The sequence below is a fragment of the Rutidosis leptorrhynchoides genome, chromosome 3 (assembly GCF_046630445.1).
Source record: "Rutidosis leptorrhynchoides isolate AG116_Rl617_1_P2 chromosome 3, CSIRO_AGI_Rlap_v1, whole genome shotgun sequence".
NCBI classification, from domain to species: Eukaryota; Viridiplantae; Streptophyta; class Magnoliopsida; order Asterales; family Asteraceae; genus Rutidosis; species Rutidosis leptorrhynchoides.
Window position 1 is genome coordinate 93,072,903 of NC_092335.1, and position 72,089 is coordinate 93,144,991.

A 72,089-nucleotide genomic window follows, 5' to 3' on the forward strand; every position below is an offset into this window, starting at 1 on the left:
CAAACTGGGTCAGATTATTTTCGAAACCCAAATATAATTAAAAACTGCATTGGGCCAAGTCTGTTTTTGGCCCAACAGCCGAACCCAACACAATTAAACTCCCCAGTCGCGGAGCCAAGCGGGCACATAGTGTCGCAGTCGCGGAGCCTGCTCTGTCAGGAAACATAGTACACATTAATTATAGAATTAGGGTTTAATTAATAATTATTATTATTATTTACCCTAATTAGGGTTTTTAATTAATAATTAGTTTTTAATTTTATTCTTAATATATAATTCGTATTTTTTAGTCTAAATATTATTATTAATTATATAGAATAATATTTTTATATAATAATAATATAAAAATAATATTTTTATATAAATTTTATTTTTATCATTTTAGTTTATATATTTTTATAATTTTTATCTTTTAATCGTTTAATTAGTAATTTTTATATTTGTCGTTTGCTATATAGTTTTAAGTTTAGTATTTTGTCGTAGTATTTCTAGATCTTTAGGCTTTGCCGTAAAATCCCTTAAGTGCTTTTTCTTTAGAATTAAGATTTAGGCGCTTTAGAATTTTGCGACGCCGTTTATATATTTTAGTGCCTTTTAAGTAATTGTCATTTTCGAAATAGAATTGCATTTAAGTTTTAATACCTTTAGGCGCAACTTTTTAGATTTAATTTTTAGACTTTTAAGTTTCGACATTTTTCTTTCTTATTTTTATTTTTCGATGTTTTTCGACGCGCTTTTTATTTTTCTTTTCTACGCTCTAGTTTTTAGGACATAGAATTTTCTTTAAATTTCGACGAAAAATTATTATAAGCGATTGAATTAATAGACATCCAAAATTTTCTGCTTCGTAGTAATAGTTGGATTTGTTAGTGGCTGAGCTGTGAATTTTCCGATTTAAAGGATCCTGGCTCCCTGCTGCATCTTTTGGCTATTCGAAACGTGAGCAAAAGCAGAAAAGTCTATTAATTTGATAACTTATATATAATTTGTAGTTTTATATCTAATAGGATAATTAGTGAATGCACCACATTGTAGCTAAAATTTGGCCATCGCAATAAAATAGAAAATTTTGAAAACAAGGCTATGGAAACTCTTTTTGAAATCCAAAATCAATTAAATCAATATTCTCAAACGAGTGTTGATGACAATTTGTTCGGTCAATCTTGGATCACGAATGACGAATCAATAACTGGTTATGAAATCTGTGGAAATTATCACTCAACATGGGAATGTTATTATTACGTTCCTATGGAAAATTATGCACCCATGGAACCTGAATGGAATGATTATGAGGAATACAATTCAAATTGGGATTATTTCCAAGAATATATCCAAACTCAACAACCAGAGGACGAGGAAAATTATGTGTCTGAAAATTTTTTAGACTCTATGAAAATCAAACTCGAAGAACTTGACGCTCAAAATGAACAAATGAGAGAGTTTGCAAATAGGCAAGCTGAAACTCTATCAGATTACACACCTATTAATCTGAGGAGTATTGTGTAAGAAAATCCCATATCATCGAATTTTGATGAATTCGAGAGCTCCGAAATCACCAATTATCCCGATGATATTTTTTATTCAGTTTTACCAATTTCACAACATACCGACACATTAACCTCTACCGATGAAATCATCGATCCATCAATGGATAAAGAAGAAGTAAGGGTGACAAATTGGTACTCTTGGAAAAACGATAACGTTGAAAATTTTACCCCCGAGACCAAAGTGGTGGGGCCGATAAGGACCGTTAAAGAAGAAGAATTTGCTTCAATCCCGAAAATCACCATTCCACAACCTTCCAACCCAATATTCTCAATAGACGAGTCATCTACTGAAGATGAACTACGAGCTGTAATAGATAACGACACCTCAAATTTTACCCAATTGGGTAATAGAGGTGAAAACTTTGATTCCGAGAATGAACGGAAGAAAATGTTAGGAATCGTCCACTGATATTGCTCAATAACATCATATATATCTATCGCAATATCGTGTAAAAATGCTCTAGAATCAAGGATAATGAAGGCGTTTCTACAAGTGATAGGCCAAGATATGCAAATTTGTATCGGAGAGTGATTTATAAAGAGTTTTGATGATTTATGACCTTGGTTGATCCCGATACAAGTTAAGGTCTATTTAGTGCTCTAAAATGGTAAAACAAAGCTTCAAATGTGTTAGGCTTCGTCCAAATGAAAGAAGACTGAAAACAAAACGAGACAGTAGCTTTCTTTACACTTGGACGCCGTCCAGGGATTTGGGACGCCGTCCAGCGCTTTATTCTTTGACGCCGTCCGGGGAATTGGGACGCCGTCTAGCTCTTAACAATGGGACGCCATCCAACCTTTAGGACGCCGTCCAGAAGTTGGTTTCAGCCACTTTTGACTTTCTGACCTACTTTCTCCACTTTAAAAGCTACTAATTGAGGAACTGTTTTATCACATACGAAACCAGAGGTTACAGAGACGATTTTGGGAGCAAATTTGGTGAACTCCAAGCTCTTGGAAGAGGCTCAACATCAAGTCTTCAAAGATCAAAACCTTCTCCATCCAAGATTCATTCTCTAGTAGGTTATTTTCTTGTTCTCCAACAATGAATTCTACTTATCAGTTGATTGTTATTTTGTTTGTAATTATGATTGTTGGCTAAACTCTATAATGTTTGTCTAGATAAATAACCGAGATGTTGAATGTTTACTTTTGATTGATTGTTATTATGCACGATAGTTTGATGTTTGAATACAAGAACCATTCTTGTTAAAGTTTAATCCTTTTGATTCAACTAATTGATATGTTCATTTGATTAAGAAACATCATCTTGTTAAATTAATGTATTGATTTACACCTAGTGACATGTATTTATCCATCTTTTACCAAAAGGGATAAGTTGAGTTCAAATGGTTAGCTTACATAGGAATGTAAGAATGACTCTTGTAGATACTTTCGGATAGCCTAATTGATATGTGTAGTTATATAGGTGAACGATCAATTCCCTAGATTATGTTATACATATTTTCATTACTCGATTCCATATAACTAATAGGTGTTAGTAATTTGCCTTATCTAGTGATGTTTATAGGGATCTTATTACTACCCTAAATTGATTACTTGGGTTGGGTGAATTGAGCATTTAACCGGACCAAGGGAATGAACTAGGCTAAACCATAAGTTGACATAGGAGTGGATCATGATCAACACACCATTGACTTGATCATTCTTCAAGTCTTTAGACTAGTTGAATTAGTTGATTACAAATAGGAGGTCTTAGGTGACAAGAACATCACTTTCGTCTTGTAATCCCGTTTGAGTGTTTACTCAAGATTACTCTTGGTAAACCGATCAATTAGTTCTCGTGAATAATCAATCAATCCGGTCTTAATCCTAAATAACATTCAACATCGAGGGTAAAAAGTCTAGATGAGCATTTTTCCTTAAATTGATATCAAAACTATCTTACTTGCTTTCTTTGCACTTATTTTCATCTTATAAACTTAAAAGACCAAAAATATTGTTTTTACATTTAACCTTCTCTGATTTGGCTAAATCGTTAAATAGCCACCAAAACATAAAACTTGTACCTTTAAACTTCATTTACTTAGTTAATCATAATATAGTTTATAATTCTAGTTTGACTAATACAACTGTCCTTGGAACGATACACGGAACTAAACCAGTTACTATACTACTACACGATCGGGTACACTGCCCGTTAGTGTGTAGCAATCTCTAATCGGTATTTTTCCATATTATTTTATACAACAATTCATATACCACTTTCCGGACATCAAGTTTTTGGCGCCGCTGCCGGGGACAGTTTTGTGTCAAAATAGAATTATTGACTAATTTGTGATTAAGTAGTTTCTTAATTATTTTAAATTATTAATAATCTTTGAATTTTAGACTTATAGAATCGATGCATTTAATAGTTTTTGTTAGTTGTGTGATTGACAGTTTTTAGGTTGCATATGCCACATACCCGAAGTTCATATTCTCCATTACTTACCCCGCTTACGGAACCTGATAGAAAGCTTGGTAGGATCCCGAAAGAAGTACTTGAACTTTTTGAATCTTCCTCAAAGCAGGAAACTTTTGAGTCGGAATCAAGTACAACTAAGCCGAGATATTCTGAATTTGGTGAGCCCGTTCCTCCTCCAAAATTTGAAATGGAAGGAGAAAGACCGTTGATACCAAGACAATCAATGACAGCAAAGATGAAGGCAACCCGAACCGGACAAGGTAGTGCCATTACTCCACCCACTGGTGAGGTAAATTTTGAAATAAAAGGACCTATTTTTCAAATGATTAATAACAGGTGTCAATTTGGTGGTGGTCAGAATGAAGATGCAAACGAACATATTCGTCTCTTTCAAGAGATATGTATTCTTTTCAAACTTAAACCAGAAACTGACCAGGCCATATTTTTAAGAATTTTCCCATGGACACTCCACGGGGAAGCACGAAGTTGGTTAGATTCATTGGCCGAGGCTACGATAGAAACTTGGGACGGTATGTTGGAAAATTTTCTTAAGAAATATTTCCCAGCATCTAAGTCCGCGAGACTCCAACACGAAATTACCCAATTCTGTCAAAAGCCGATGGAAACCTTGTACGAAGCATGGAATCGATTTTCCAAAATGCTAACAGGTTGTCCAAACCATGGTTTGGATACCTTTCAAAAAGTCCAAATCTTTTACAAGGGTTGTGATGTTGCAACCCGAATTTCCATTGATCAAGCATCCAGAGGTTCACTCATGGACAAAACTGAGCAAGAAGCTTATGAAATAATCGAGAAGCTAGCCGATTATTCTCATGAGTGGCATCAAGAACGACCAATTACTCGTAATGCTCAAGTCCAAAGCGCCGGTGCTTATGATGACCTTAGTTCCCTAAGTGTGAAAATAGACGGTGTTGCTCGAAACATGGACAAAATCACCAAGGAAATTCATAGTATGAAAGCAGGTTGTGAATACTGTGGTGGACTCCATTTAGGAAAAGATTGTGATGCCGGTTTAACTATGACTCAAAAAGAAGAAGTGGCTTTCATAAGCCAAAGAAATAATAATAAATTTCAAGGAAGAGCCCAGTTTAACCGGAACTTCAACAACCCCTACAACCCTCAAGGTCAAAATTCCAATTACCAACAAGGGTCAAGTAGCAGGTACCAACAACAAACTCCGGGTTTTTATCAAAAACCCCAACAGGAAGAGAAAAAGTCAAATTTGGAGAGTATGTTGGAAAAGTTAATTGCATCACAAACTCAGCTTGTCACAAACATAAACCAAACCAACGAGAAAAACGAACACCAGTTTAGAAACCAACAAGCCTCAATACAGAACTTGGAGAAGTAAATGAGTGGGTTAGCTAGTTTACTTAGTGAGAGAAAACCAGGAAGTTTACCGGGCGATACCAATAAGAACCCCCGAAATGAGCACGCCAATGTTATTACCACACGGAGTGGTTTAGCATACGATGCTCCAAAAATGCCCGAAAATTATGATTTCAGTGTTCCGTTGAACCAAAATGATGAACCGGTTAAGGAGCCGGAACAAGTGGTTAAAAAGGAAGAACGGGAAAAACCCTTAGTGAAACCATATCAACCACCGCTCCCATACCCAAGAAAGCAAAAACAAGAAAGGCTAGAGGCCGAAAGGTCGAAATTCCTAGATATATTTAAACAAATTAACATAAATATGCCTTTCATTGATGTAGTCTCAGGTATGCCCAAGTATGCTAAGTTCTTAAAAGACTTACTTACTAATCGGAAGAAAATGGAGGAACTTTCATCAGTCACCATGCATGCTAATTGTTCAGCAATCTTGATGAACAAAATACCAAAAAAGTTAGCAGATCCTAGAAGTTTTACCATACCATGTCTCCTTGGAGATTTGGAATGCATTAAAGCATTAGCGGATTTAGGGGCTAGCATAAATTTAACGCCTTATTCATTATATGTTAAGCTAAACCCCGGGGTACTAAAACCAACCCGAATGGCAATTCAACTAGCAGACCGCTCTGTTAAATTCCCCCGTGGAATTTTAGAAAATATGTTGGTAAAAGTAGGTACCTTAGTATTTCCGGCTGATTTTGTAATATTGGACATGGAGGAGGATACACGTGTGCCTCTTATATTAGGTCGACCTTTCCTCAATACTGCTAGAGCTATGATAGATATTCATGGGCAGAAATTGACCCTTAGTATTGAGGATATGAAGGTTACCTTTTCCATTGACCTTGCCCTGCAATACCCCGAATCTACTGATGATCAATGTTATTATTTGCAAACCGTAGACACATATTCGGAATTGTTGCAGGAATTTCCAAGATTGCAAGGTACGGAAGAATGCATTTTTGCGGAAGGTGATGAAGAGAATATGGTGGAAGAAGTGGAGATGTTGACCACCTTGATGGCTAACGGTTATGAGCCAAATGATGAAGAGTACAGAAAGTTGGATTTGGGAAATGAATACCGATGTAAAACATCGATTGAAGAACCCCCCGTTTTAGAACTCAAGCCACTTCCAAAACACTTGGAATATGCTTACCTTCAAGAGGGTTCTACTCTTCCGGTTATCATTTCATCCGAACTCTCTGTAAGTGAGAAGTCTAAGCTTGTTTCCATGTTAAAAGCCCATAAACCGGCTCTAGCATGGAAAATTCATGACATCAAGGGTATAAGTCCCTCTTATTGTACGCATAAAATATTAATGGAAGATAACTATAAACCATGTGTATAAAGACAAAGGCGACTGAACCCTAATATGCAGGAAGTTGTTAAAAAGGAGATTGTCAAACTCCTAGATGCAGGTCTTATTTATCCAATTTCGGATAGTCCTTGGGTGAGTCCGGTCCAATGTGTACCCAAAATGGGTGGCATGACCGTTATCACCAATGAAGACGACCAATTAATTTCTACCAGGACTATCACGGGATGGAGGGTATGCATTGATTACATAAAATTAAATGATGCTACCCGAAAAGACCATTTTCCCCTTCCTTACATTGATCAAATGTTGGAAAGGTTGGCAGGAAAGAACTTTTATTGTTTTCTTGACGGTTTCTCGGGATATTTCCAAATCCCTATAGCACCCGAGGACCAAGAGAAAACCACCTTTACATGCCCTTATGGTACTTTCTCTTACCGACGTATGCCCTTTGGCTTATGCAATGCTCCTGCTACCTTCCAAAAGTGTATGTTAGCTATTTTTCATGATATGATCGAAGACTTTATGGAAGTATTCATGGATGACTTTTCAGTTTTTGGTGATTCTTTTGACTCATGTCTTAATAATCTTGAGCGTATGTTGATTAGGTGTGAAGAATCTAATCTTGTGCTTAACTGGGAAAAATGTCATTTTATGGTAAGAGAGGGCATTGTTTTAGGTCATAAAATTTCCTCTGCGGGACTGGAGGTGGACAGAGCTAAAGTGGAAGTTATAGCTAAATTACCACCACCGTCAAATGTGAAAGGTGTAAGAAGTTTTCTGGGGCACGCCGGTTTTTACCAGCGGTTCATTAAAGATTTTTCCAAAATTGCAACCCTGATGAACAAACTTCTTGAGAAAGACGCTCCATTTGTCTTTACAGAAGAGTGTCTTAACGCCTTTAACCTCCTTAAATTAAAACTCACGCAATCACCCATTCTCATATCTCCGAATTGGTCAATTCCATTCGAACTTATGTGTGACGCTAGTGACTTTGCTATTGGTGCAGTCTTGGGGCAAAGAATTGAAAAACATTTCAAGCCCATTTATTATGCTAGTAAGACATTGCAAGGAGCCCAACTTAATTACACTACCACCGAGAAGGAACTCCTGGCAATCGTCTTTTCGTTTGATAAATTCCGATCCTATTTGGTACTAGCAAAGACGGTTGTCTATACAGACCATTCGGCATTAAAGTACTTGCTTGCTAAGCAAGATGCTAAACCCCGGTTAATACGTTGGGTCTTGCTTTTGCAAGAATTCGACATTGATATTAAAGACAAAAAGGGGGCCGAAAACCTAGCAGCCGATCACCTTTCTCGACTTGAGAACCCGAATCTTGAGGTTCTCCATGAGACCGTTATTCAAGATAATTTTCCTGATGAAAATCTCATGAAAATTAAGAAAATTGATGATCCCTGGTTTGTAGACATAGCCAACTATCTTGCGGGTGGATTCCTAGAAACCGGTATGTCACATCAAAAACGAAAGAAATTTTTCAGTGACATAAAATACTATTTTTGGGAAAACCCGTATCTCTTTAAACGGTGTCCCGATGGGATAATCCGTCGTTGTGTCTTCGGGGAAGAATGCAATCAAATTCTTCTCCAATGTCATCTTGGTCCCACTGGCGGACATTTTGGACCCCAAATCACGGGGAGAAAAGTCTATGAGTCCGGTTTTTATTGGCCTACCATCTTCAAGGATGCCCACCAAATTTGTAAATCATGCGATTCTTGCCAAAGGGCAGGAAAAATTAGTCAAAGAGACGAAATGCCTCAAAACATAATCCAAGTTTGTGAGGTTTTCGATATTTGGGGCATTGATTTCATGGGACCATTCCCAAAATCTAATTCCAACCAATACATACTCGTTGCAGTTGACTACGTGTCAAAATGGGTGGAAGCAAAGGCTCTCCCCACAAACGATGCACGAGTTGTTGTAATTTTTCTTAAAGAGCTCTTTGCCCGATTTGGTACCCCGAAAGCATTAATTAGTGACCGTGGTACCCATTTTTGCAACACCCAATTAGAAAAGGTGTTGAAACGATATGGGGTAACCCATAAAATTTCTACATCTTATCACCCACAAACAAGTGGGCAAGTTGAAAATACAAATCGGGCACTAAAAAGGATCCTTGAGAAAACAGTTGGATCAAATCCTAAGGTGTGGTCAACGAAGCTTGACGATGCTTTGTGGGCGTTTAGAACCGCCCACAAAACTCCTATTGGAACCACACCTTACCGCCTAGTCTATGGGAAGGCATGTCATCTCCCTTTGGAGATAGAGCACAAATCACATTGGGCTCTTAAGACATGTAATCTCGATCTTGAAAAAGCGGGAAACCTTCGTTTAAACCAACTTAATGAGTTGGATGAGTTGAGACAAAATGCCTATGAAAACTCGCTCATATACAAGGAAAAGACAAATGTTTGGCACGACAACCGTCTTAGGAATCTGAAAGATTTTAAAGAGGGTGATCGTGTTTTGCTATTTAACTCACGATTTAAACTTTTCCCTGGAAAACTCAAGTCCCAATGGATGGGACCATTTGTTGTTAACAAGGATTTTCCATATGGAACGGTGGAGTTAAGGAATGCAAAAGGTGAAACGTTTAAGGTGAATGGCCACCGGGTTAAGCATTATGTTGATGGTCCCCTAGAAATCGAAGATGAGGTTAACCTCAACTTCGAGAACAAAGCGTAAATCGAAATGGGGACGAGTTGGGTGAATGACTCGTTAAAAAGTGGTTCACAAATGTAAATATTTTGAATTATGTGTACGATAATTTTTAGTTTGGTGCAAAATGATTAACGTATGGTTGTTAAATTGGCGAGTGTCGAAAAAATGAGGTCAGTAAGTTGTAGTGCATTTGGACGCCGTCCCATTTTCCAGGACGCCGTCCCACTTTTTAAACCAGGACGCCGTCCCATTTTCCAGGACGCCTTCCCACTTTTTAAACCAGGACGCTGTCCCATATCCCAGACGCCGTCCCACTTTTAAATGTTGGATGCCATCCCACTATCTGGACGCCGTCCCAACTGTCTGACTCGGAAAAAAATATACGCGTTTTATACCCTATCCACCCCATTTCTCAACCACAAAACACATTTTTTTATCAAGTTCTCTCTGCCAAACACGAACCCACTTCCAAAAACCCTAATTTCCTACCTCAAATTCGCGTTTTCTTCTACCAATTCCAAGCTTCAATCATGTTTTCTAGGGTATGGTTACTTCATTTTCACATTTTTCTTTCTCAATTACTTGAATTATATGTTTATATGTATAAATTGGTGAAAGATAAGTGTGGGGTGTTTGATTTGCATGATTATTGTTTAGATTAACATGCCTTAGTTGTTTAATTACCCATATTGAGTTGATTTTGCAAAAATTACATGTTTTTAAGGGTATGCTCATGATTCTAGGGTTTGTGGAAATTGAATCCGAATTTAGGGTGGTTAATTCATGATGTTGAGTTTATGTATGATGTTAATGAAGGTTGTGAAGTGTTTAATTGTTGTTGGTGATATAGATGTCAATTTGGACGGGTCATAATTTGAATATTCTTGAATTTTTAGCATATTGTTGAATTGTAATGAACTTATGAAATATGTATGCTTAACTTTCACTAGTTTAGGCCTGTTGAAGTAAATTGATGGAATGGAATGCCATAATGTATGGCGTTATAATGGTCACTTGAGCTAAAATTGTGAAAAATTGTGTTATGATTTGTGATGAATATCATTAGAATGCAAGTTTAAATGTTATGACCTATAAACTCAACATGCTTGAGTCCTAAGTTGATGCTAAGTTATGATTTTCATTTTTGAAAGTGTATTAGCGAGTTCATGTTGACTTTGGTTGACTTTGGTTAAAAATTGTGAACATACGCTTTTGTTTAAATGATTCATAATACTTATGAACTTTGAATGGAATGATTAAGTTCTCTTGCTACTCGGTTATGTTTTTAGCTAACATTAACACAACGGTCTCTATGTTCTTTTGATTTGGTGTTATTATGTTTTGCAGGGACAATCTAGCCGAGGAGGACCAACAAAGAGAGGCAGGACCGCAGGTTTGGCTCCACCACCACCACCACAACAACAACAACATTCATCATCATCGTCTGGAGAGGAAGAAGAGGAGGATCTAAATGATCCTCGAGTTTGGTTGAGACTGGTTCAAAATGACGACGACTACGCAGAAACATTTGAGAGGGTAAATAGTAGGCCTATTAATGCCACGTGGTACTTTATCTGGGGCCCGTTGGATGAGGCGGGTATGCACCGCCATGTTTCCAACTTACTAGCCATCCCCTACGGTAGGATAGTTACCCACGCATGGGAACAAGTTTTCAGCATCAACGAACCAATTTATCCCGTACTACTAAAAGAATTCTACTCAACGGTACGGTTTAATAATGTCCGTGATTATTTGTCAAATGATTTTCTCCAGTTTCGGTTGGGGGCGAATATAGGGGTATAAGCAGTTTTGAGCTATGCAGAGTTTTGGGTATTTTTGAGGAACTCACCAACACCCAGTTAGGTGAATACTTGCGGGGTTCCGATTACGTTGGTCGATATTTTTTTGATGACACTGCTTATTGGTGAAGAATTTGTAGGCCAAATGCGTCTACGCAATTCAGATCAAGCAGGCACAGGTATAATGAAATTGCGTCCCGTGATGATAAATTGCTTCATCGACTTATCGCATGAACTTTCAATGCGAGGGTCGAGGGTCACGAGAAGGTAAAAACTTTGGATCTATGGATAATGGACCAAATTAAACGGGGTCGCTATACCGACATTCCTGGGTTGATAGGAAACTATTTCCTGGCCATCACTACCGAGACACGGCGAGAAAAGCCGTTTCTTGGAGGCCACTACATCACCAGAATTGCTCGACACTTCAACATAGATTTCAGCCGATTACAGGAGTGTACTAACGTCATGAAAGCATTAAAGAAGGTTTCTTATATCAATGCTGAAATTCTTATGAAAGATAGAAATGGACATTTAGTACCTTTTGTGGCAGGTGGCGCAGGTGGCGCGAGTGGTAGTGGCGTCCAGCAAGAACAGTAGGTAGAGGAGGAAGCAGAAATGGAGGCGCAAACGCACGTTGGTGATCAGGGTCCTTGGCATCCGTCCCAATCTAGTTGGGATAATTTGGTTAGTAGTGTTAATAATATGAGGTTGAGTCCGAGTGAGCAAAGGATACACAACGACCGAATATGGGATAGTCAGCAGCGAATGGAGCAACGACAGATTGCTCAAGTGCACGATCAGGGATGGATGAGTTATGGTATTGATTGGAATAACCATAACTCAGAGTTGTTTTATTCCAACCCCGAGCAGTACTATGGGACGACACGTCTGACACCCCAATATTACACGGATCCTCAACACCCACCTCCTCCTCACCCGATTTATGATACTAATGCTGCGATGCAGGATGCTAGGAACCGATTTGATCAGGAATTCCCGCAAGGACGGCAGTACAGATATGGTTCGGGAAACTACTTTTGGCCATATGGTAACTAATCCAGTTAAGGCCTGCGTGCCTTTGATCATTTTGTACACTGTTTTCAGACTATTTAATTTGTGTGGTGTGTTTTTAGACAATATTTGGTTTGTAATAATTGACTAATTGTGTGGATTGATAATAGGTGTGGTTGACAAAACACCATTATTTTTAGAATTATTTGTGTGGTTTGTTTTTTGGCAGCGTGATTTAACTTCAAAGACTGGCATTAAGTTCAGCAACATTTGATATTGTGATGTGTGTATGATGATAATCGCGGAATGGACGATGCTCTTATGCTGGCAGTAAGTTCAGCGGCATCCGTCTACATGTTCCACGACTTGCAGGTTAAAAAAAATTGAAAATTTCTACAATCACCCTATCACTTTGCCCTCTAAAATTAATCCTTTTTCTGATTTCATGCAATGAGGGCCTTGCATGATCTCAAGTGTGGGGTGGGGAATAGAAATTTATCGGGAACTCGTTTTACTAAAATTAAGTCATTTATTTAAAAATTTTAAAATTTTCAAGTAGCCTTAAATGTCCAAAAACCATGTTACACACATTGTGGTCTTAAAATCTAGAAAATAAATGTTGATTTATGTTTTAAATTATTAATAGTCTTTGAAGTTGCACTATCATTCAATTATTTGGATGAAAATCCTACTAGTTTAGTAAAGCTAACTTGTAGGTCACTTGTACCAAAACGAGTGTAAACCGTGAGAGAGCGGTGATTGTATAGCGTGGTCGGAAACCGGATCTTGCGCCAGATCGAAAACCCTAAGGGCGATCCTCATTGTTTCTCCTAACAAGGACAATTTTGCGTCCGACCACTTGATATGACCAATAGGATGTATCTATTCCATCCTCAAGGAAGTAAAGCCTTCCGACTGACACACTTACCGATTCAATTCAGAAGATGTAGTCCAGACCAGTTGTAGGGTGACGAAAAATCTTGTAAAGTCATTGCTAAAATCGACTGGAAATCTACCAGGCCTCAACATCAAACAGGGAAACTGGTAGTCAAAGCTTTTCTCAGTGAGGGAGAATTGCTGGCCAAATGGGAAGCGCACCATGATACACAAAATGTTAGTGAATTGATCAGATTCCCAGTGGATAATCTCCGGAAAGGTAAGATATCAGCTTTTAAGACTGATGAACCTCAATCTTCATGATTGATTTAACGGATTAGATGATTACCTCATAATTGTCAATGATATCCGGACGTAATGTGTATCCTCCTAAGCACATTATTTTCTTACCAACATCTTGTGATGTTAGGTACCGTGGGAGGGATTGGCTTGACCAATAGCGGGAAACCCGCACTCATTTTTTCAAAATTCAGAAAATCCGAAAAAATCGGAAAACGTGCCTAGTATTAAAACTAGCATAATATTTTCAAAAACATAAAACGTTTTCACAAGGTCCTGATTTCCGTAGGATCAAATTTTTCGGATACTTGGCTCTAATCTCCCAAAAATGTGTGTGTGTTTCCATTGTGTACATAGCGTGAGTGTGATTACAATAAAGGTGTGTTATACTTAAAGCGTGTGTTTCATATAGCCTGAGTTGCGTTTCATATCAACGTGTGTGTATCGTGTGCTTCGAGTAATTTATGTAATGTTTGTAATCTATATTGTGTGATTGTGTTTGATATTGTTCGACTTTGTAAAGAAAGAATTGCTTGAGGACAAGCAAGGTTTAAGTGTGGGGTGTTTTGATATTGCTCAATAACATCATATATATCTATCGCAATATCGTGTAAAAATGCTCTAGAATCAAGGATAATGAAGGCGTTTCTACAAGTGATAGGCCAAGATATGCAAATTTGTATCGGAGAGTGATTTATAAAGAGTTTTGATGATTTATGACCTTGGTTGATCCCGATATGAGTTAAGGTCTATTTAGTGCTCTAAAATGGTAAAACAAAGCTTTAAATGTGTTAGGCTTCGTCCAAATGAAAGAAGACTGAAAACAAAATGAGATAGTAGCTTTCTTTACACTTGGATGCCGTCCGGGGCTTTGGGACGCCGTCCAGCGCTTTATTCTTGGACGTCGTCCGGGGAATTGGGAAGCCGTCTAGCTCTTTACAACGGGATGCCGTCCAGCCTTTAGGACGCCATCCAGAAGTAGGTTTCAGCCACTTTTGACTTTCTGACCTACTTTCTCCACTTTAAAAGCTACTGATTGAGGAACTGTTTTATCACATACGAAACCAGAGGTTACAGAGACGATTTTGGGAGCAAATTTGGTGAACTCCAAGCTCTTGGAAGAAGCTCAACATCAAGTCTTCAAAGATCAAAACCTTCTCCATCCAAGATTCATTCTCTAGTAGGTTGTTTTCTTGTTCTCCAACAATGAATTCTACTTATCAGTTGATTGTTATTTTGTTTGTAATTATGATTGTTGGCTAAACTCTATAATGTTTGTCTAGATAAATAATCGAGATGTTGAATGTTTACTTTTGATTGATTGTTATTATGCATGATAGTTTGATGTTTGAATACAAGAACCATTCTTGTTAAAGTTTAATCCTTTCGATTCAACTAATTGATATGTTCATTTGATTAAGAAACATCATCTTGTTAAATTAATGTATTGATTTACACCTAGTGACATGTGTTTATCCATCTTTTACCAAAAGGGATAAGTTGAGTTCAAATGGTTAGCTTACATAGGAATGTAAGAACGACTCTTGTAGATACTTTCGGATAGCATAATTGATATGTGTAGTTATATAGGTGAACGATCAATTCCCTAGATTATGTTATACATATTTTCATTACTCGATTCCATATAACTAATAGGTGTTAGTAATTTGCCTTATCTAGTGATGTTTATAGGGATCTTATTACTACCCTAAATTAATTACTTGGGTTGGGTGAATTGAGCATTTAACCGGACCAAGGGAATGAACTAGGCTAAACCATAAGTTGACATAGGAGTGGATCATGATCAACACAACCATTGACTTGATCATTCTTCAAGTCTTTAGACTAGTTGAATTAGTTGATTACAAATAGGAGGTCTTAGGTGACAAGAACATCACTTTCGTCTTGTAATCCCGTTTGAGTGTTTACTCAAGATTACTCTTGGTAAACCGATCAATTAGTTCTCGTGAATAATCAATCAATCCGGTCTTAATCCTAAATAACATTCAACATCGAGGGTAAACAGTCTAGATGAGCATTTTTCCTTAAATTGATATCAAAACTATCTTACTTGCTTTCTTTGCACTTATTTTCATCTTATAAACTTAAAAGACCAAAAATATTGTTTTTACATTTAACCTTCTCTGATTTGGCTAAATCGTTAAATAGCCACCAAAACATAAAACTTGTACCTTTAAACTTCATTTACTTAGTTAATCATAATATAGTTTATAATTCTAGTTTGACTAATACAACTGTCCTTGGAACGATACACGGAACTAAACCAGTTACTATACTACTACACGATCGGGTACACTGCCCGTTAGTGTGTAGCAATCTCTAATCGGTATTTTTCCATATTATTTTATACAACAATTCATATACCACTTTCCGCACATCATCCACCCTAAAGAAATATGTATGTCGGTGTATAACGATTCATTTGACCAAGAACCATAAAAGAGACATTTCCATTTACTAAAAGCTACAATTAAAAAGGAATTAAGTAGTGACGATCGGGTGGGTCTAAACTTTAAACCCACTGATATATTATACACCACCCGAGATGTAAATAACTGGCTCAAAATTTTAATTCTTGGAACTTATTCTACCGACTTCACATGTCGTCAGCTAAGTGTGGGGAAGTCTAACCCCACTTAACGTTAAATTAGGGGTTCGGGTTAGTGCATAACTCGTTAACAAAAATGCATGATAAGTTAGGGTAAAAGACGCATTTTCAAAGATTAGCAAACAGTTCATAAAAGCAACCATTTTTGAAGAAAAACATGAGTGATAAAAAAAAAGTAATGAACGATGAGGCGCGTCATCTATCATTCGACGAGCTTAGTAATTACAAACTGGGTATTTTTAATCACTTTTCTACACTAATCACCCTCATGAATTTATAATTATAGTCTGATTTCATGCAAATGAGGGCATTGCATGATCTCAAGTGTGGGGAAGGGTTATAAATTCTCTCAGGATTACACTTAGTTTAATTGCCAAATTTTATGAAATTTTGAAAATTTTTCAACTAAATGAATTCATAATCATGTTTATACATATTTATGAACGATGAAAACTAGGTGTTAATACCGAAATTATCGGTACCTAGGAAAGGACATAAATTGAGAAACAACCAAAAATGCTTGAATTCATTTAATATGGAAAAGAGGAGAATAAAAAGGCAAAGAAAGAAATAAATAAAAGCCAAGTGTGGGGAGAATGTACCAAGTTTTTCAATTAAAAACTATCTATCGCATGTTTCTGTAAAGTTATTGCAGGTGCTTTTGTTTTGGACAAAATTAACTGTTTTACCCGATTTCTAATAACATATTTGAAAGAAATATGCCACTTGATTTAAAAGGAAGTAAAGTCTTCCGGAAAAACAAATGAAGGAAGTAAAGTCTTCTGAAAAAGACATGCGCTTCTTGATTTAGGTCAGGAAGTTGTCTTCCAGACCAGCTGTAGGTTGACGAAAAATCTAGAAAAGTCATCTCTAAAATCAGAAGGAAATCCACGGACCTTAGCATCAAACAGGGTCGCCATGTGGTCAGAATTATCCTATCCATGAGAGGATCTGTCTCGTACAATGGGGGGCACCGTGCAAATTAGCTTATAAGACTAATAAATCAGATTCCCAGAAAGGATAATCTCCTTAAAGATTAAAAATCAGCTTTTAAGCCTGATATTACTCAATCCTTGAGATTGAACTTAAAGATTGAGAATTCAAACTCATGGAATTCGATGATATCTAAACTCGAGCTTGAACGAGAAAATATTTTGATCAAATTAAAACCGATTTGTTTTCTGAAAACCTATTTTCAATGCGTTCATTACCATTGAACGTAAAATCCTAGGAATTCACCTGGAATTCATTAGGTTACCTGAACCAAATCGGGTATCAACCGTAAGAACGGTGGTTGCATAGCATGGTCGAAGACAGGACCTTGTGCCAGACCAAAAAATTATAGGGTGATCTTTACTATTGCTCCTACAAAAGATAGTAATTGCATCTGATACGTTGTGGACCATAATCAAAAGCATGTCATTAGACATTGCCTTAACAGTTGCTTGTTCAACGCTTTCCTTTACAACCGGACGGTAGTTTACCGAAAGGTAATATACGGAGCAAGTATACTGGACGTGTTGCTTTCCTAATACAAGGTTAGCAAGTGGGTGACACAAAACCACGAGTTTTGAGCTAAAATTTTAAAATCTAAAACCCACAAAAACATTTTTGCAAACACCGGTGAATGGTTATTCCGGAAAACTTGTCTAGGGTAAAATCTAGCTTGAATTTTCAAAAGATCAAATGTTTTCATAAAGATCCAATTTCCTTAAAGGATCTAAATTTTTATAAGTCATGTGGGACTGTAAACCATATCGTTACTATCATTGTTTATACCGTCGTATTAAAATCACTGTGTACAAAGTGTGAGAATAAAAAAAGTGATTCGAGTGAAGTGTGATTTAATTTCAAGTTCTGTATTGCTTAAGGACAAGCAACGTTCAAGTGTGGGGATATTTGATAGTGCTCTAAATGAACATATATTTAGTATCAATATCCTTCTAATATGTAAAGCTTTTAGTTACTATTGTTCTATTGTTATGTAATAATCGTTTAAATAAATAAGTGCGAAGACAAAAGAAGAAAACGACGATTTGAAGACGCAAATGACCAAAAAGCTCAAATGTACAAGATACAATCCAAGTGGTTCAATTTATTGATGAGAAACGTCTAAAAATGACAAGAGTACAAGCCGCGAAACGCAAAGTACAAGATATTTAAGCGTACGAAAGGACGTTCGAAAATCCAGAACTGAGACATAAACCAACTATCAACGTACGACTCAATGGAGCTAAAATTACAAGTCAACTATGAAACGCCCCGTTCTAATCCATCCGGACGAAGTCCATATTGATTATAAACGATTCATAATAGTTGATTACATCGCGAGGTACTTGACCTCTAAATGATACATTTTACAAACATTGCATTCATTTTTAAAAGACAAACTTTCATTACATCGAAAGTTGACAGGTATGCATACCATTTCATAATATCCAACTATAAATGACCTAATCTGTCATTTACTTAATAATCTCTAATGAACTTCAATGACTCGAATGCAACGTCTTTTGAAATATGTCATGAATGACTTCAAGTAATATCCTTAAAATGAGCTAATGCACAGCGGAAGATTTCTTTCAAACCTGAGAATAAACATACTTTCAAGTGTCAACCAAAAGGTTGGTGAGTTCATCAGTTTATAGTAATCATTTCATTTTCATCATTTTAATAGACCACAAGATTTTAAATATTATAAAACCTGCAGAAGTCCCATTCCAACTGCACAAAAAAAATATCTTTCATATGAAGAACACCTGGTGAGGATTCAAAATATAATAGTAACCATCTGTGCCGGTCTTTCACCCTACGGCTGAATACATGTGCCTTCAAAATATAGAACCTCTGTGCCGGTCTTTACACCCCACGGCTGAACACATGTTTATAAAATATAGGACAACCGGTGCCAAAATGTCATAAATAATAAACCATCCACCCGGCTCGGGAGCTCATACGCTCTAACGGAAACCGGGGGCTAATGCGTGTCATAATAATCAACCCCAATCCCAGATAATTCAATCATAGAATGCAGTTAAGGTACTTGTGTCTATTTCGTAAAACATTTATAAAAGCGCATGTATTCTCAGTCCCAAAAATGTAAAGAGTAAAAAAGGGATTCAAATGAACTCACCTAATGTATTTTGTAGTAAAAATACATATGACGACATTAAACAACTGAACAAAGCAGGGTTGGCCTCAGATTCACGAACCTATATCATTTGTATATTTATTAACACATATATTCGTAATCGAACAAGCATGTATTTTATTGTTAATGATATAACTTTTGTATTAATAACCTATGAATATACTTTATTATTAAATATATTTATTTTGTATATTTAAGATACATAAGAATTTTATATGATTAAGTTATGTATTTTAATTATATCTTTATATATATATATATATATATATATATATATATATATATATATATATATATATATATATATATATATATATATATATATATATATATATATCATTTGTTTATTAAATCAGTAAAAATAATAATAATAATAATAATAATAATAGTATAAATTTTATTATTAATTATTTTAATATTAGTGATAGTTTTGAATAATAGCTCCTATAATTTTAATTCTAATAATAATACCTGTAGTTTCTTGAATGGAAAATTTACTAATAATGATAATGAAAATAATAACTTTTATAATAATACATAATACTTAATGATAAGCAATTATTAATAACAATTCTTATATTAATCGTAATCATAGTCTTCATGTTTACTTTCTAAAATAATAATTAAAGTTGCTATAATATAAATTCATAACCCTAATCATAATAATACTTATAATAATAATAATAATAATAATAATACATATATTAATAATAATAATAGTCTTGATAATTATAATAATAACACCAATTAATAATGGTAATCATAATAATAACTCTTAAGTTTCATTATACATAATAATAATAATACTAACAAATAATGATAATATTAACAATTACTAATTTTAATATCAATAACAACAATAATAAAATTAATCATCAACAATAATAATAATAATAGTAATAATAATAAATTTTTTTTTTTAAATGATCACTACCTCAAAAAGAGTTCCTAAAAAGGAATGCCCCAAACCGGGTTCAAACCCGTGACCACTCGCTCACCCGTCATAACACCAAACCACTTCTCCATCGCCTGCTTTTCTAATTAATAACCACCCCAAATGTTTATAACCCGTTACAATTTTCTGTCATCCCTTCTTCATCTCTCTCAAAACTCAGACGACCCATATGCCATAATCCATTCATACAATAATTAGATTGGGTCTTTTAATTGTAGTTTAAATGTCCTGAGTGTGTGGTTATGATCAACAAAAAATAAAACATAAAAAAAATTAAAGAATGCTTCTGCTGGCTACTGTTCGTAACCAACAAAAAAAAAATGATTTTTGGTTTTTAGAACTTTTTGGAAAATTGTTACAACATGAATTATCTTCCAAATCATCTATAGAATGTAAAAAAATCATCAATTGAATCCAAAATACTAAAACGAGTTCGAATTTCGTGATAAACAAATTCTTTGACTTTTGATATATAAAGTTTGACTGCCAAATTCATACTCGATATAGAGAATTGATACTTGAGATTTTGAAGAGAGATTCACGACATGATTTAGAAATCTTTTGCATTTATGGATTTTGAAATAGGTTTTGAATTCGAGTTATGATCGAAAAGGTAGTATGAACAGAGCAGGCTCCTGGTTTTATTTAAAACTGCTGTTAAATTCGTTCGTAGAACTGCTGTAATAGATTTATGTGATAATGAAACTGGATAATTGAATGACTCTCCCCACAATAATAATTTAGTCGACTTCATATAGGAACGTGAGTATTTTCTTTTCAATCAGACAAGGATAGCAGATATTTAAGATAAAGAAATCAAAAAGCAGATAGGGTTGTTATCTGATTGGTACTAGTGATTACGATATGAGCCAATCTGGAGAAAGAAGGTACCAATTTGATACAGCAACTGATGGAGATGTAAAACTGGATTCAGATTTATATCTATATATATTTGATTTTATAATTTATATAGTATTAATACATAAATAAAGATAATATCAATATTAATAATATGTATTAAAAAAATGCATGTATATAAAAGAAATAATAATATAACCAATTATACGCATCAAATTTTATATCTATATATATTAATAATAAAAATAATGATATTCATATTATTTACAATAATAAAAGAGAATAATAATAACAATAATACTACTACTATTATCAAGAACAATGATCATGTTAAAAAATGATTATTGTTAATAATAAAAATAATCATAATTATAATTTTCCCACTAATTATAATGATATTATTATTATTAATCTCAGTATTAGTAATATAAACATTTACATATATCAATTTATTATATATTGAAAATAATATTGTTACTAATATAACTATATTTTAGTTTGTAATTACTTTTACAATTTATTTATTGTATCATACTTACTAATTATATAATATAAATTATACAATAACTTATTAAATCTTTAATATTTTTAATTTACAATATATCTAATATTATTTATGTTTAGGATTCATATGTATATATATATATATATATATATATATATATATATATATATATATATATTATTTATTTTAATAGTAACTTAATTATTCTGTATTTTTACCTTATATTTATTTCCAATTGATTTAAGTATTTATTATATATACTTACCTTATATATATATATACTTATATATTTATTTTCAAACAAATGTTCGTGAATCGTTGAGCCTAGTCAAAGGGTAATTGATTACATGAATATAGATTTCAGAGCTTTCAAGACTCAACATTACAGATTTTTGCTTATCGTGTCGGAAACATATAAAGATTAAAGTTTAAATTTGATCGGAAATTTCCGGGTCATCACAAACTATGCACAAGAATATAATATAATATATAATTAATTATATATATATTATATTATATTATATTATATATTTATTCAGCAGCCCACGTTTTGTATTTATTGGATGAGCTGGATTTCGAACCTCCTCAATCGCGGAGCTCCAAGGCACAAAAGTACTGCGATCGCGGAGCACACAGTTTCAAAATCTGCCTATAAAAGGCCACGAAGTCTGCCGAGTTTTGCACACCAATTCAATCGATCTCTCTCTATTATATATATAATTATATATATATTTATAATATATATAATATATTTTAGTTTTATATTAGATTAGTTTAGTTAATGTAACGGTTAATTACGGGTTTTAAAGTCGGAGTTCTGTCCGTGTAACACTACGCGATTAATAACCACTGTAAGCTATGTTCTTCCTTTTTAAATTAATGTCTCATATTTAAGTTATTATTATGCTTATTTGAGCCGAAGTAATCGTGATGTTGGGCTAAATATTAAGACTGGGTTATTGGGCTTTGGACCATAATTAGGGTTTGGACAAAAGACCGACACTTGTGGAAATTGGACTATGGGCTATTAATGGGCTTTATATTAACTAAATGATATCTCGTTCATTTAATATAGAGATTTATAATTTGACATATTTATATATAACCACATACGCTTGACTGGGTACGGTAGGCGGGATATCTATAAATACTAATAATTATTCATTTGACCTGACACGGGGATGGATTAATAGTCAATGGACTCATTAAAACAGGGGTGGATTACATTCAAGGATAATTGGTGTAATTGTTAATAAAGTATTAAAACCTTGGATTACACGCAGTCGATAATCTGGTGTAATCATTAACAATGTATTAAGACCTTATTACGGTTTAAATCCCCAATTAGTTAGAATATTTAACTTCGGGTATAAGGTTAATTTGGAGAAGACCCTCGCACTTTATAATTATGACCGATGGACTATTATGGACAAAACCAGATGGACTTATCAAATAATCCAGGACAAAGGACAATTAACCCAGGATAATAAATTAAAATTAAAATGTCAAACATCATGATTACGGAAGTTTAAATAAGCATAATTATTTTATTTCATTTCTTATCGCAATTTTATATTTCGTCATTTAAATATCGTTATTTATTTTACGCTTTAAATTAAGTTATATATAATATTTTGCATTAGGTTTTAATTGTGACTTAAAATATAAAATCGACAAACCGGTCATTAAACGGTAAACCTCCTTTTATAATATTAATAATTGCAATATATATATATATATATATATATATATATATATATATATATATATATATATATATTTTATACAAATATAGTTATATAAAAATATAGTGTAAAATAAGCCGTCTCCCTGTGGAACGAACGTGACTTACTAAAAACTATACTACTCTACGATTAGGTACACTGCCTATAGTGTTGTAGCAAGGTTTAGGTATATCCCATTTGTAAATAAATTAAATAAAACTTGTGTAATATTTCGTCATATTTCGTAGTAAACAATAATAGTATTTCGTACTACCCCTCGCACACATCATCTGCCTGCATTAGTGATCCAAGAATAACTGCACCTGCCATTTTCATTAATAACACATACATGAGGTTTGACTTGATCTCTTAAATCAAGCATAAAATTCCATCCCCAACTATCATTTTGATTATGGATAATATCTCAAAAACTAGTGCCTTTTAACTTAATTAAATTCACCCACTTGCTCTAAAGGGATTCTTATTGAGTGATGATCCATTGCTTAAGGGGTCTCAACCCTAAACCCCATTGATCTTTGGGAATACAAACATCCTTCCATGCCACTTTGGCTTTGCCTTTAACATTATCATATTGACCTCATAAAAAACCTTTCAAAAGTCTATCAATCTCATATGCCACAACACTTGGAAGAACATAAACAGAGGCCCAATAAGTCTGCATAGAAGATATCACAGATGACACAAGCTGTAATCTACCAGCATAAGACAACTTTCTGGTTTTCCAGTTATGAACTTTCTTTCTAACTTTATCCACCAAGCTCTTACAATCTTTAATGCCTAATCTTTTAGCTAATAGAGGCACGCCTAAATATTTCATAGGTAGTTTACCAACTTCAAAAGGTAAAATCTGAATAATTCTTGATGTGTCAAAAGTGTGTGCAATAATGTGTGCCTTTTTAATCTACTTTTAATTTTATGATATCTTAATTTACGATTTAACACCCTAACGAGCAACAAAACCCGATCAGATGTAGTTTAGTATTAAAATAAGTTAAGGTTCGTCCCAAGAGAACGAGTGGATTTTAGAATATAAATTTGGGTTTTAAGCTTTAAATAATAATTAAACAAAAGAAAAAATAAATTGCAAGTAAATAAATAGAAAAGATAACCAATGATAAAGAGAACACGTGCTTGAATCTTTCACACTTTGTTCACAATTGTCTTTTTTGAATTAAGATCATACTCAGATTAATAATTGACCTAAGAATATCTACTTCAAGATTAATTGATCAGGTTAATCCTAAAATAGATGGCTAGATTTCTTGCTTGCATTAAGACCTGATAATAGATTTAATATGATTAACCAAACCCTAATTATAGTTACTAGCTATAATCCTCAGAACTAAATTAATCCTATTATGTTTAAGTTTATCAAGTTTCAAACCTAGTGATGTTCTAGTTAAAACCTAATAATAATTGATTGATGTAAACCAGATTAATCTAACGGTGGTACTTTAATCAGACATAAAATATAACAGGAATTCCAGAGATTCTGTCAAAATCTAATTTCTGTTTTTATCACATAAAGCCGGTGGCTTTGTCAACGAAGCCGGCGGCTTCGTTGAAGCTGTTGAATAATTCCGCCGAATACTTTTTAATTTGATCTGAGTATAAATAACATACGAATACTACATTTACCAGATGAAGCCGGCGACTTTGGTCCATGAAGTCGGCGACTTCATGTTCCAAATCTAGGTATCTGTGTTCTTTCATACAGATTAATTATTCAGGCAATTGATCACAAAGTGTTACATGATTCAAGCATATGTAAGGCTGTTAGCCCATAACTAAAGTAGAAACAAATAAAGGATAAGAAATAAGATAAAGAATCATACCGACATAGAAGAGATTGAAAAACAAACGATTGATTAATGAACTCGAATGTTGAAAGGAAATAAAAACCTAACTAATTCGTGTTTTTGCTCTGAATGCAGAGAAAACTGAACTGACTTGTTAAAAACTCTGGCCTAAGGCCTTTATTTATACTGTTTCAAAACGGTGCCCAAGCCGGCGGCTTCAGAATGAAGCCGGCGGCTTCCCTGAGGCGGTGAATTCTTCTCCAAGTAAAACTTGATCCGTAAGTACAAAAATGCGTAACCACCATAATTAAGCTGGTGGCTTTGGTAGCAAGCCGACTGCTTCAAGGATCCGATAATCTTTTTGATTTGGTTTCCATATTCACTTGAACTTGGTCAGCAAGTCAAGAAACCGTGTCTCTAAGGCCGGCGGCTTCAGTGTGAGGCCGGTGACTTTACTTCATTTTTTCTTTGGCTCAAAGTTTAGCACATCTAACGATCAAATCTGGAACATTCTAGATATCTTCGAGGAAGCCGGCTGCTTTATATCCCACAGGCCGGTGACTTCATCTCATATTCTTCGTTTTTTACTGTTTTTGTTCCTGTTTTACACATAATTTAAACAAAATATCAAAAATACCTATTTTCCCCTTTTTACCCATTTTAGTGTGTTTTAGCATTGAAATAACTTTAAAATATCAAGATAACTCCTCAAAATGTTATCAAAATACTGTATAATTTAGGAGTTATCAATTTTGTTTTGCACATAGTCATCAACACTCCCCCAAAAAGATTGTAGTCTTATTAACATTGGGTAACAAATCAGACACTTGACCAAACTCATGAAGTGCCTTTTTAACAATACCAACAGATTTCTCATCACCATGGCATAACACAAGTAAATTATCAGCAAAACAAATGTGAGTTAACTTCATACCTTTACATTTGAAATGGTATTTGAATTCCTTCTTCCCTTCTATGTTGTGCTGCATGATCAGTGAAAAACCTCCATAATCAAAGTAAACATATAAGGGGACATAGGGTCACCTTGTTTAATCCCTCGTCCTCTTTTAAAGTAACCTTCAATTTCACCATTAACACACAGTGAAAATGATGTACCGGTGACACAAGCCATGATCCATTGCATTATTTTACTATGAAACCGAAACTTGATCAATATATCCTGTAAGACCCTCCAATTAACTGTATCATAAGCCTTTTGGATGTCTATCTTCATAGCACATCTTTTAGGATCCCTAACCCTATTATTGCCTTTTAATATCTCCTGTGTAACCAGTATATTGTTATGGATTGATCTACCAGGAATAAAGGCACTTTGATTGCAGCTTACTAGACTATTCATGCCTTCTTTTAACCTATTGGTTATTATCTTGCTAATGTACTTGTATAGCACATTACAACATGCCATTGGCCTAAAATCAGATACTTTATTGGGAGTATCAATTTTAGGAATTAAAGCAATTAAAGTAGCATTTAACTCCTTTAGTAGTCTCCCATTATCAAAGAATTCTTTAACCGCAGAACAAACATCTTGACCAACAATATTCCAAGCTTTCTTGAATAAAAGGGAGGAGTAACCATCTGGACCGGCTGCTTTCTCATCATCAATATCAAACATTGCTATTTTCACTTCCTCATTAGATATTGGACACACCATCTTTAGGGATTCTGCAATAGTTACCTTTGTCTGAAAAATATCACCTAGCTCCTCAATAGGTTTACACTTACTACTAACGCCCAATTTTTTTTTGAAAATGTTTAACAAACTGTTTACCAACCTGATCCCCACTGAAATTAACACCATTTTCATCACATATATATTCAACCCTGCTCATTTGTGTTCTACTTTTTAAAATACCATGAAAGAACTTAGTATTCCTATCACCTTCTGCTAGCCACCTTATTTTTGCTTTATGTTTGAGTAAAATAATCTCATCTTGCTTAGCAGCTTCATACTCTAAACGAGTGTTAGATGCAGCTTTCCTCATATTAAGATCATGAGGATTCTTCTCAACATCAACTTGACATTGCTTCAGCTTGACTTTCAAATCTTGCACCCTAACAAAAACATTACCATGCTCCCAACTTAATCTTTTGAGATCCTTTTTCAGCAATTTAAGTTTAGAGACCACAATAAACATTTTATGCCCTTTAATATTCTCATTCCATCTTTGAGCCAAAACATCCAGAATACCATCTTTATTAGTCACATGGTTCATGAACCTAAATGACTTTTTCCTTCTTTTAATTCCATTAAGGATACTCAAAACAGCTGGACTATGATCTGATACCAAAAATGGAAGAAACACTCCAAAACCTTGAGGAAAAACATATATGAATGCTTCATTACACATGATTCTATCCAGTTTTCTCAAAATACCGCAAGTAGGGTTTTTAAGAGACTTTGTCCATGTAAAATGAAAACCAGAACTACCCAAGTCATCCACTTCAATTTCATTTATACAGTTGTTAAACTCAGTCATATCATCAGATTCATGAGAACATCCACTACTATGTTCATTGGCACTTCTAGTAATATTAAATTCTCCCATCAAAATCCAAAGAATATATGTAGCAATTCTGGAGTGGATCTTCAATTCATTCCATAAACATTTCCTATTAGAACCAGTATTGCAAGCATAAGTGAAACTACAATACATCTTTGAACACTTATCTACAGTTTCAATCAAGCAAAAAATAACTTGCCTTGTGACCTGAATAACCATCACATTGACTATATTCCTATCCCAACCAATGACAATTTTGCAGCTGTTAGGACTCAAAGTCACATTTGATATCCAATCCCACCTATCAAACACAAAATTACATGCCTTATCTATACTATTTGGCTTGAGACGAGTCTCCAAAATGGCACATACACTAATCCTTTCATGCCTAATAAACTCCCTAACTTCATCTTGCTTATCCTTATTACACATACCCTTAATATTCCAACTTGCAATTTTGAACTCCATTGAGAAATCACAAATTAGTTTCCAGCACAGCTGGATCAATCCCAATCATCTCATTAGCCCTTAACTGACTATGCTCATCCAAACTTACCTCTAATACATCACCATCACTATCATCTCCAGCTAACTTAGATGATACAGACTCCATATCACCATCATTATCTGAAAGGACTGCATACTTATTCATTGATTGTTTCATACCTTGAACTGAATGGTCATCCAATTTCCAACTTTTTGCACTTGGAGGATTTTTAGTAATCTGTTTCTTAGTAACATAAATCTGCTTTACCCTTTTCTCTTTTGTTTCTGCCTTCTTTTCAGTTTGAACAAACTTCTTATTCTTAACCAAAATTAATCCTTCATTATCTTTAACCTCCTTATTGACTTTGCTTTACAGCTCTGCACTAGTTCTAGGTCTTACTTTACACATATCATGATTATGCTTAAAGACTGCACAATGTGAGCACATGTCAGGTTTCCAGTCATACTCTACAATCACCTTTTTAATACCCTTAAGCAATTGTAGATTATCTCTATAGTGAATATCAATATGATCATGAAATCCCTTTACAGCCTCAATTTCAACCATCACCTTAGCATACCCTACTCTACCATATCCTTTGTGACACATAGATCCTGTCATATGATCCATAACAATGGGTTTGCCGAACTTACTAGCAATAGCATTAATACCCTTAGTGTTCCATACCTCCAAAGGAACATTGGAAAGCTTAACCCAAACTGGTAATTTGGAGGGTTCCACCTTTACAATATTTAGCTCAGGGCTTCATTTTCCAACAAACAAGGGTTTACCCTTAACTATCCAAGGCCCCAGTTATATCACCTCATTCATACCCTCCAGAGTTCTAAACTTAAAATAGCAAATATGTTTTTGGTCCATTATTATCTCTTATAACTCAACTTTATTCCACATCTTTTTCAGATTGAAGTTTAACGTCATATGGTATGCTACCACCTAGGGATGTCAATGGATCGGGTATGGAGCGGGTGATGCCGTATCCACATCCATATCCATTTAGTTTTTGTTCATCCATATCCATATCCATATCCGTTTAGTTTCAGGTCATCCATCCATATCCATATCCAGTGGATTAAGCGAGTTAATGGATATCCAATGGATATTAAAAAAATGCTATGTAATATGCGATTAAAATAAAAATGTAGTATAACAGAAATAAATATAACATGACATATTTAAAATCTATCCATAAGAATGTGTAATCTTTGTCGAAAAATAACAAAATTTGTTAAATTTTATTATAAAACATGGATTATGAAAAATTAAACATGAAAATTGTATATTTATTTTATTGGATATGCGTGTTTTATTGTAATATATTATAGTTATATCATTATAAGGTTGAAAACAAAATATAAATCTAAGGGTACATGAACTTGTAATAGTAAATATGTAATCATATATCTATTTTTTATGTATTTGTGTATGTATTTCGGGTGGTAATGGATATATCCATGGATGCTACTTTTCATCCATGTCCATATCCATATCCATTTATGTTCATCCATATCCGTATCCATATCTATTTAAGTTCGTCCATATCCATCACGAAGGGAGTGGATCGGATGGATATCCACCGGATCGGGTGGCCATTGCCATAGTAACACCAACAACATAACCATAAGCAGTTTTATTCCATCTACCAACACTTTCTTCAACAATATCATCATTAAAAACCACAAACTCATTGCCTTCATCATCAACAGTCAAAGGTACAAAGCTAAGTTTCCTATCAATCTCGTCATTCACAACCTTAGCATATGGACTAGTTTTCATAGCCTTATCAGTATCATGAAGACCATTCGTAACCTCCTGAGGCTTATCAGTATCAATAACATTCACAATATGCACAGATGAATTAGCTATAGCCTATAGGGGAACCAGAACTAATACTCTTACCTAGTGGAGGAAACTGATCTTCACTAGTAGTGTTTATTACCTCATTCATGCCTTGATGCACAGCTTTCTCTTTCAAAGTTTCCTCAACAGCAGTAAACTCATTCGCATGATGGCTTACTATCAGTTTCCCCGTCTTGGAATTGAGCGGATGATCTTTGGTCATAAACGAATATGGTGCAAGTATTGTCCATTGGGCCTTATATATTTCATTACGGCCCAATTAAGCTTTATATTGGGAGTTGAGACCCTGATCAAACTCTGTCTTCACTTCAAGCTAAGCAAACAAACCAATAGAGTGGCGTGACCGAAGAAAATGGATTACAGAAATAAACTTGTTCTTGCTCCTATGGTTCGCGTTGTAAGTCACTTTTCCCCCTTTTTAATTCATTGAATACAACGACTCTGTTTTATGTTCCAAATTAGGGTTTACTTTTATCTCCTGACTAGCAAAACATTACAATTGCAGTATTTATAGCATCCCCTATGGTTTTGTAGTGTTGTAGAATTTGGAAGTTACAATATCTTTAGGAAGATATAAATAGTTGTTGATTGATTTATGCAATTTTGGTGTTTTGTTAGGGGACCTTGCCATTCAGATTACTGGCCGCTGAATATGGTGCAGATATTACATATGGTGAAGAGATTATTGATCATAAACTACTCAAATGTGAACGCCGTCTAAATGGTTCTAGTTTCCAACCTGAAAGTGATATAATAATTTGTTGTTTGTTTTCAGTTTCATTTTTGTGTAACAGAGATGGTATTATATCATCATCATCATCATCGTATTTTTTATATTAATCGAATTTTTGTAAATAATACTAGATGCTATTGGCTCTACTGATATAGTGGAGAAGGGTACTGAAAATGTTGTTTTTAGAACCTGTGATCAAGAAAGAAACCGGGTCGTATTTCAATTGGGCACTTCAGATGCTGTTAGGGCTTTAACTGCTGCTCAGTTAGTGTAAGTTTCCTCCTTTTTTTACATCATCCCGAAACTAATTCTGCCCCAATAAGACGTTTATTGATTCACCTTAATGCTAATATATTATGAAGTATAAATTATGATCTCATTTCGTGACTCAGGTGTAAAGATGTTGCAGCTATAGATGTTAACATGGGTTGCCCCAAAGCATTCTCTATTAGTGGAGGAATGGGAGCTGCATTATTAACTAAACCTAACCTCATCCATGATGTATGCAACACACGAAATACTTGTTTTTAGATGTTTCTATTTGATAGCTGACAATTTAAAACCATTATTTCTGAATCTAGATTTTGACAACATTGAAGAGGAACTTATCAATACCAGTAACATGTAAAATACGCTTATTAAAGTCAACTCATGATACTGTAGAATTGGCTAGACGAATCGAAAAAACAGGGGTTTCTGCTGTAGCTGTCCATGGAAGGTAAGGACTTTTTTTGTAAATTGGTATTTTTTTTTTTTTTAAATAATATTTTTGTATGTTTCATGTTAAGAAAAGTTGCAGATAGACCGAGAGATCCTGCTAATTGGAGTGAAATTGCAACTGTTGTTGATGCTCTTTCTATCCCAGTTATTGCCAATGGTGATGTATTTGAGTACGAAGATTTTCAGCGCATTCGTACTGTGACAGGTAGACTATTAAATATTCTAGCCGCTAATGTCTCGTTATTTTATTTAATTATACGTTTAATTAAAATAAGTTAAAGTTATTGAGGGGTATAATAAATGTTGTAGGTGCTTCATCTGTGATGGTTGCTAGAGGAGCTCTTTGGAATGCTTCAATTTTTCGTCCTGAAAAAACACATTTTGATGTCGTGAAACGAGACTACGTTAGGAAGGTATATGAATGTACCAATAATTTTTTTTTTTTTTTTTTATATATTTTCTCCTGGCGAATGAAAATGTAAGAAAAAAAACCAAATAGGCTGTTTGATGACTTTAAATCATCTACTTGTGTGGTTTCAGAGCATTTTATGGGATCATGATATAAAAAGCACTAAATTCACATTGAAAGAGATGATAATGCATTATACTTCTTTAGAGCTACCTGAAGGAAAGGCTGTCACGAAATCAGAGAACTTGGCCGATATAGCGTATGTCCTTTGTTTTTTGTTTTTTTTTTTTTTTTTTATCGTTTTGATGCTTATGTATCTCTTATTTGTGTTTCTTTATTGGTTTTGTAATGCTATCCTATGGTGTCAATAACATAGGAAAGTAGCAGTTGTAGTTTTCCTGCCATTGAGTTGTACATAACCTTCTACATATGAATTTTGTGAAGATATCGTATTATATGCATACTTATTTCGAGTTTGTTGTGTTCATGTTGATCTGCTTTTTATCAGGCGAGTTTACGTAGAAGAAAAATATTACGAATCTATCAATACAAAGCGATATGATGTTGTTGGATCACTCAATGCTTTGAATCTCAAATAACCAGTTGAGTCTTACCATGCCTGACCATGTTATGTTTGTTTTTATTTACTGATTGCTTGTGTAAATTGGTTTATGTAAAAGTTGAAAAAAATCACTTTGTAGATCTAAACCATATACTCAGTAATTTTATTTGAATTTGACATAATTTATTAGCTTTAGTTTCCTATTTACTTGCATTTTCTAGCAAGAATCTTTTTAAGACTAGCAAATGCTTAATTTTGCAGGGTGTTGGATTTTGTCAAAGTTAAAGCGAAATTAAGTGTTGTCGTGTTGAAACATTTGCAAGGTAGCAGCAGTGAGTTACCTTTAGCATATATGTTAACCATAATATGCATGCTTCTAATGTTGGCATAGAACAATAATCTGGTATGGTACTGGTTCCGCCCTGCCCTGAACCTGCAGGTCATGCTTAATGTTGGTTCGAGCTCGTTTAGTAGTAATAAACAACCCCATATTTTGGTCAGTGTGGATTCTACCATCTTAATGAATCCATCAATGTAGTTTAATGTCGTAAAATCTGTATTCGAGTGATTTTGTTTCGTTGTTTCTTTGTCGTGTCATGTTCGTAGGTCGTTGGCTTCGATGTGTTTTCTAGCTTCTTGCTAGTTTCTTTTGAATTATAATACTTGCCTTTCTAAAAAAAAAATCTATAGTAGCTACTTCTTTATACAGTTCTAATCTTCTTCAAAATTCATATATGTAAAAAAAATTTGTGCAATATAATGTTTCCTCTATCATACTAGCATTTTGCACCTTTTTTCCCCTTTGAAAAGTGAGGTAAAAATGTAACAATCTTGTGTTTTACTAGCAACTGCTTTGAGGGATGTTGTTAAGAGTTAGTTTCGATAACTAGAGAATGGTTATGATTGTATGTGGCAATATTTTACAACCAACTAATTTACAGCAGTTAAAAAGTTAAACTTTTGATGACATTACTTAGAGGCTTATTATAATTCGAAACCCCTCAGTCTTGATTTCGTTAACATAGCGATGGTTATTTTCTGAAAGTTATATTGTACTAGGCAAAATCTTCTTGTAGCAAGGGTAAAATAAATGTCAACAATTATTTTTAGACCACTCTCATGACGGTCCGTCATGGATAAACTGACTGCCACATCAGCACCTCTCCTCCTTCATCCCATGACATACCAAAGACTAAACGCTAACATCCATGACGCAATGTCATGAAAAAAAAATTTAATTTTTTTTTTATTTATAAATTTTAATTGTTGATGGAGGTTTTGTTGAGTTTGATGAAGGTTGTTTTGAAGTACCGAATTCCATCATCTTCTGTATACTCTTGTAGTACCGGTTGTTTTTGTTTTGGTTGTTTTGGTTTTCGGTTTTGAGTTTTTTTGCTTGAAGACATGTTTGATGAAATTTAGAGTGTGAAGTTTGAAGAAATTGAGTGTTGAAGTTGGATGAAAATTGAGTGTATATAATGAGGTGGGAGGTGAAAAAAAAATTAAAAAAAAAAAAAAAGCCAAACGGCTAGTTTGGCTAAAAAACAAAATCAAATTATATCCGTTGCTTTTGTTCCGTGCTTCTCCGAATCATACGATGAAAAAACAAACGACGGTCGTTGAACGGTGGGTTACCGGCGACGCGCTAATATCGGCGCCGTTGAACGGCGGGCTCCAACGGCGGGTGATCGACGGGCCGTTAATAGTGGTCTTAGTATTTGTCTAATTGTAGCTCTTAGAGCTATGTTTAAGTGCATAACGTTCATCAAGTAATTGTTAACTTCTTAAAAGCGTTAACCGCTCTAAAATCGTAATGATTTTTTTTTGAAAAGCTAAGAATTTTAATACTAACCCACAAGATGCGGGCAAAATGAGCCGTGACTTGATCAAACACAAAAAGTGATTAATATAGGCAAACACCTAAAAACATTAACAGATAAAAGAAAATTCCTACCCAACAAAACCCAACACCCCTTTATGTAACTGCGTTATTTGGGTTTAACTTACAATCTTCAAAGCCACGTTGCACCAATTTTGATTTATTGATCAGCCACAAATGCGCTAGAGCCTTTAGACACACCATAAGATCTTTGTTTAGGATTGACTGTCTAGACTCGACTGTTGACCATAATTGTTAAATAATCAACATCAACTATGACCACTTTTTATTAATTATTAATTATTCATAATTTGTAAATTGTTATTCACAGATATGTAGAAATAAATTGCAAATTGTTATTCATAGGTTATGTATAAATAAAGGAAAACCACTTACACACAAGTAATTACTAACACCTCTTTATTTAATTTAATAATTCTACTAAAGCAAAACTCTCACTTACAAGAGCCAACTAATTTAAGAATATCCATGTCCAACAGAATGATGAAAGTCAAACACGTTGGTCTACGGTTTAAGAAGCCACAAAGTAAAAGGATATATCATATTTTATTATTATTATTTCTTTTGAAAGGCGATTTTTTGACATCAGTAGATCATTTATTTCAACGACCCTCATCATTTGCACGTAACACACACGTTCAGGCGAAAACCCGAACCCGATCAACGGTACCAAAGAACACATCCATTCGGGCAAAAACATGTCATCTCTAAGGATCGAACGCATGACATCTCCCTATACTTATGACTCAAAAAACATGAGAAGAACTGTTGGGCTATGCCCGCAAGTTAAAAAAATTTTAACATCAAAAAAAGTAATAAAAGAAGAAGATTTTGTTATAATAATAATAACAATATAGATATGGATAGTCAATTTTGGTGTATACATATAGTCAATTTTAGTACACAAAGTATGTATTTTTATATTGAGATTTTAGGCTATAAATACTCATGAATGCAAGCATTAAACTTGCACCATTTCTTACACTTACAAAGTGTTTCTTTCTTTCTCTCCATTATCATCTTTGTTCTTACACTTCATTATTAGTATTCTAAATCAAGAATCAAATCACTAAAGGTAGTTATAAGCCTACTGAATTATAACATCAAGAATCAAATCACTAAAGGTAGTTATAAGCCTACTGAATTATAACACGTTATCAGCACGATAATCTTAATACTAAATATGGTTGGCTCTGCCACCAAAATGATATATGGTCGGTTATACCACCAAAATGATATATGGTCGGTTATACCACCAAAATGATATATGGTCGGTTATACCACCAGAATGATATAGGTCGGTTATACCACCTGAAAAAATATATGGTCGACACTGTCGCCAAATTTTCATTTATGTTTACTAATATTTATATTTTTGTTATATAACATTTATTTATGATTGCTTACACATGGTCGACACTGTCACCTACTTATCATTTATGTTATATTAAATTTATGTTTAATGTTTATATACTTATGAATATAAATTGACTCTAATTTATCATGATGTTTGTTTTAATTTTTGATAATAGAAAATGTCGAATCTGGAAAAGCTTAAATTTACTCCTTTAGAATCAACTGGAAACAACTACATGCCATGGGTTATAAAAGTAAAAATGCATCTTAAATCAATGGGCATTCTTGAAACCATAAATGAAAACAACACTTGTTCTGAAAAAGAACAAGCTACGGCATGTTGCTTTATTCATCAACATATTGATGAATGCTTACAAAATAATTATGTGACTGTAGAAGATCCCCATGTTTTATGGGAAGGTCTCAAAAGCAGATTCAATAATCAAAGAGAAATTTTACTTCCAGCTGCAATGGAACAATGGAGAACATTAAGGTTCCAAGACTTTAAGAAAGTAAATGAATACAGCTCAGCTCTGTATAATACATGTTCACAACTTAAATTTTGTGGACATGAAATTAGTGATGCAGACATGATGGAGAAAACTTTCTCCACAATGAATGCTGCAAACATCACAGTGCAAAGAAATTTGAGAATGCTAAAGTTCAAAACATATCCTGAACTTAATTCATATCTCTTAGTTGCAGAGCAAAATGATGAGCTATTAATGAAAAATCAGCAATCCCGTCCTACTGGTACACTTGCAATCCCTGAAGCAAATACTGCAAATAATTATAAACAGGGACAAGGACGCGGGCAAGGTCGTGGTTATAATAACCATCACCATCATCATGCCAAAAGCCATAACTATGGTAGAAACCATCCTTATGGTAATGGTAATGGGCGTGGACGTGGTCGTGGTCGTGGCCGTGGTGGTCAAAGAAATAGTAATCCACGAAAATATAAATATCAACCACAAAACAAGCCCATTAAACAAGATGTTGAAGAAAATTCTTCTAAAAATTCTGAAGAATCTTGCTACAGATGTGGTAGAATGGGCCACTGGGCTAATACTTGCCGAACATCTAAACATCTTGTTAAGATGTATCAGGATTCGCTGAAAGATAAAGAAAAGGAAGTAAACTTTGTGGATAACGTCGATCCAACAGTCACTGAGAAACCATCTGATTTATATGAAGATTTCTTGAATGTTTAAGTTGTGTGTCTTTCGAAAAATAAACGATTTAATATCGTCTGTCTTTGTTATTATGTTTGCTAAATGTTTCAGTACTATCTATTTGCGTTTAAAATATTGTGTAATATTAATGTACTCACTATTTATTTCTTATATATGAAGTTCAATATGAATTTTGCTGGAATACAACATCAATCAAGTGGTGGAGATCTCTGTATAGCAGACAGTGGAACTACACACACTATACTTAAATCCGAGAAATATTTTATTGATCTAAAACCAACGGAAGGAACTATACATACAATATCAGGACCTGCTAACTTGATAAAAGGGATAGGAAAGGCAAATTTCATACTACCAAATGGTACAAAATTTTTAATAAATGATGCCTTATTTTCTCCCAAGTCAAGCAGAAATTTATTGAGTTTCTCCGACATATACCTTAACGGGTATGATTATCAGTCAGTGACAACAGAAAATGAGAAATATTTAAGTATCACTGACAAGAGTCATGTGGTTGAAAAACTGCCAAGACTTAGTTCTGGATTACATTATACACATATAAATGTACCAGAAATACATATGGTAGTTAACGAAAAATATATTGATCCTGGTGTATTCAGTTTATGGCATAACAGATTAGGCCATCCAGGATCAACAATGATGAAAAGGATTATTGAATGTACTCATGGACATCCACTAAAGGATAGAAAAATCCATCATGATACAATGGTTCCATGTACATCTTGCTCTCTTGGAAAATTGATAACTAGACCCTCACCACTTAAGGTTGAGAAAGAATCACCAATGTTTCTTGAAAGAATTCAAGGTGATATATGTGGACCAATTCATCCACCATGTGGACCATTTAGATATTTCATGGTTCTAATAGACGCATCTAGCAGATGGTCTCATGTTTGTCTGTTATCAAGCCGTAATGTGGCATTTGCAAAATTTCTTGCCCAAATTATTAAATTGAGAGCTCATTTTCCTGATTACACCATTAAAAGGGTGAGACTTGATAATGCTGGTGAATTTACATCTCAAGCATTTAATGACTATTGCATGTCTATAGGAATTGTTGTTGAACATTCTGTTGCTCATGTGCATACACAAAATGGTTTAGCCGAGTCATTGATTAAACGTTTACAGTTAATCGCTAGACCATTGATAATGAGAACAAAACTCCCTGTATCTATATGGGGTCATGCAATTTTACATGCTGCTGCATTGATTCGCATCAGACCAAGTGCAAGTCATAAATATTCCCCCCTACAACTTGCTTTTGGTCAAGAGCCAAATATTTCCCATCTTAGAACATTTGGTTGTGCAGTGTATGTTCCAATTGCGACACCACAACGTACAAAAATGGGTCCTCAAAGGAGGTTGGGAATATATGTTGGATATGAAACATCTTCAATATTAAGGTATATTGAACCTATGACAGGTGACGTTTTTACAGCACGTTTTGCTGATTGTCATTTTAATGAAACATTGTTCCCTAGATTAGGGGGGAGAAATGAAAAATAAAGAAAATGATGTTTCATGGTGTGAACCTCAATTAAAGTATCTTGATCCTCGCACAAAAGAATGCGAGACAGAAGTTCAAAAGATAATGCATATACAAGAACTTGCAAATCAATTGCCTGATGCATTTACAGATACAAAAACGGTGACAAAATCATATATACCAGCAGTAAATACTCCAGCTCGAATTGAAATTCCAAAAGCTGGCAATAACGTCACTCATGAATCTTTGCCACGTCAGAAACGTGGAAGACCAATTGGTTCAAAGGATAAAAATCCTCGAAAAAGAAAATCAGCTGATAATGAAGTAAAAGAAAGTGTTCAAGAAGAACCACAAATCAGTACTCCTACTGCAGAGGAGATTGATGATGTCAATACAGAAATTGCAATCAATTATGCATATTCAAAAATATTATGGAACCGAAATGAAATGAAAAATCTTGATGAGAAATTTTCATTTAATGTTGCATATGACATCATGAATAATGATGATGATCCAGAACCAACATCTATGGTTGAATGTCAAAATAGACATGATTGGGCTCAATGGAAAGAAGCAATACGAGCTGAATTAGAATCACTCAATAAAAGAAAAGTTTTCGGATCCATCATTCTCACTCCTAAAGATGTGAAACCTGTAGGATACAGATGGATTTTTGTCCGAAAAAGAAATGAGAAAAATGAAGTTACAAGGTATAAAGCTAGACTTGTAGCTCAAGGTTTTTCTCAAAGACCAGGAATTGATTATGAAGAAACTTATTCCCCTGTTATGGATGCAATTACTTTTAGATACTTAATCAGCCTGGCAGTTTCTAAAAATTTAGAAATGCATCTCATGGATGTTGTGACTGCTTATCTATATGGATCACTTGATAGTGATATATATATGAAGATACCTGAAGGATTTAAGGTACCAGAAGCATCAAATGCAAAACCCAAAGAAATGTATTCGATTAAATTACAAAGATCTTTATATGGGTTAAAACAATCGGGACGTATGTGGTATAACCGATTAAGTGATTACTTGATAAGCAAAGGGTATACAAATAATCTTACTTGCCCTTGTGTTTTCATTAAGAAAACAACATCCGGATATGTGATCATAGCTGTTTATGTTGATGATCTTAACATCATAGGTACAAATAAAGAGATCCATGAAGCCATTCAACTTCTAAAGAAAGAATTTGAAATGAAAGATCTCGGAAAAACCAAGTATTGCCTTGGTTTACAAATTGAGCATATGCCTAATGGTTTACTTGTACATCAAAAAACATATACTGAAAAGATTTTGAAACGTTTCAATATGGACAAGGCAAAACCATTAAGTACTCCTATGGTTGTTAGATCACTCAATGTTGAAGCTGATCCATTTCGTCCATGTGAAGATCAAGAAGACATTCTTGGACCAGAAGTACCATATCTTAGTGCAATTGGAGCTCTTATGTATCTTACAAATTGTACAAGACCTGACATTTCTTTTGCAGTTAATTTGTTGGCAAGGTTCAGCTCTGCTCCTACCAAAAGACACTGGAATGGGATCAAACACATATTTCGATACCTTCGAGGAACTACTGATTTAGGATTATTTTATTCTAACGAATCAAAACAAGATTTGGTTGGTTATGCAGATGCAGGTTATTTATCTGATCCACATAAAGCTAAATCTCAAACTGGATATGTATTCCTAAATGGAGGTACTGCAATATCATGGCGTTCTCAAAAACAAACACTTGTTGCTACATCGTCAAATCATGCCGAAGTGATTGCATTACATGAAGCTACTCGGGAATGTTTTTGGTTGAGATCAATGACACAAATCATTACTGATTCTTGTGGACTAGAACGCGATAAAAGTCCAACAATTCTCTATGAAGATAATGCAGCTTGCATAGCACAGATGAAAGAAGGGTATATCAAAAGTGACCGAACCAAACACATACCTCCTAGATTCTTCTCATACACTCAAAATCTCATTAAGGACAACGAGATTGAAATGAGATATGTTCAATCCAGCAAAAACTCTGCTGATCTTTTCACGAAAGCACTTCCAACTGCTATTTTCAGAACACACGTTCATAACATTGGCATGAGACATGTTCAAAAGATGTAACAGCTGAAGCGATGTCTACTTGAGGGGGAGTCAACTCCATGCTGCACTCTTTTTCCCTTAGCTAAAGTTTTTTCCCACTGGGTTTTCTTTAGCAAGGTTTTTAACGAGGCAGTAATTTATAGTTGATCTTCAACAAAATAAAATTGCTATCCAAGGGGGAGTGTTATAATAATAATAACAATATAGATATGGATAGTCAATTTTGGTGTATACATATAGTCAATTTTAGTACACAAAGTATGTATTTTTATATTGAGATTTTAGGCTATAAATACTCATGAATGCAAGCATTAAACTTGCACCATTTCTCACACTTACAAAGTGTTTCTTTCTTTCTCTCCATTATCATCTTTGTTCTTACACTTCATTATTAGTATTCTAAATCAAGAATCAAATCACTAAAGGTAGTTATAAGCCTACTGAATTATAACATCAAGAATCAAATCACTAAAGGTAGTTATAAGCCTACTGAATTATAACAGATTTTTCCTATTCGGAGAAAGTTGATTATGTTATTCAAATATATGTGACTGATTGTATTATTTTTGTGAATTTTTTACCTTTTACTCGGCATTTTAAAACGTGTTAATTAATAATTGTAAAGTTTGAATATGAGGCTTTTTGTGAACATCACAATTAGAATAACAGTACTAATATTTGGGTTAGAATTAGAAAATAGCGATAACAAAGGGCAAAAAATGTAAGTTTTATGAAAATATATACGGAGTGATATTATCAATCATAAGGCGTATACAGGCTTCTCAAACTTCCTCAATTTTACACACAAATCCTCTGGTCCGTCACTGCCCTCGTTCTGGTAAGATACTCTGTATTAACCTGAATCTATTTCGAATGTAATTGATGTTTATATATAAATATGTGTCATTTTCAATTGTGAAATATTTAGAATATAATACTTGATTGTTAATATGATTATGTATTTTTGACTTTATGTTTCATCGATCCGGAGTGCTTATCATTTCGATTTTTTTTTTTTTTGTGTGATAATATAATCCGTTTGAAAAAATTGATAACTTATTACAGATCTTGAGATTACTTTATTGATTAATTGAATTGATAATTTTGTTGGACGATCGATATGATTCGGAGCAGGCTTCGGTTGCTTGTGTATGCTGTTTTCTGATTCAAATGATTATTTTCAGGAAGGATTAGGTTAAGAATGATTATTTTTCTCTAATGTATTTTATTTGTTATGTAGTAATTGCATCATAGTTATTACTCCGTATATCTTATCTGTTTACCTGCTACTCTATTTTGATGTTATTAGTTTTGTGACACTAAAAAGTATATAGTTATAGTTATGTTGTATTATAATGGGAGATTTCATACTTGAAACATAGTTTATAATGGATAACAACAAGAACGAGATATTAGATTCATTTCTCGTGTTGGTAAAGAGATTAAATGTTGCTCTATTCTCTCAGGTTTTTGAGGATAGTAAATAAATTATCGGGAATTATAAACACTCAACACCGTAACAGACAACTAATTAAGAGGTAGCTCATTGATTGTTTTGTATACAAGTTGTATCCATGACTACGTATCATTTCGTATGTTCAATAATAGTTGAACTAATACCTTTTTAGGTGAGGTTAATTCTAGTGTCCATTGCTAAAAGAGTTTTTGTTTTCTATTCAGGTAGACTAGCCTTCATCTTTGGTTTGTATTTGACTAAGTCAGCCATCGATATCTCAAAGATTAAAATAGGATTAAATAAACTTTATTATTACTTGAGGTGTTACAAACTGAGATAACTCATATCGCTAATTTATAGTTGCTGAAGATCCTTCAACCTCTGAATTTGAAGCTTGTAACCTGGGCATATAAAAAGTGTAGTGTTGCTTTTGCATCGAAGTCTTGTAAACCAAGTTGTTATTATGCTTTCTCTAAGATCATGATTTCAAACGACGGTTGTGGCGGCCATTACGACGGCCGTTGCAGCGGTTTGGTGACTGACCCGTCCCGTTTCGCCTAAAACCGTCTTATTAGTCTGTCAACGTTAAAACTCAGGTCAAAGTCGGGAAAGTCGGTCAAAAGTTGACTTTTTGTCTGGCTCTGGCCTGATATAGTCATAGTGTAAACGAAAATCTCAAGCCCGTTTAAAAATTAGCTTGGAGAAACACCAACTTATATAGTATCTCTTAATCAAGATAAATAAATAAATAAACTATTACACTATAATTATCTAAAACTTTATGAAAGTCCTAAATATTATTTAATGTCAACGTTAGTCAACATCCGTATCCGCCCCGTCTCGAACGATTCGACCTTTCAAGGTCCTAACCGACCCGTTTCCGTGTCGCGTCTTTTTCAACCTTTTCTAGGATCTTGTTACTTTTATGTGTTCTATGCTTCCCTTATAAACCAAGTTGTTTTAGGTGTGCTTAATTCTAGTTTTCATTGCTAAAAGAGGTCTTGTTATAGTGTTACGTTTATATTCTGGAACTCCGTTTTCCCTCTTGGTCCTCTTTAAATAACAGCACCCACTTTTGTTACCTGGACTTATACTATCACTTTTGAATGTGGCACTCATGGTCATTAACATCAAAATCCTCGGCAATAACTTAAAAAGTTATACTTGAAGGGGTGTATTTTAGGGACATTATGGTGTATCTTAACTGAATAGTGTAATGCAGTCATATTTCCTTATTATATGTTGCGTTTTCTGCTAAATTGACTTTTCAATGATTGCCTTTTGATGTGCTAGACAACTGTATTTATCTTTTGTGCTGATTTCATATGCTTTCCTGGTCGCCTTTTTTGTAGATAAAGGTTATATTGTATTTATACAAGACAGTAAGATAAGAAACTGTGGAGAACAAAGGGTTTATATTATGGAACTGAATTCCATTAAAGATGCGTTTGATGGTGTCATCAAAAAGCAAATGCTTTCTTCCTCAAAATGCGATGAAGCAATTGAACAGATCATTCAAGAAATTGAACAGACGTTATCTGGACTAAAATCGTCTTCTAAATCTGACCACAAGATAATCCTGGGTGAACTGAAAACTAAATCAAAGGAGATTGCTCCACTTGGTCAACTTGAAGGCACACAAAGGGAACTAAACCTTGCTTTAAGCAAGTACACCAAGCTTCTCGAGAAACATTTCAATCCAGATATATCTAAATCTTACAGAAATGTTGACTTTGATAGTCAAACTATTAACCAGATAGTTGCTAGTCACTTCTACCGGGAAGGCATGTTTGATGTCGGCGATTGTTTCGTTAATGAAGCCCATGAAGAATCCATCATGGACCGAAAAAATCACTTCTTTGAAATGTATGAGATACTTGAATCCATGAAGTCACGTGACTTGGGCCCCGCATTGAGGTGGGCCACCACTAACCATGAAAAGCTCCAAAAAAACGGATCAGACATTGAATTGAAGCTGCATCGATTACAATTTATGGAGATTCTTCAACATGGTAGTCGAGATGAAGCTCTTAAATATGGCAGAACTAATTTCTCTTCTTTTGCAACCCAACACCTTCCCGAAATCCAGAAGCTTATGGCGTGTCTTTTATGGGCTGGGAAACTTGAATCGTCACCGTACTCTGAGTTCCTGGCACCAGCCCATTGGGCGGAGCTGGCCCATGAGCTGGCCCAACAGTTCTGCAACCTCTTAGGTGAATCATATGACAGCCCATTGAGAGTGACTATTGCAGCTGGCGTTCAAGGGTTACCAACCCTATTAAAGCTGATGAGTGTGATGAACGGGAAGAAACAAGAATGGCTATCTATGAAACAGTTACCAGTGCCTGTTGACTTGGGCGTTGACTTTCAGTTCCACTCGATATTTGTGTGTCCAGTGAGTCGAGATCAGGCGAGTGAAGATAACCCTCCAATGCTGATGCCATGTGGGCACGTGCTTTGCAAACAGTCGATTACAAAATTGTCTAAGAATAACAGCACGAGGCCGTTTAAATGTCCTTATTGCCCTACTGAGGTGGAAGTAGGTCAATGTAGGCAGTTGCATTTTTAACATGCGTCACAACTTGTACGTTTTTTTTTTACTGTTATGGTACTCTTTTTTTCATCATTTGGAATTATGTTTGTGTAATGTTATGTGGGTGTTGGGGGATGGTAAGGAAATGTTAGGTGCTGTAAAAACCGTTGCTGTAATGTTTATATGAATTCTGGTCCAAAACGACATTCCTTACTATTGTTTATAATAAGTAAATTGTCAATGTCAAATATAAGCAATCTAATCTAATATCCATTAATGAAAGTAAAGTGCTCAAATAAGGAGTACCAATTAGAGTTAGGAATGGGAAGGTTTTGTAATGGGTCAGTTCATATTTGCCAGATCCATATAGTAATCCAGACCCACTTTGAAGATCCAACGATTTGTATCTTTTATGGTGTGAAATTGTTAGTATCTCACACCGACCCAACCCAACCCGTCGTGATAGTCTGATACGTTTCAACACTAACCCACTGTGACATGTTACCACACCAACCCATATAGTCACCTATTATGCAAATTGTTTAAATGACAATCAAACTAGAAGTCTAGAACCAAATATCATAATGGAACCTAATTACAATGAAAATGCACACAATGACAATAATTATACAAAACTGAAGCAATAGTACTTGATTTTGCTGAAAACATTATCGAAACCATTCCCTAGATGCATTCTCATATTAAACCAAGCTTCAATTTACAAGCATACTATTTGTGCTTGGCCAGCCGGTGTGCCTTTTAGTAGCTGCTTTCTCGTCGTTTGGCACTATTTGCAGGGGCATGTATGTCTTTTTCTTTAACTATCAACCGATGTTATATTTTTTCATGCCCAATTCTTAATTACGTAAGTACTAAATTGTACTCGTACCAATTACTTACAAATTCATAACAACAGGTTGGTTAGAATGTAAACTACATAGGCATAGATCATAGAGGCCATAGATCAAACACCAAGTTGGGCATTTTCACTTTAGTAACTGAAAAACGGTTAGCTAAAAAGGAACAAATCAAACTAATAGTAACTTACTGGCTGTACAGCTTCGATAATAAGCGTTAAAATTATATAGGTGTATCCAACGATTCTTTTTGCTTGATATTTGTTTTACCATCTAAATTAATCGTTCACAACATCCGTATAACTCGATGAAAGTAACAGGGAAGAGCTCATATTTATTCTGTGTTCGACATGTTTACTCTGGTAGCCAGCCTGTCCACTGATAGCTGCCATACGAAAACATTGATCTTTTTTAGGACGTTTGAGAGCTACAAAATCAAGCTGCTGTTTACATTAAATTTGAAACCATAAGTCGTTCCAAAAAGAAACCGATTCAATCACCATTGCCTAATCTTCGTCCAAAGGAGGTCGATAACGGAACTTCAATTTTATCAATTTCCAAGCCGCACTTTATAATATGAGTCCATATAGAGCCATGATGAATCTGTTCATCGAAGTTGAGTTCACAACCAATCTGCCATCATTCCCATACAAAGAAATAATTATGCTTTGCCATAATGAGACTTTATTCAATTTAAATCACCACCACCATTTGGTTAGAGTTAGTCTACCACCAGTGGACAACAATTTGGCCTTCTATAGACTGAGTTTGAATTGGAACTTACTGATAATCATATTAATTATGGGACTTGGCCTAAGGTAGAATTTGGTAGCACAAAGAAGTTATGTAACATGCTTAACAATATACATACCAAAAAATGCTTAAGCCAGAAAATGAACAAAATAAGAACTAATATCAGTAAGAAAGTGATTTAAGATCATGCAGGGTGTTTGACTTGGTCAATGGAATTATGGTTACATTGCTTTTCAAAAGAAAAAAGGGGTTAGATTTGTAAAATAATGAAAGACTAATATAAATTACATAACTAAGCTAAAACACAAATTAAACCTTAACACATTTAAATAATATCTCTAAAATAAATTGTCTAATAGGATTCAGATCGTTTTGTTAAGAGTGATAATAATGTAATTAATTAAGCACGGTCTCTTAATCATAATATCCAATATCCAATTCCATTTTAAGTGTTTACTTTTAAAATACAAAATGGTTTATAAGAAAATACTACTCCGTACTACTAGTTACACTCTCCGTTAATAAAATATCATTCTTACTCATTAAAGTCTTTTCATTTGTTAAAAATATAAACTTGTTACTTTTCTTTTTTCTTTTTTTTTTTGAAAACGGCGAAATTCATTAAAAACGAGCATACAAGATGCGTGCGGATACAAATGTTACATGAGATACAAGAAAATAGAAACTCCTACACCAAAATACAACTGATTAGAGACTATGTCACCAAACTAATTGGAAGCTTAAGATTCTCCTATTCGATAGCCACAAGAATGAGAGAACCTTAAGCTTTGACATGATATCCTCATTCAATATCTTTCGCCTTTGGTCCGAAGCACCATGAATCAAGTCATTTCGTCACTTCCAAATCAACCAATGGAGAATATGGCGGGTACCAAGAGCTACCTTATTTGCATTTTCTATACCGAAACTTGTTACTTATTTTTAGAAAAAAAAATATATAAATGTGAACGTTTATTATGAAACTGAGATAATATATCTTTATTTGTATAAATTAATATTTGGTGGTGTTATATTCGAATATACGGAGTGATGGAAAATCGTGTGTACTTTTACCTAAACAGATTAACGCAGCGGATAGTTAAAATAATAATCTTTTATTATTTTATGAACAAAATTTAACAAGATTAAATTTTCACTTATTTAATGAAACATACACACGATTAATCTTTCCCAATGATCCAGTTACATCATAATAATTGTCATGAATATAAAATAAAAGAGGAGTTAACGATATACCTTTCTTGAAGAATTGATGAGACGGAGAGAAACTTACGATCAAAAGTATGACCGTCTATTTGGATAGTCCACACTACACTTCAAACAACCGTCAATGGATGCTAGTCCAAACCCAAGTAATATTAATCAACCTTTGGTTAATATTATGAAATCAAAATATGTAATATGTGTTTTTTTAGTTCACTGAAAAGAATACGATATGAACTAATTTGGTGCAATATATAAAGATTTTTTTTTTTCAAAACACCCGTGAACCTCTATAAAAAATCCGTGAATCCAAATTAGAACGAATATATATCATAAAGTCGTATTTCTCAAATACTTCATGTGATGCCCCGTACAAAACCATCGTGTACGAATCATCAACAACATGATCATTACAAGGTTAAGTACTATATGCGGTAATAAAAGAAGTTGCATTCACGATAAAAAGATGACGTCATAACCGACATCAATTGTTTTACATCAACAGTATGCTTCTACGAATAGCAAGCATGAATAAATGTATGTGACCCTTAGGTCGTTACAAAACATAGTCTCAAATGTATTAAAGTTTGAATGCAAGATAAACAGTTCATGCGGTGATAACACTAGAGCAGCGGGTGTCTACGGCAAGACTAGCACGACAGCGGAAGCAAATAACCTTAAGCACCTGAGAAAAACATGCTTAAAAACGTCAACACAAAGGTTGGTGAGCTATAGTTTAAGTATAACAGTATGTAAGGTAGGCCACGAGATTTCAGTGCTACAAAGAGCGTTTCAAAACAGTATGATAAAGTATATGTTAACCGTGGGCACTTGGTAACTAACTTAACGTTTATACCCCCTGAAAGTACACTTGACAAGTGCGTATGTCTACGAAGTATTAAACACTCGTTAAATGCTAGCGCGACTAGCCCGAGTAGGGATGTCAAACCCTATGGATCCATATCTAAGATTCGCGTTCACCGGTTCAAAAACCAATGACTAAACGTTACCGAGCTAAAGGGAATGTTTCTGCCGTTATATAACCCACACATATATAAGTTTAAGTACTCGTTCCTAGTATGTAAAACATAAAATCCGCATGTATTCTCAATTCCCAAAATAAATTAAAGTAAAAAGGGAATGCTATAACTCACAATGATAAAGTAGCGGTAAAGTATGACTCGGAAAGTAAGCAAGTAATGAAGGTTGTCCAAATGGGTCCTCAACCTAAGTCAAATGGTACTAAGTCAGTAAATCATCCGAAAAGGTTTAAAAGTATGTAAATAAGGTCTTAAAGGTCATCATCATTCATCATCAAACAAAAGGTGTAAAGTAGGTTTCGTTTATGAAAGTAGTTTAAAACAAAGGCTGAGTTCGGTCAGTCACCACGGCCTCTATACCTACTAAAATAGGGTGAGACCAGTGGCCATGGCTCCGTATATGAGTCCTTTAGTTGTGGTAAAAATCCCAGAAGCAAAATCGTCTTCGTTTGACCGTGGCGACGGTCTAAGTGCGAGTAGGTCAGAAATTTCTGCACATCGTTAAAAGAACATAGTGACGATCGGAGGGCCATAAATCCTAAACCATAACTCGGATTAAGACGAGTCCTACATGAAAATTTATCTAATCGAACAGAGCTAATTGAAAATCAAGGTTACAGCAGCCCAGGTCATACGGGTCAGACACAGAAACAGTAAAAAAGTAGGGTCAGTAGGTTCCGGTGGTTCTTGGTGCTCGATGCTTATCATGGTTCTCATCCTTGATGCATATAGCTTCAAGTGTACAACTCGTTGATGTGTTTGCATCATTTTCACCAAGGTTTGACCATCATAACCCAAGTGTAAGTCTAAGACATGAAGCACAACTCACTTAAGTGTTGCAAGTGTTTTGATGAACCAAAGTTACATCAAAGTCTTAGATCTAACACACACATAAACTTTAAAACTAATAATAAGTTACAAACTTGAAAGTGAACTTATGAAATCAAGATCTTAAGTTGTAGAACATAGTTCTTAGTTTGATCTTGAAGATCCAAGACTCAAAAGTCTAGATCTAACATAAGTGTACAAAGTTATAATTAAAGAAAACTTACTTACATGTTCTTGAACCTTTAAAGTTAACTTTTAGTTCAAGATAGTATGAGATCAAGACTAACTTGTAATACTTGAACATTTGAACCAACAAACATGAAATTAAAGTGCATAATACAAAGAAATAAACTAAGTAGACAAGTAAATGATTCATGGTGGTTCATACTTTAAAGATTCAAACCAAAGTTTGATCTTTAAGAAAGTAAACTTTAAAGTTTACTAACATGAATTACAAGTATGCTTTCCAACACATGAAATTACAATCTTTTAAGAAATTAAATGTAGAATCATAACTAGTAAGTTAAGTTCTTGTGTTTTATTGTTAATACAAGATAATATGAAGAATTAAACTAACAAGTTTGATTCTTGAAAGCTAGTAAGTAAGTAACAAACAACAACTAACATACACAAGTAATTAAACAACATTAAAGAACAAAAGATGATGATGATTGTGTAGCCAAGGGCTACGGTTTTGGTTAAGAAAGGAGGGAGAAATTTATCAAGTTACTTACAAAGAAAAGGAGAGAATTGAGAGAGAAATTGAAATGCAAGTTGAAGTGTTTTTGGAATGAGAGTAAAGTGAGTGAGTAAGTGATGAAAAATGAAAACAAAAACTCCCTCTAGCTTAAGGATGGCCGACGGTTGGGAGTCAAAAGAGAGGGAGGGAAATGTTCTTTGGTTACTTACATGTTAAAGCTTAAAAGTGTGGTTAATAGATGGTTGTGCATGGGGATTATGGTAACTAGATTCTCATTTGAACAAAACTAGCTAGTTTCCATCTAAATAATACTTACAAGTGTAAGACATGGGCTAACTAGTCCAACTAAGAAGTAGGGTGGGCTAATCAAGTCCATTAAAGTGAGCCCAAGTCCAGTTAAGTGATAATTCAAGTAAAAGTCCACTAACACTAGTAAAGGCCCAAGTAATTAACTAATAACTTTAGTTAAATAAAATGATTGATAAAACTTAATCATGAATGCAAATAATATCTAAAAATATTATTCGTGAAAGTTTCGTGTGTCACAAAGACGTTTCGGGCAATTAAAGTCAAGTACGGGCAATCATGGCAACATGTAAATGTAATAACATACATTCGTTTAATCACAAGTATTAATAATAAACATTATTAATAAATAAACGTTGGAAATTCCAGGGTCGTTACATTACCCACCTGTTAAAGAAAATTTCGTCCCGAAATTTAAGCTGAGGTAGATGGAGGAGTCGGGAAAAGGTGAGGATACTTCCGCATCATTTGATCCTCTCGTTCCCAAGTAAACTCAGGTCCTCGTTTGGCATTCCATCGCACTCGGATGATCGGAATCTTGTTGCGTTTCAAAGTTTTGATCTCACGATCCATAATCTCGACAGGTTCCTCCACGAAGTGGAGTTTGTCATCAATTGTAAGTTCTTCCAGTGGTATGATAAGTTCGGGTGCAGCAAGACACTTCTTCAAGTTTGATACGTGGAAGGTAGGATGAACTGAGCTCAATTGTGCTGGTAGATCCAAACGGTAAGCAACGGGTCCAACACGTTCCAAAATTTCAAAAGGACCAATGTATCGTGGGTTTAACTTTCCACGTTTTCCAAAACGGATCACACCTTTCCAAGGTGCCACCTTCAACATTACACGATCACCAACGTTGAATTCAAAGTCTTTACGTTTAAGATCGGCATAACTCTTTTGGCGATCACGGGCAGTCTTAAGTCTAGCTTGAATCTGAGCAATCTTCTCTGTCGTTTCATGGACTACCTCGGGTCCGGTGATTTGCTTTTTGCCTACTTCGGCCCAACAAATAGGAGATCGGCACTTGCGGCCATACAATGCTTCAAAAGGTGCGGCATTAATGCTCGAGTGATAACTGTTGTTGTACGAGAATTCGGCTAATGGCAAATGCCTTTCCCAGGCCTTTCCGAAATCAATGACACATGCACATAACATGTCTTCCAATGTCTGAATCGTGCGTTCACTTTCCCCTTCAGTCTGAGGGTGATAAGCAGTACTCATGTCAAGACGAGTTCCCATGGCTTCTTGCAAAGAACGCCAAAATCTTGAAGCAAAACGGGGATCGCGATCCGAGATGATCGATAAAGGTACACCATGACGAGATACAACCTCCTTGATGTATAGATGAGCAAGTCTTTCCATTGTATCAGTTTCCTTCATCGCTAGGAAGTGTGCAGATTTGGTAAGGCGGTCAACAATAACCCAAATAGTATCGTATCCGCCCACCGTCTTCGGCAGCTTAGTAATGAAATCCATCGTGATCCTTTCCCACTTCCATTATGGGATTTCCGGTTGTTGAAGTAACCCAGAAGGTCTCTGATGCTCGGCTTTAACCTTCGAGCAAGTCAAAAACTTTCCAACATAAGTCGCAATGTCCTTCTTAAGATTCGGCCACCAATACTGTTCTTTAAGGTCGTGGTACATTTTGCCCGCTCCAGGGTGAATCGAATATCTCGACTTGTGGGCTTCATCAAGTATAAGGTTCCGTAGATCTCCATAATAAGGTACCCAAATTCTTCCGGCATAACATCGGAGTCCAGACTCCCTATCCTCGAATCGAGAGACAAGTATGTTCAAATGTTCATGAGATATATTCTCCTTCTTGAGAGCCTCATCTTGGGTTACTCTGATCTGACTGTTGAGATTTGAATGGATGGTGATGTTCAGAGCCCTAACACGAAGAGGTGCCGTCCTCTCCTTTCGGCTTAAAGCGTCAGCTACAACATTGGCCTTGCCGGGATGATAACGGAGTTCACAATCGTAGTCGTTCAGCGTCTCGATCCATCGACGCTGTCTCATATTTAGTTGCTTTTGATCGAAGATGTGCTGGAGACTCTTGTGATCGGTGAAGATAGTAATCTTAGTTCCATACAAATAGTGTCTCCACAATTTGAGCGCAAAGACAACGGCTCCAAGTTCAAGATCGTGAGTAGTGTAGTTCCACTCGTGAATCTTCAATTGGCGGGAGGCATAGGCAATAACCTTTGATCGTTGCATCAGTACACAACCAAAACCACTCTTCGAAGCATCGCAATAAACAATGAAATCATCACTACCTTCGAGAAGCGATATGATAGGTGCGGAGGTTAACTTCTTCTTCAAAGTTTGAAATGCTGATTCGTGTGCGGGTTCCCAAATGAACTTCTTTCCCTTGTGAGTCAGTGCGGTCAAAGGACGCGCAATCAGAGAAAATCCTTCAATGAACCTTCGGTAGTAACCGGCGAGACCTAGGAATTAGCGAATATGAGTCGGAGTAGTGGGGGTCTCCCACTTGCTGATAGCTTCAATCTTGGTGGGATCAACTTTGATACCCTGGTCGCTTACAACATGACCCAGAAATTGTACTTCCTTCAACCAGAATTCACACTTGGAGAATTTGGCGTAAAGTTGCTCTTGTCTCAAGAGTTCAAGTACTAGTCGGAGGTGTTGCTCATGCTCTTCTTCGCTCTTAGAGTAGATGAGGATATCATCTATGAAGACGATAACAAACTTATCTAAGTACGGCTTGCAGACACGATTCATGAGATCCATGAACACGGCAGGTGCATTGGTTAATCCAAATGGCATCACGAGAAACTCATAATGACCATAACGAGTTCTAAATGCAGTTTTCATCACGTCACTTTCTTTCACCCTCAACTGGTGATAACCGGATCGTAAATCGATCTTTGAGTAAACGCTCGATCCTTGTAGTTGATCAAAAAGATCATCAATTCGTGGAAGAGGATACCGATTCTTGATAGTCAATTTGTTGAGCTCACGGTAGTCGATACACATACGGAAGGATCCATCCTTCTTCTTTACAAACAACACAGGTGCGTCCCAAGGCGAGAAACTTGGTTGGATAAATCCTCGATCAAGTAGTTCTTGTAGTTGGCTTTGTAATTCTTGCATCTCGGAAGGTGCGAGTCTATAAGGTGCGCGAGCTACAGGTGCAGCTCCTGGCACTAAATCAATCTGAAACTCTACTGCTCTCTGCGGCGGTAATCCAGGCAATTCCTCTGGGAAGACATCGGAAAATTCGTTCACAATTCGAACGTCGTTCACGCTCTTCACCTCAGTTTCTACCACTTTCACATGTGCTAGGACAGCAAAACGTCCCTTCTTCATAATCTTTTGCGCTTTTACGCAACTAATGAGGTTCAACTTCGAGGTACATCTCTCTCCATAGATAACCAGTGGTTCGCCATCTCCTTGTGGTATGCGAAGTACTTTATCTCCACAGATAATATCGGCCTTTATCTTGCTCAACCAATCCATACCGACGATCATGTCAAAACTTCCCAGTTTGATAGGTATCAAGTCAATTTCGAAATCTGCACCAGCTATGTTGATAATAGCTCCACGACTAATATGGTCAACCTTTTCAAGTTTTCCATTGGCGACCTCGAAAAGCATACTCTCTTTTAATGGGACTAACGACCAATTAATCTTATCGCAAAAATGTCTACATACATAACTTCTATCCGCACCAGTATCAAATAAGACAGAAGCTAAAAGATTGTTGATTTTGTATATACCTGTCACCAAGTTGGGGTTTTCGCGTGCGTCCCTTGCATTAACATTGAAAGCTCTAGCGCACGGTGGTCCGCCATCTTTTTGCTTATTTGGACACGCATTTCTGAAATGGCCTGTCTGCCCGCATTCGTAACACTTCCTTGGCCCTGTGGGGTTCGGCTTCCCATTCAAAGTGGTGACCTTGCAGTCTTTCCCGATATGTCCAGCCCGTTGGCACTTCTCGCAGACAGCATTGCAATACCCAGTGTGGTGTTTGTAGCACCGTTTGCATTGTGGTAAGGTTCCCTTATAGTTCGGGTTGGAGTTGGTGTTGTTGTTGGGGTTGGGGTTTCCACCGTTGTTGTTTCCTCTGAAACCCTCATGTCGTTTCGCCGGGTTCTGTTCATAGTTCCTTCCCCTGTTGTTGTTGTTGTTGTTGTTGTGGTTATCCCATTTGCGCTTCTCGCTAGTACCCGCTTCAGACTTAGTTTTCTCCAGTTCATCGATGGTTATTTGATTCATTAAAGTATGCGCCATGCACATCGCTTCTGGGACATTTGTTGGTTTGGACGAGGTGACGTTTTCCTTAATGCTCTTAGGGAGTCCCCAGAAGTATCTCTCCATTCGCTTGAATTCTGGGGTGACCATTGTCGGACACATCAGGGCTAGTTCCAAAAATCTCCTGTTGTAACCATCAAGGTCGTTCCCAACGGCCTTTAACTGCATGAATTCCATTTCCATCTTTTGGATTTCGGTTCTCGGACAATACTCCTCAATCATGGCACACTTAAATTCTTCCCATGGCGTAGCATACGCCTCATCAATGCCTTGTGCCTGTGCCATTGTGTTCCACCACGTGAGCGCGCCGTCAGATAGCGTGCAAGAAGCAAATTTGGTTTTGCTGTCCTCCGAACAGTTGCTAACTCGGAATACTGATTCAAGTTTCTCGAACCATCTGGTGAGACCAATCGGTCCCTCAGTACCGCTGAAGTTATGTGGTTTACAGCTCTGGAATTCCTTGTAAGTACACCCATTTCGAATGGGTTGAATAACCGGTGGTGGTGGCGGTGGCGGTGGAGCTTGGGGTTGCATTTCCGTAATGGTTGCGGCTACACGTTCTTGGATCATCTCTTCAATTTGAGCAGCAGTAGGTGTGGATCGACCGTTAGCCATGGTGTTCTAAACAAAAATTTTGACTCAAGTCAAAATCCAGCATTCAATATATAATAATACAGTATATAGTAACCAACATGGAATCAAAACATCACATGTTATTAAATAACGCATCTAGGTACAAATACCACAGAATCATCGTACAGTAATGTAAATAGAACATCGTGCAAGAATTAAATAACGCAAAGTTCCATTAATAATAATAAGTTGCATACATCTGAATAAGTTCATACAATACATAAGTGAAACATAAAACTACAACTAGATTACATCATGAAATCTAATACAAAAGGTCCTACGGTGAAGGTGGGTGTAGGATGTCTAAAACCTGAGCCAACTGCTCCTCGAGCTCAGTAACCCGAGCTCGGAGGATTCCCACCTCCCTCCTCAGTTCCTCGTTAGAGGGAGATGGTGGGGCAGGCGGTGCAGGTGGTGCAGGTGGTGCGGGTGGTGCCGGTGGTGCGGATGGTGCAGACCGCACGAAACGGGGTGCAGACGTTTCGGCTCCAGAAATAGTCAGTACGTAACGGGATGTCTTACGCACTTGTGGGTCGGCAGGGTACGGCACAAGCCACTTACGAGCAGTAACCCTACGACGTCGACCAAATACGTCAGTGAAGGCTCGTCCTCTGTTGATCCCCAGAATGATGGTATCGTCGAAGCGATACCACTTCTTCGGCGGGGTGGAGGGTGGCTGAATAGGTGCATCGGGGTCCTCCTCGTCGGAGTCATCTGAGGAGGTGTCGTCGGATGAAGCATCAGTGGATGACGGGTCGTCCAAATCATGTGGTGGCTGTACGGGTGGCTGAACTGGTCGTCCTTGAGCGGCCATCATCTGTTGGTAATGAGCGGGTCCGATCGGAATGAGACGTCCATCAGGGGTGCGTCGGCACCAATGGCGATACCGGTTACGGAATGGACCTTCCCCGAACTCTGCGGGAATCACAATCTCACCGGAGCGGGGCTGTGATCCTGAGGGTCCGGGGGCAGATGGAGCTGGAATCTCCGAAGGGTCCTGGGCTCCGCTAGAAGTAACCAGTGGAACAGGCGCCTGGCTGCTAGTCCCGGAAGATGAAGCGCCGGGGTCACTCGTGGGTAGCGGGATCAGTGTATCGGCAGCAGCAGGTGGGGTGGCTGACGAGTCTGAACTGCCCAAAATGATAGCAGGTGGAGTATCCGACATCTGAACAAGGAAAAATAAATTTTTCATGTCAGTAAGTCATAAAGCAAGCACGTATTAGGCCAACAGTTTAAATCATGTATAACAATAAGTAGCATGTCAATAATAACGAATCGTACAGAAGTAGCATGCAATCGAAAGCAAGTAATATCATACAGTAGTGAAATCATGTAGTAGCATACGGCATATAGCAGTAAAAGTAAGCAGCAGCATGCAGTAAGTTCAGCGGAAACAAGTAAACTAACAAGTTGTAGATTAGTCCTATTAGTGAATCCTACTCGGGTCGGTCTTAGACTCACTAATGCATCCTAATTCCCTACAACCAATACTCTGATACCAAATGTGATCCCCCGTACAAAACCATCGTGTACGAATCATCAACAACAGGATCATTACAAGGTTAAGTACTATATGCTGTAATAAAATAAGTTGCATTCACGATAAAAAGATGACGTCATAACCGACATCAATTGTTTTACATCAACAGTATGCTTCTACGAATAGCAAGCATGAATAAATGTATGTGACCCTTAGGTCGTTACAAAATATAGTCTCAAATGTATTAAAGTTTGAATGCAAGATAAACAGTTCATGCGGTGATAACACTAGAGCAGCGGGTGTCTACGGCAAGACTAGCACGACAGCGGAAGCAAATAACCTTAAGCACCTGAGAAAAACATGCTTAAAAACGTCAACACAAAGGTTGGTGAGCTATAGTTTAAGTATAACAGTATGTATGGTAGGCCACGAGATTTCAGTGCTACAAAGAGCGTTTCAAAACAGTATGATAAAGTATATGTTAACCGTGGGCACTTGGTAACTAACTTAACGTTTATACCCCCTGAAAGTACACTTGGCAAGTGCGTATGTCTACGAAGTATTAAACACTCATTAAATGCTAGCGCGACTAGCCCGAGTGGGGATGTCAAAACCTATGGATCCATATCTAAGATTCGCGTTCACGGGTTCAAAAACCAATGACTAAACGTTACCGAGCTAAAGGGAATGTTTCTGCCGTTATATAACCCACACATATATAAGTTTAAGTACTCGTGCCTAGTATGTAAAACATAAAATCCGCATGTATTCTCAGTTCCCAAAATAAGTTAAAGTAAAAAGGGAATGCTATAACTCACAATGATAAAGTAGCGGTAAAGTATGACTCGGAAAGTAAGCAAGTAATGAAGGTTGTCCAAACGGGTCCTCAACCTAAGTCAAATGGTACTAAGTCGGTAAATCGTCCGAAAAGGTTTAAAAATATGTAAATAAGGTCTTAAAGGTCATCATCATTCATCATCAAACAAAAGGTGTAAAGTAGGTTTCGTTTATGAAAGTAGTTTAAAACAAAAGCTGAGAACAGTGGCCATGGCTCTGTATATGAGTCCTTTAGTTGTGGTAAAAATCCCAGAAGCAAACTCGTCTTCGTTTGACCGTGGCGACGGTCTAAGTGCGAGTAGGTCAGAAATTTCTGCACATCGTTAAAATGACATAGTGACGATCGGAGGGCCATAAATCCTAAACCGTAACTCGGATTAAGACGAGTCCTACATGAAAAGTTATCTACTCGAACAGAGCTAACTTAAAATCAAAGTTACAGAAGCCCAGGTCATACGGGTCAGACACAGAAACAGTAAAACAGTAGGGTCAGTAGGTTCCGGTGGTTCTTGGTGCTCGATGCTTATCATGGTTCTCATCCTTGATGCATATAGCTTCAAGTGTACAACTCGTTGATGTGTTTGCATCATTTTCACCAAGGTTTGACCATCATAACCCAAGTGTAAGTCTAAGACATGAAGCACAACTCACTTAAGTGTTGCAAGTGTTTTGATGAACCAAAGTTACATCAAAGTCTTAGATCTAACACATACATGAACTTTAAAACTAATAATAAGTTACAAACTTGAAAGTGAACTTATGAAATCAAGATCTTAAGTTGTAGAACATAGTTCTTAGTTTGATCTTGAAGATCCAAGACTCAAAAGTCTAGATCTAACATAAGTGTACAAAGTTATAATTAAAGAAAACTTACTTACATGTTCTTGAACCTTTAAAGTTAACTTTTAGTTCAAGATAGTATGAGATCAAGACTAACTTGTAATACTTGACCATTTGAACCAACAAACATGAAATTAAAGTGCATAATACAAAGAAATAAACTAAGTAGACAAGTAAATGATTCATGGTGGTTCATACTTTAAAGATTTAAACCAAAGTTTGATCTTTAAGAAAGTAAACTTTAAAGTTTACTAACATGAATTACAAGTATGCTTTCCAACACATGAACTTACATTCTTTTAAGAAATTAAATGTAGAATCATAACTAGTAAGTTAAGTTCTTGTGTGTTCTTGTTAATACAAGATAATATGAAGAATTAAACTAACAAGTTTGATTCTTGAAAGCTAGTAAGTAAGTAACAAACAACAACTAACATATACAAGTAATTAAACAATATTAAAGAACAAAAGATGATGATGATTGTGTAGCCAAGGGCTACGGTTTTGGTTAAGAAAGGAGGAAGAAATTTATCAAGTTACTTACAAAGAAAAGGAGAGAATTGAGAGAGAAATTGAAATGCAAGTTGAAGTGTTTTTGGAATGAGAGTAAAGTGAGTGAGTAAGTGATGAAAAATGAAAACAAAAACTCCCTCTAGCTTAAGCATGGCCGACGGTTGGGAGTCAAAAGAGAGGGAGGGAAATGTTCTTTGGTTACTTACATGTTAAAGCTTAAAAGTGTGGTTAATAGATGGTTGTGCATGGGGATTATGGTAACTAGATTCTCATTTGAACAAAACTAGCTAGTTTCCATCTAGATAATACTTACAAGTGTAAGACATGGGCTAACTAGTCTAACTAAGAAGTAGGGTGGGCTAATCAAGTCCATTAAAGTGAGCCCAAGTCCAATTAAGTGATAATTCAAGTAAAAGTCCACTAACACTAGTAAAGGCCCAAGTAATTAACTAATAACTTTAGTTAAATAAAATGATTGATAAAACTTAATCATGAATGCAAATAATATCTAGAAATATTATTCGTGAAAGTTTCGTGTGTCACAAAGACGTTTCGGGCAATTAAAGTCAAGTACGGGCAATCATGGCAATATGTAAATGTAATAACATACATTCGTTTAATCACAAGTATTAATAATAAACATTATTAATAAATAAACTTTGGAAATTTCAGGGTCGTTACACTTCATGGGTATGTTATGTAACTTATAATTAATAATTTCTATCATGTCGCTTTCATGTGAATAGTAAATTAATTAATTTCGATTCATTCATAGTAAATGAATTAATTTCGATTTACTATTTTGTTACTTGAGTAATATATATACATCATATATATTTTTTATTTGACGTCTCGGTGTATATGTGTGTGATCCCGAAGGCTCAAATGAGGTTGACCATATAGTTATATGTTGTACCTTGCACATTAATCCTACAGACCCCCACTTGTGCATGGCACACACCAAGTAAATATACAAACAATGGTAAGCGTCTAGCAACACGTCATTGTCCTCAAATTCATGTGAGGGTAGTTTCTTGAAACTTTTTATGGTAAGTTTTAAATGTCATTCGTCCTTTTGTTTCAGATACTTTAGTTAAACTTGAGATATGGATCATCGGTCATTCTCATTTGTTTATCAATTTTGTTTCTCGATCTTAGAACTGAATTAGATCACCAAACTAATTAAGCATCATCTTAATTACATTTGGGTGCGGCCACACAATTATCTTATTCATTCATCGAGGAGCTCAAAAAGTATCTAACTCCAAACATTTTAGAGGAACAAATCCTATATTGCATACACGTGTCTATCACGAGCTTTACATTATACCCAATAATGGCCTTTATAATAGCCTTATTCAGGACAACATTTAACCATATCAAAGTACAATGTTCCACACATCAAAACTGGCCTGCATCTCAAGTCTAAGGACATAAAAACATAATCACTAAAAGATTCACTACTGACTACGATCCATGTAGTGACATCTCATGGTTGGGTCATTTCAATATTCATCATCAATGAATACATATGAATTTTGGTCTCAATAAGTTAACTATTCATCATCAATGAATATAACCAAAAATTCATATTAATCTTAATTCATGTTATTCCCATAACATAACCGATTATGGAGATTTTGAATAATCAACAATTATTCATGGATTAAACATGCTAATATAGAACACAGTGATATAAATGAAACTGATCATATCAACTATATATCAATTCATTAAGATAAAACTGCTTAATGTTCCAAAAATATCCAAATACTAAATTACAAATTAAAAAGATCGGCAGCATAACGAAGTCCAATACTACTAGCATGATCATCATGCTTGTTATGTGCCATGGGCTTCGTGAACGGGTCAGCCACATTATCATCTGTATGAACCTTAAGAATACTAATATCATTCCTCTCAACGACTTCTTGAATGTAGTCAAACTTTCGAAGAATGTGTCTGCTACCTTTACGTACACGTGATTCTTTCGCAAGTATAATAGCACTTGAATTATCACAGTACATTTCTATATGGGATTCAATGCTGGGAACTACTCCGAGTTCAGCAATAAACTTCCTAATCCAGACAGCTTCTTGAGCAGCTTTTGAGGCAGCAATGTATTCTGCTTCCGTTGTAGACTGTGCAACTGTGCTCTGCTTTGAGCTTCTCCAATCAACCGCCATTCATGACAAAGACATACCCTGACTGGGATCGAGAATCATCTCGATCAGTTTGGAAACTAGCATCTGTATAACTTCTAATACTCAACTCTTCTTCCAAACCACCGTAAACCAAGAACATATCTTTAGTTCTCCATAAATATTTAAGAATGCTCTTAACAGCAATCCAATGTTCTTCACCTGGATTCTGTTGATAACGACTCGTCAAACTCAAAGCTAACGAGACATCAGGTCTAGTACATAACATGACATACATAATGGATCCTATAGCTGAAGTATACGGAACACATTTAATTCATCTTATCTCATCAGGTGTGATAGGACTTTGAGACTTGCTCAAGGTTATGCCCTTTTGCATGGGCAATGCTCCGCGCTTGGAGTTTTGCATGTTAAATCTTCGCAAGATTTTGTCAATGTATGTACTTTGACTCAAACCAATAAGCCTTTTGGATCTATTTCTATATATCCTGATTCCTAGAATATACTTAGCTTCTCCAAGATCTTTCATGGCAAAACATTTTCTAAGCCAAGATTTGACATCTTGCATAGTTGGAATGCCATTTCTAATAAGTAGTATGTCATCAACATACAAGATCAAGAAGACAACTTTACCCCCACCAGCTCTAATGTAAACACAGGGCTCATCTTGGTTTTGAGAAAAACCAAACTCTTTGATTTTCTGATCAAACTTAAGATTCCAGCTCTTGGATGCTTGCTTTAATCCATAAATGGATTTTAGAAGCTTGCATACTTTAGTAGGATGCTTAGGATTCACAAACCCTTCCGGCTGAACCATATATACGTCCTCGCTTAGGTCGCCATTTAGGAAAGCGGTTTTGACATCCATTTGCCATATTTCATAATCATGAAAAGCAGCTATGGCAATAAGTATCCTAATTGATTTAATGCTCGCGACTGGTGAAAAAGTTTCCTCATAATCAATTCCTTGAGTTTGAGTATAACCTTTTGCCACCAACCGAGCCTTAAAAGTATTTACATTACCGTCCATGTCAGCCTTCTTCTTAAAGACCCATTTACACCCCACTGTCTTGCAATTGGGTGGAAGATCAATCAAGTCCCATACTTGATTATCTTTCATGGACTGCATCTCTGCCTTCATAGTATCTCCCCATTTGTCAGATTGTGGATCTGACATGGCTTCACCATAGCTAGAGGGTTCATCATAATCCCCTAGATGAGGTTCATTTGAATTAATCAAAAGATTTAACCTCTCAGGTTGATGAAGAGTTCTACTAGATCTACGAAGTATAGGTGCAACACGTTATGGCTCACCAACAGTGTGTTCAGCTTCAACGTGCGGTTGTCTAGTGCCTTCAGAAGGTATGTTACTTTGTGATTCTTGAATTTCTTCAATATCTACTTTACTCCCACTGACTTCTTGTAAGAGAAGATCTCTTTCAAAGAATTCAGCAAACCGAGCAGTAAACACTTTGTTTTTAGCTTGATAGTAAAAGTAGTAACTCATTGTTTCCTTTGGGTATCCCACAATGTGACATTTGATACCTCTGGGTTCTAACTTGTTTGAAGTGTCACGTTTCACATACGCTTTACAACCCCAGACTTTCAAATAAGACAACTTAGGACTCTTTCCATGCCATAATTCATATGGTGTCTTTTCTACCTTCTTGGTTGGAACCATATTGAGTATGCGTGCAGCAGACTCTAATGCATAACCCCAAAAAGACATCGGCAGAGTAGTTAGACTCATTGTAACGACCCTGGTTTTTCCATCCTTAATTAATAATGGTTATTAGTAATACTTGTGATTAAACGAATGTATGTTATTACATTTACTTGTTTCCATGATTAACCGTACATGACTTTTGAGTGCCCGAAACATCTTTGTGACACACGAAACTTTCACGAATAATATTTTTAGATATTATTTACATTCATGATTAAGTTTTATTAATCATTTTAATTAACTATGGTTACTAGTTAGTTACTTGGGCTTTTATTGGATTAACTTGTTAGTTACTTGAACTTGGGCTTGATTAATGTCAATGGACTCATGATTATGGGCTTATAAGCCCACCCTACATCTTAATGGACTTCATTAGCCCATGTCTTTCATATGTAAGTATCACTTTAAATTGGAACTAGATGTGTTAGCCTTGTTTAGAATCTTGTTACAACTCCTCCCCATGCAAACACCTCTTGTAACCAACCTTTTAAGCTTTAACATGCAAGGACCTAGTGGTTTAATCCCTCCTCCCCTTTTGATACTCCTAGCCGTCGGCCATAGTGGCCTTTAGAGGTGTTTTGTGTTTTTTTTTTTACTTACTTGCTTACTTGTATCCATTCATTTCACACACACAAAATACTTCTCAAACTCTTCTCTCTTTTTTCTCTCAAAGATTGTAAGTAACTTGAGTTCTTCTCCTTATTTTTCTCTTGTAAAACCGTGGCCAAAGACACCCCTTTAATCATCATCATTTACTTGTTGTTACTTGTTCTTTGTTAATGTCTACTTACTTACTAGTTGTTGTTGTTACTTACTTACATGTTACAAGAATCCAACTCTTTAGTTTGATTCTCCATTTACCTTGTTCTTACAAGACATACAAGAACAAAACTCTTTAGTTTATGTTCTACATATAATGCTTTAAAAAGATTTAAGTTCATGAGTTGTGAAATCATTACTTGTAAGTCATGTTTATAAACTTAAAGTTTACATTCTTAAAGATCAAACTTTGGTTTGAATCTTTAAAGTATGAACAACCCATGAACTAGTTACTTGTTTACTTAGTTTACTACTTTATATTATGCACTTTAATTTCATGTTTGTTGGTTCAAATGGTCAAGTATTACAAGTTAGTCTTGATCTCATATTTTCTTGAACAAAAGTTAACTTTAAAAGTTCAAGAACATGTAAGAAATCTTTCTTTAATTATAACTTGTTATACTTTTGAAAGATCTAAGTTTCTATAGCTTATGGTCTACTTAATTTGTTATAAACAAAAGCTTGAAAGCTTACATACACTTTACAAGATGATAATCTAAGTATTGTAGCTTATGGTTTCATAAAAGTAACGGTTCAAGTGCTATTACTTAGTATTTAACTTAATAACTTTAGATCAAGACTTTTGAGTCTTGGATCTTCAAGATCAAACTAAGAATTATGTTCTACAACTTATGATCTTGATTAGTTAGTTTATTTGCAAGTTTGTTGTTCAATATTACTTTTATATTTCATGTATGTGTTAAATCTAAGACTTTGATGTAACTTTGGTTCATCAAAACACTTGCAACACTTGATTGTGTTGTGCTACACATCTTAGACTTGCACTTGGGTTATGATGGTCAAAACTTGGTAAAGATGATGTAAACCCATCAACGAGTTGTACACTTGAAGCTATATGCATCAAGGATGAGAACCGTGATAAGCATCGAGTACCAAAAACCCACCGGAACCCACTACTTTTCTGTTTTCTATTTTCTGCTTCCTGTTTTCTGGTTTCTGTAACTGACCAGTAGACCTGGGCTACTGTAACCTTTATTTTCAGATAGCTCAGTTCGTGTAGATAACTTTTCATTTAAGACCCGTCTTAATCCGAGTTACGGTTTAGGATTTATGGCCCTCCGATCGTCACTATGTCCATATAACGTTGTGCTGGAAATTCTGACCTACTCGCACTTAAACTGTCGCCATGGTCAAACGAAGACGAGTTTGCTTCTGGAATTTTTACCACACTTAAAGGACTCATACACGGAGCCAAGGCCACTAGTCTCACCTCTGTTCGGTTTGTGTAGAGGTCGTGGCGACTGACCGAATCAGTCCTTGTTTTAAACTCTTTCCTTGAACAAAAACTTACTTTATACCTTTCGTTTGATGATGAATGATGATGACCTTTAAGACCTATTTTACATACTTTTAAACCTATTGAGATGATTTACTGACTTAGTAATATTTGACTTAGGTTGAGGACTTTCGGACCAATTACTTGCACACTTCCCGTACCATCGTTACTAATACTTTTTCATTGTGAGTTATAGCATTCCCTTTTTACTTTAAATATTTTGGGAACTGAGAATACATGCGCATTTTACGTTTTACATACTAGGCATGAGTACTTAAACTTATACATGTGTGGGTTATACAACGGCATAAATTTTCCCTTTAGCTCGGTAACGTTTAGTCATTGGTTTTTGAACCGGTGAACGCGAATTTTAGATATGGATCCATAGGGTTTGACATCCCCACTCGGGCTAGTAGCGCTAGCATTTAACGAGTGTTTAATACTTCGTAAACATACGCACTTACCAAGTGTACTTTCAGGGGGTATAAACGTTAAGTTAGTTACCAAGTGCCCACGGTAAACATATACTTTATCATACTATTTTGAAACGCTCTTTGTAGCACTGAAATCTCGTGGCCTACCTTACATTACTGTTATACTCAAACTATAGCTCACCAACATTCGTGTTGACGATATATTTGTAATGACCTATGGGTCACGTAATATTACTTATGCTTGCTATTTGTAGAAGCATACTTTTGGGTTGTTAAACATTTGATGTTGGTTAAGACATCACTTTTATTATGAATGCAAACTCTTTTGAAACATCATATAGTGTTTGACCTTGTAATGATCCTGTTGTTGATGGTCCGTACACGTTGATTTAGTACGGGGCATTACATTTGGTATCAGAGCATTGATTGTAGGGAATTAGGTTGCATTAGTGAGTCTAAGACCGACCCGAGTAGGATTCACTAATAGGACTAATCTACAACTTGCTAGTCTACCTGTTTCCTCTGAACTTACTGCATACTGCTGCTTGCTTTTACTGCCATATATTGTATACTGCTGCTTGTTTACACTACTGCATGATATTATCTACTTTCGATTTCATGCTACTGTGTTATATTACTGCATGCTACTATCTGCCTTTAGCATGTTACCTCGGTATGATACTGTTACTATTGCCATGCTACGTGCTGCTGTAAACGATCTAGGCTGCTGTAGTCGTTATGCCTGATTACGCTCTTGCTACATGTCTACTATCCGCTATACCGACTTGGAGAACTTATCCTTCCCGGTTCAGATGTTTTCCCGAACTACCTTCCCATTCGTCTAACCCTAAAAACTAGTAGTGTAATCCACCTGTTACTACTGTTCCACCGTTCCAGCGATCGAAACATTTCTTCACGCAATCTAGAAGGAGTACCCCTCGAATTACGCGCCCACTAAAGTTGATCCTCAGAGGAGGAGAAATTGGAGGACTTGTCGGAATAACCGCACCCCGAGCTCACTCTAATTAGCCACTTACATTGTATGAACATTGGAAGGATATTCAGTTCCGCAAGTTGATTGTATCCCGTGCGCTTTCATGACCATCACTTATCTCTTTCATTCTTCACCACTACTCGACGATCTGACGACACTTTTGGACTTTAGTCCCAAACACTCTTAGACATTTGATAAGTCGGGAGGACATCTCCTTTCACAAGGTCAAAGTATATTCTACTGATACTCAAACATATCATATCACTAATTGTTACACGTACAACTCGACACGAGACCCAGATTGAATTTCTAGAAAGGAATCTAACGATATTACTTGAACCTGAATATTTTGAATAAATTTCGGAGCACTTAGGCATTGATGCATGACCTATGGAACTTACGCATCCACACCGAGAAACCGTGAGATTAGTTATGTAGATTCTGTTTTGAGATGGCATAGATAAAACACTGTTAGATGAAATTGAGTATAATTGGAAGTGATCACGTTACATTGACCATATGGAATGATTTTGGAATGAACGTACGATTTAGTACAATATAATGACGCCAGGCCAGCGTGATTATATTGAAGTAAATCATGCAGAAGTTCCAATGTTACTACATGAGGAATATGAAGTGATCCAGGGGAAAATTTTGGAAGGAACCACTTGAGCATACACATTGTAGCCCGTTGAAGGTAGGGAAAGAATAACCACGTAGCCCAGATACTGTACAAGAAGGGCCTTGATTGCAGAATTGATAACCCGAAAATTTGTTATAGATATCGATACCCTGGACATTTAAGGAAAAGGTTCTCATATAGGAAAAACTTTAAACTTACCTATGGTAAAGCAATCGTTATCTTAGTTATGGAAACTCACATGGATCCTGATTTTAGTTAGGGTACGTTTCTTCACCACGTTTTATTATCTCAAGGTTGTTTAATACTGGAGCGATAGAAACCTTATATTTAAGCACCTTAGTATTATGATTAATAAGCCATTAACAACCATGAGGGTTAAGTATTCTATAGGACAAGCAAATGATAAGCTGAGAAAAATAGAGGAATAATTTAAGGTGGTACTTTAAGAATAACAGGCGGGTCATTTGGAAATGACCTCATATTAACCAAACTTGGAAGTTTTAATGTAGTAGTTGAAAGGAATTAGTTACCTACGCACAGGCATACGTTATTTGAGAAGATTGAAAAATTTTCACGGCAGAATAATAAGATTGGTTGGAATGAACCTTAGGATTAATCTAACATCCATCAATTAGGGATATTGGATGCAATAGTTGGATAAAGTTTAAGATTAACTTAATACCCATCAAGTTAGGAAACTTGATGAAATAGTTGGAACGAACTGACTTTCAAGGATGAAGGCGGAATTTATTTATAATGAGGAAAATTTATTCGTATACCTCGCAAGAATGGTGAAACTATTATGGGAAGAAATTCATCACTAACTACCAGAGACGGTAGGCGGTTAGGACATCATCTAGGTTATTATTGACCATCTCGCCAAAACTGCTCACTTTCTAGCCATGAAAGAAATCGATACAATGGACAAACTTATACAACGATACTTAAAGGAAATTGTATTCCGTTACTTCAGCAATTCAAACCCTATATTAAAGATTACCTAAGAACCTCATTTGATACTCATTCTTATGCAACTCTAAACCCTCACTTATTCCGAGAGGTTCCTTATTCGATGATAATCATACCATCATCCTTCTTACTTCGATATTAGTCATAACAGTTCGAAATTTCCAAAAATCAATGGGTGGTTCATTCTCATCCACATATTCTCCCATTCGTATCTCACTTATAAGCAACAACTTCACACTTAAGCATTTTTTTTGGTCAAAGGATTTATGCCCTACAAATAGTTGTCAATCACATCTAAATTCAATGGTTTTTATTACCTCAAATATCACTCAAAATTTTTAAAAGTCTTTTACTCGATTCTCATCAATCTTTTCCAACTTGTAACCTCCAAAATATGAAAATTTTGTTCGCCAAAAATTTTACACACGTTATTTTACTGTGCTATCCTCTCAAAGCTTTATAAAAATAAATTTATTTTATTTGCCATTCATGCAAAATTTTGAAATCATACCCGTTATATAAAATAAAGTCAATGATTACTTATTTTTGATAAATACATATGAAACGTTACTTTCACTTTTACAAATCAAATCTTTCATTCAAAAGATATTATACTTTGAACGGTACGTGTTGTACATAACCCTAATTTACTAAGAACTTCGTCCCTTTCCATACATTGTCACCTTAACAATTTCTATAATTTTTTTTTCGTTGCTTGCTATATAAAATTCTTCGTTGCTCATTCGTACCCAAGTCATCGCGATGACTTTACAACCGTCGAAATCGAGAGATTCGTGCGTGTATGTGTTGAATACACTCCTACCACATCATTCAGAGCCTTTGGGCATCCACTGACACTTAAACCATTTAAAAATCATTGCGTCACCCCAAGAACCTTATTTGCCACACCTGTTGGAATAATGCTCTTTCTTACATAACTCTAAGTCCTGACTTATTCTAAGGGATTCTCATTTAGTGGTATTAATACCATCATTATTTCGACTTTAATACTAGTCATAACCTGTTTGGCACTTTGCAAATTCAAGAAGCAATTAACTTCTCATCCTCGTGCTCTATCCTTCGTACCTCACGTTTTAGCAACGGCTTCGCACGTGAATATTTTTGGCTCAAAGACTTGTGTTCTGATAATTACCAAAACTACATTTATGTCATTAGTTTTCATTACCTAGTAACCGGTCACCCGATGATTCAAAGCTTTTCCACTCAATTTTTTTTCCAATTCGTAACCTTTGAAATACGAAAAACTATGTTTATCAAAATTTTTACCCGTTGTTTATTTATGCGATCCTCACGAGATTTAAAAACTTTTCTGTCACTTATACGATTTATAAAATCATACATACATAAATTTATACTTACTTATTTTGATACTAAGTTACATCTTCAAATTATTTATAAAAAAAAAACCCGCTCCTTTACCGAGTTATTCAACTCAAGTCAAATAGTTTTGTGCAAAATGGTACACGTTGTACCTAATTCTAAATTTACTAGGAACTTCGTTCCGTTTACATTGTCACAACAAACGTTTAAAGGTATTGTTTTTCAAAAACTCCCTTAGTTGATTTTATGAAAGGTTTTCGTATTAGACTACACCGTGTATGGATCACACTTTTTCTCGCCATCTGTTAGAGATGAAACTTACTATTAAGATCTTGTTAAAAACTCTTGAGCCACTTTGAATGGCGGTTTTATAAAATTTGTTAGAAAATCCTTGCACCCATAAAATGTTCTTATTAAAGCTAGACATGACAAATGCGGGCCGATAAATCAGTTTTCTGAGGTACACTCATTGGTCATCCTATTGTAGGAAAGGTACTAGGTGGGTTACTGTTCTCAATACTTCACGGCAAATCACAACCCCCTCGTAAACCTCCTCTCTATGAATCAGATGTTGAGACAGAAGAATCATTTTTGGAGATTCTTTTCACTCGGAGTAAACCATTCGTTAGGACCAAGGGTTCACGTATCTTCTCATCTGCACACCCCCCTTTAAGTACACGGATAAATTCAGAACAAACCACTCGAAGAGTTCACTCTCGTTCAAAGACCACACCTTTCGTGCGACTTTCTTTCGAAAATGTAATATAAGGTACTTTGAGAACCTATGAATTTTGTTATCCCTTGGGAAGGGACTGCTTAAAACATTTACGACACTAATGTGGATACTCTATATGTTCCTTCCTTCATTGGTTGCAACTGTATGTGGCTCTAGTTAACGTTAACCCTAACTTCAACACATAACTGAAAGGATGAAGTTACATTACGGAACTGTGTTTTCATTTCATCCAAGGATAGGTTCACCTGCAGTATGGTAAACTAGGTGATATCCCTCATTATTCGTTTAGACCGTTCTGAAGACACTATGAATAATTATGGCTTGCAAGTCTGATTGATCACTTTTAGCTAAATTTCAATTCACTTATTCAAGTGAAACGTTCTTAAATATCGGGTTCCTTATGCCTATGGTCTCCTTCCGAAATCAAGGGGTTAGTAAAACCCGTGGCTAACACTATCCAGACATCAAATCGCATGGTTGTGATCACCATGTTTTCCATTCTACCTGTCAGCTTTGTATTACGACATAAGCGCTCGATGTTTTAGATGAGCTTAGAATCATTCATGATGCATTTCACGCATCCAACTTACCGAAGATGCCTGTAAGGCTAAACACATCATCTTTTCCTTTTGTGGATATACATTCAGATGACATACTCAGGTTAAGCAGAAACGAAATCGATTTGTTGATCTCTTAGGACAAGAGACTTAATTAATGGCATGTACCCATTCTTACTTTCATACACCGAAATACCTTTCAGGGTAAATAACTTACTTCAGAGCCCACGGGTCTCACGGAACTTTGATACACCCCTATTGTTCGAATACAGTACTATTGTTGGTCACTCCTTAAAATTTCGGGACGAAATTTTCTTTAACAGGTGGGTAATGTAACGACCCTGGTTTTTCCATCCTTAATTAATAATGGTTATTAGTAATACTTGTAATTAAACGAATGTATGTTATTACATTTACTTGTTTCCATGATTAACCGTACATGACTTTTGAGTGCCCGAAACGTCTTTGTGACACACGAAACTTTCACGAATAATATTTTTAGATATTATTTACATTCATGATTAAGTTTTATTAATTATTTTAATTAACTATGGTTACTAGTTAGTTACTTGGGCTTTTATTGGATTAACTTGTTAGTTACTTGAACTTGGGCTTGATTAATGTCAATGGACTCATGATTATGGGCTTATAAGCCCACCCTACATCTTAATGGACTTCATTAGCCCATGTCTTTCATATGTAAGTATCACTTTAAATTGGAACTAGATGTGTTAGCCTTGTTTAGAATCTTGTTACAACTCCTCCCCATGCAAACACCTCTTGTAACCAATCTTTTAAGCTTTAACATGCAAGGACCTAGTGGTTTAATCCCTCCTCCCCTTTTGATACTCCTAGCCGTCGGCCATAGTGGCCTTTAGAGGTGTTTTGTGTTTTTTTTACTTACTTGCTCACTTGTATCCATTCATTTCACACACACAAAATACTTCTCAAACTCTTCTCTCTTTTTTCTCTCAAAGATTGTAAGTAACTTGAGTTCTTCTCCTTCTTTTTCTCTTGTAAAACCGTGGCCAAAGACACCCCTTTAATCATCATCATTTACTTGTTGTTACTTGTTCTTTGTTAATGTCTACTTACTTACTAGTTGTTGTTGTTACTTACTTACATGTTACAAGAATCCAACTCTTTAGTTTGATTCTCCATTTACCTTGTTCTTACAAGACATACAAGAACAAAACTCTTTAGTTTATGTTCTACATATAATGCTTTAAAAAGATTTAAGTTCATGAGTTGTGAAATCATTACTTGTAAGTCATGTTTGTAAACTTAAAGTTTACATTCTTAAAGATCAAACTTTAGTTTGAATCTTTAAAGTATGAACAACCCATGAACTAGTTACTTGTTTACTTAGTTTACTACTTTATATTATGCACTTTAATTTCATGTTTGTTGGTTCAAATGGTCAAGTATTACAAGTTAGTCTTGATCTCATATTTTCTTGAACAAAAGTTAACTTTAAAAGTTCAAGAACATGTAAGAAATATTTCTTTAATTATAAATTGTTATACTTTTGAAAGATCTAAGTTTCTATAGCTTATGGTCTACTTAATTTGTTATAAACAAAAGCTTGAAAGCTTATATACACTTTACAAGATGATAATCTAAGTTTTGTAGCTTATGGTTTCATAAAAGTAAAGGTTCAAGTGCTATTACTTAGTATTTAACTTAATAACTTTAGATCAAGACTTTTGAGTCTTGGATCTTCAAGATCAAACTAAGAATTATG

At 35.4% G+C, this 72,089-nt stretch overlaps 2 protein-coding genes across 3 annotated transcripts; both read left to right on the forward strand.

Annotated features, from left to right (window-relative positions):
* Positions 1-29,922: 29,922 nt before the first annotated feature.
* LOC139896478 (uncharacterized) lies at positions 29,923-32,699 on the forward strand. Its single transcript, XM_071879119.1, has 10 exons — positions 29,923-30,300; positions 30,522-30,627; positions 30,768-30,906; positions 31,029-31,137; positions 31,218-31,354; positions 31,425-31,561; positions 31,666-31,769; positions 31,897-32,024; positions 32,274-32,367; positions 32,589-32,699. The coding sequence occupies exons 1-9, from the start codon at positions 30,256-30,258 to the stop codon at positions 32,362-32,364; spliced, it is 996 nt and encodes a 331-aa protein (XP_071735220.1). The 5' UTR covers positions 29,923-30,255; the 3' UTR covers positions 32,365-32,367; positions 32,589-32,699.
* An 8,480-nt stretch (positions 32,700-41,179) lies between these two features.
* LOC139896479 (protein RMD5 homolog) lies at positions 41,180-44,591 on the forward strand. 2 transcript variants are annotated; one of them, XM_071879120.1, is made up of 2 exons: positions 41,180-41,230; positions 43,201-44,591. In XM_071879120.1, the coding sequence occupies exon 2, from the start codon at positions 43,269-43,271 to the stop codon at positions 44,415-44,417; it is 1,149 nt and encodes a 382-aa protein (XP_071735221.1). In that variant the 5' UTR covers positions 41,180-41,230; positions 43,201-43,268; the 3' UTR covers positions 44,418-44,591. The 2 variants fall into 2 exon arrangements, with proteins under 2 accessions (XP_071735221.1, XP_071735222.1); XM_071879121.1 differs by lacking the exon at positions 41,180-41,230 and adding an exon at positions 41,911-41,930.
* Positions 44,592-72,089: the final 27,498 nt, after the last annotated feature.

Excerpts from the sequence above, each read along its gene's own strand:
- LOC139896478 (XM_071879119.1), top strand. The coding sequence starts at position 30,256 with ATGGATTACAGAAATAAACTTGTTCTTGCTCCTATGGTTCGCGTT. Across the intron at positions 30,628-30,767 it reads ATGTGAACGCCGTCTAAATG|ATGCTATTGGCTCTACTGAT; the intron begins GTTCTAGTTTCC and ends AAATAATACTAG. Across the intron at positions 31,355-31,424 it reads GCTGTAGCTGTCCATGGAAG|AAAAGTTGCAGATAGACCGA; the intron begins GTAAGGACTTTT and ends TTTCATGTTAAG.
- LOC139896479 (XM_071879120.1), top strand. The coding sequence starts at position 43,269 with ATGGAACTGAATTCCATTAAAGATGCGTTTGATGGTGTCATCAAAAAG.